Genomic DNA, 72,089 nt, shown 5'->3' on the forward strand with positions numbered 1-72,089 from the left:
GCTCTGCTCATTTTTCTTCATTCTTTTTTCGTCCCTCTCTGCCTGGATGATTTAAGTTTACCTATCTTCCCGGTATTAGTCATTTCTCCTGTCTGTTCAGGTCGGCTGTTGAAGACAGCATTGTGTGCTCCTCACTTCACTTTTGGGACTTTCTGGCTCCGTAGCTGCTACTTGGTTGCCTTTTTCATAACTCCTAGGGCACTGTTGATACTGCCATGTGTTGAGACGTTGTTCTCTGGATTTCTTCAAGTTTCTTTGCTTGGTGCCTCCTGTCCATCCTTAGGGAATCCTGGGGTAGGTACAAACAGACAAGCGCAGTTCCTTGAGAGCTAAGGCTTTTCTCCTCCTCCCTGAACCAAGAACCGCACTTGACTTGTGGGTCACCTTGACTTCAAGGTCACTGCTGTGCTGGGGAGGGAGGGCTATGGGGCAAGGCTAAGTTGGAACACCAGAAAGTTCACCTACCCTGCTTACGTCACCGTTATCTTGATCCAGTGTTTGGTTGCTGGAAATCTTTGAGTGTTCTTGTGAGTTCTCACAAAGTGTACTCACACAGTGTTTCGTCGCTTTCTGGTGTTTCTGTGGAGAGATGGGCCCTTAGAGCTTCCTTTTCTGCCATTTTTGTTATTCCTAGGTCTTTCCTTAAAGGGTGGAGGAGGGGCAGGCATTTGATGCAGAAATTAACACTCCACATGGAACATCCATGCCCCCTATTAGAGTGCCTGTGTTTGACTCCTAGCTCTGCTTCCAATCCAGCTTCCAGCTAATGAACACCCTGGGAGGCAGGAGATGATGGCTCAAGTACATGGGTCCCTGCCATCAATGTGGGAGACCTGGATTGAGTTCTTATCTCTTGGTCTTAAATTGGCCCAGCCCTGGCGCATGCTCTCTCCCTCTCTCTCTCTCTCTCTCTCTCTCTCTCCAAATTAATAAAAATAAATAAATGTTGAAAGAATGCAGGAAATGTCGGGCTGGCAAGTAGCACCAGGAGGAAGGACATGTCACGGACCCCACCTCCCATCCTTGAGAGGAAAAGTGGGTTTTCCCTGGAAAGGAAAGGGCTGTGAGAAAGCAGTGTCCTTGGGGCCACAGCCTAGCCCCATTGAGGAGGAGGGTGGAGGATGCTTTGAGAAGGAATTTGTCATGCATGATGAGCTGCAGAGGACACACAGGAAGGGTTGGGATGGGGGCAGCTTTGGGGGCAGGGTGTAATTTTGCCTGGGGCATGGCTGTCCAGACACTGGTGCTTTGAGACGAGGCTGCAATTCCAGTCTCATCAGGGGTTTTAAAAATCAAGAAGGGATGCCAGGTTTTACGAGTTCCATTTAACATCCTTGAGATTTGGAATACTGTTTTTCTCCTCCCGTCACACAGTATGCTTAATTGCATCGGTAGGAGTCATCATTCCAGTCATTCTTGGATTCCTGTTTGCTGCATTATACCTTGTAGATACTAACGGATTGGCTTTGCCTGTATTCGAGATTTTTGCTTCATCATTCTTTATGTGTGTGCTGTTGCTCTCTGGTTTTAGTTTTCGTGTTATGCTGGCTTGAGGAGGCCATGGGGTTCAGGAGTGAACCAGAGAGATGTTGTTCCTTCCCTTGCAGACTTTCAGTATTTGAGGAGACATTTTTCATGTTTTAGGGAGGTAACAGTCTGATGGATTAAAATAATTGTTCTTAAAAGCCCCTGCATTAAAGGTGGGATGCGATTTATTTTTAAGTGGAGATCCATGGACTCTTTGGAAATGGAACACTTGTATGTGCATCCCCTTACCCTTTTTGGGTCAATGTCTTTTAAGCCAGACTTTATTAAGTTTTCCATTTCATCAGATTTATAAGTGTACATCTCTCCATCTAGTGCAAACACACCTCATGGGCGTGTAGCCTGTGTGGAGTCCATGCCATGAGCAGGAGGCGAGAGGAAAATAGAGGGACACGATTTTTAGATACAGCCTATGGTGTGAGAAGGCTCTGCATATGAACCTCTGATTGTGCTTGTGTTTCAAACTTTGTCCAGTACAGAAACTCTGTGAAAGATCTATTAGTATCCATATAGCACTGTTTCAAAATTTAATATAGGTTTAGTGCTGAAAATATGCAAATTAAAACCCTCACCCCTGGGATATCCACTGTTAGTTAACATTATGGTGAGTAATCTTCCATATAGTCTTCCATGAATACACATATGTATGAGTATGTTTATCTCTAAGGATGAACACACACACTCTATCTGATGCTCATTACCCAGACCTCCGAGTGGAAGAGGGGTATAAAATGAGGTAAAAATAATCAAGATACTCCTCACTGAGGGCTGCCATTGTGACTTGCCAACTGCCTCCTCCCACATCCTAGCCTTCCCTGCAGTTCTACTTGTCTTCTTCTCTGCCTGGATCTTTTCTTTCCTTTTGGGGAAGCAAAAGGTGCTCTTGACTAAAGTCAGTAACAAAGAGAACCACAACAGCACCCCTACCCTGCAGTGATCACCAGACTTTCTTGTTGGAGATCCTTCCATCAGCATCACGATGTATCATTTCATCCAATGATGAAAGTGCCATGCATGCTCTCCCAGACTGCCTCTGGTCTGGTAGATCGATGCATTTCTATTGCATTTTTTTCTTTTAGAAATCAAGAGCCATGGTGAGAGGCAATGTAACCAGAACCTCAGAATTCTTCCTCCTGGGACTGTCAGGGATGCCTGAACATCAACCTGTCCTCTTCAGCTTGTTTCTGTTCATGTACCTGGTCACCATGGTGGGGAACATGCTCATCATCCTGGCCATCAGCTCTTCTACCACCCTCCACAGTCCCATGTACTTCTTCATAGCCAGTCTGTCGTGTGTTGACATCTGCTTTACCTCCGTCACTATACCAAAGATGCTGATAAACATCCAAACCCACCGCCAGTCTATCTCCTATGTCGGGTGCCTCACTCAGATGTATTTTCTAATTTTGTTTCTAGAACTAGACAATGTGCTATTGGCAGTCATGGCATATGACAGATTTGTAGCCATATGTCAACCTCTGCGCTACACCACAATCATGAGCCCCCAGTTCTGTATCACTTTGGTGTCTGTGGCTCTGCTTGTCACAAACATCTATCCCTTGGTCCACACCCTCCTCATGGATACATTGTCCTTCTGCGCACATGTCAGAATACACCATATTTTCTGTGAGCTCTATGCATTGTTGAAGCTTTCCTGCTCAGACATCCACACCAATGAGCTGGTTGTTTATACCTTAGGGAGTGTTCTTTTTGTCATCCCCTTCTTCTTTATTTCTCTGTCATATATGCACATTTTCTCAGCCATCCTAAGACTGCATTCTTCACAGAGCAAGCTGAAGGCCTTTTCAACATGCAGTTCCCACCTCGCAGTGGTGTCCCTGTTCTATGGGGCCCTCTTTGGGGTCTATCTGCGCCCTTCCTCCTCCTACACCATTGAGGATTCCGTGGCCACGGTGTTATATGCAGTGGTGGCTCCTATGCTCAATCCCTTCATTTACAGCCTAAGGAATAAGGACATGAAAGGGGCCCTAAGAAGTCTCCTCGGCTGGGGACAGCTCTCCTCTTGAGAACAGCAACTTCCGCCTCCCAGCACACATGCCTTCTCCCCGCTTCATGTGGGCAGGGACTGTCCACAAGGCCCATGGGGCAGGCGTTCAGCCCGGCCCTGCCTCTCTGCTGTCGTCACCTTCTTCCACTTGGTCAACCAACACGCCCTGAGTGACTCTCGTGGGCCAGTCCCTGGGGAAGCAGCTTGTTTGCGTGGGGACCCGGTTTCCAACTCGTCCTCTCTGTCCTTCCCCAGCCCCTGCAGCCCCTGCCTGCCCCGTGGGTTTTGATGGGCAACTGTCGACGCCACATAGCCCTGTGGGGGAGATGCTGCTGTTGCCTCTGTGTCCTGGGTGAGCCAGCAAACGGAGGCCTGCGGAACCAAAGCATCCTCACCTGTGAGTGTAGGAGACTGACTGTTCAGATGGAGCTGAGGAGGCTCCTTGCATTTCTCCAGAGAACGAGGTTGTGGGGGCGTGGGGGGCTCCTGTCACCGGGAAGGAGTGGGTGTACGGGTTTTGCCCAGGGTACCACCAACAGGCCCGTGAGGGCAGTGCAAAAAATCCAAGGTGCCCCTTGACTGCTGCTGGGGGGCCCACGCCGTGCCCTCGCTCTGTCCCGCCAGGCACTTACTCTCCCACTGCACAGAGCTCATTGCCAGGCACAGTGAGGAGCACAAGGTCACCGCCGTTTGGAGATGTGTGGAGCACAAGAACGGGCAGCGCTCCTGAGTGTCTTTCCAGCGATGGTCATGACCATGGCCTGTCCCACATATTCTGTTACACCATGGCCTCGACAGCTTCCCAGTGAGCGGTGGGCTCCGTGCCCCTCCCTGGGAGTCTGGGAGCTGGTTCCTCTGGAGGAGTATGGCAGCAGTGATGCCCTGTGTTGTCCGGGGCTCACCCTGCTCCCAGAGGAGCTTCCAGATGGCTGTGTGGAATACTAGCGCGGAGGCCAGTGTGCTGTGAGGACGGCAAGCTGAGTGGAGAGGCCACATGGAGGTGTTCTGGTCCACAGGGCCCAGCCTAGCTGCTGCCCTGGGCAGACCATACATGTGTGGGTGAAAGAGACTGCACATGTGTGGGTGAATGAGATGCACGCACGCAGGTGAATGAGGTGCACACGTGTAGGTGAATGAGGTGCACACGTGTGGGTGAATGAGACCACCCACACATGGGTGAATAAGAATGCACATGCAGGGTGAAAGCGACTGCACACATGTGGTTGTTTTTAATGATTTCTATCTCTTTATTGATTTTCTCATTCAAGTCACCAATTGTTTTCAAGACATCACTTTAAATCTCTATCTGTGTTGCGTTGCTGTCCCCTTGTCCCACCAGACAAGCCTCAGTGATGACGGGGATTGTCGCGCTGATTGCTATGGCCACGTGACTGTGCGTTGAGAATGGGTCCTTCCTCCTGCTGGGTGGGTGTGATGAATGCTGAGGTGTGTAGCACCACAAGACCTAGTCCAAGCACTAGGGAATGTTGAGTGGAACTTGCCGCGGTCCCTTGGGGTGAGTACAGATTGTGCTGGGGAAATTGCACTGAAAGAGGTGGGTCTGGAGCAGTGGCATGCAGGTAAGGTCTTTCCTATGTCCTGCAGTAACTATGTGCCAGTGACTCTGAGAACTGTAGTACGGAGTCGCAGACCTGGAGCTCCAGGATGCAAGGACTCACAGGTGAATGCCAGCTATTCCAGGGACTGCAGACGGGCAGTTACCTGCCTGAAGCAGAGGAAGATAGGCTAGGCCCTCTAGATGCCATGGGTGAGTGTGGCATACTCCAGGGGTTGCAGCACCAACAGTGACAATCCCAGAATTCAGTGTACAGAGGGGACTGTCCCCAGGTGCTTCAGGACATGCAAGGGTGATGCTGGGGCCTGTGCCCTGGCCACCCAACACCTTGTGCTAGAGCTGCAGAAGGGGCGTCCTTGGAGCTGATCCTCCAGGACTGTGTATAGGCTACTGCTGGCCCAGAGCCTCAAGAAGCCCAGGGGAACGTCCCTAGATCATGAGTGAGCAAGTGTAGCTCCCTGGAGCTTGTGCCCAGTAGTGTCACAGCTGCAGGACTCGGGGCAGCCTGCTCAGTTCCCTGGGAAGAGCCCTAGCTCCAGCTGTGTGGCCTCTGTTGTTGAAGGGGGCCTCCTACGCTTGCCTAAAGCACAAGGTAGTTCAGAAGCCCAGGTCTGGGGCCTTGTGGGTGGAGGGAGGCAAGGTAGGTTCCTTTCTTGGAGCAAAGCAAATTAGATTAAAAGTCAGGGATCCCTGGGAGATTCTCATGGAGCTGGGGCTGCTGGTCTGTGGAGGTGTTGGTGGTGGGGGTAGGACCCAGGAACTTTCTGCTTACTTTTCCTGGCAGCGGGCAGCCCCCTAGCCAAGAAGGAGCCAGGCAGAGTCGATGCTGCAGCATGTTCTCTCTCTCTCTCTCTCTCCCCCACCCTCCCTCCTCTCTCTCTCTCTCTCTCTCTCTCCACCTCTCCCTCCTCCCCCCCTTCCAGCTCCCTCTCCCTCTCCCCATCCCCCTTCCAACTGTGTATCTCTATCCTTCTCCCTCCCCCTTCCCCTCTCCTCTCTCCCCCTCCTCCCTCCCCCTCCCTCTTTCTCCCTCTGCCTCTCCCTCTCTCTGTACCCGCCCCCTCCCCCATCTGCCTTCCCCCCTCTCCCTCTCCACCTCTCCATCCTCCACCCCGTCTCTCCAGCTCCCTCTCTCTCTCACTCTCCCCCTTCCACCTCTGTATCTCTATCCTTCTCCCTCCCCCTCCCCCTCCCCTTCTCCTCTCTCCCCCTCCCCCCTCTTCTCTCCTCCCCTCTCCCCCTCCCTCTTTCTCTTTCTCCCTCCCCCTCTCCTCTCTCCTCCTCCCCACTCCCCCTCCCCCACCCTCTTTCTCTTTCTCCCTCTGCCTCTCCCTCTCCCTGTACCCGCCCCCTCCCCCGTCTGCCTTCCCCCCACTCCCTCTTTCTCCCTCTCCCTCCTGCCCCCCTCTGTCTCTCTCTCCCTCTCTCTCTCTCTCTCTCCCTTTCTCCCCCTCCTCTCTCTCTCTCCCTCCTCCCCTCCCGTCTCTCTCTCTCTCTCCCTCTCTTTCTCCCTCTCCCTCTCCACCTCTCCCTCCTCCTCCCCCTCCTCTCTCTCTCTCTCTCTCTCTCCCTCTCTCCTGGATCCTCCCTTCCGGTCCTTCTGGTCATCTTCTGTGGCCGAGGTAAGTGCAGTTCCCGTCTATTCAGCCATCTTTCTCGGCTCTCAGACATTGTTTACATGCTGCTCCACAAACCTGCACCATACATTTCCCCTTCTGGGTTCTGGCACTCTCATCCCCAGTGTCTTCCCGCTACCCCCTTCCCAGCCATGCCTCCCGGCCCATTTCCTAGCAACACCAAAGCCTTTCCTTCTGGCTGGCAGGTAAAAGAGTCCAGGGAAAGCCGTCTTCTGTGCCCAGCCTTACCCAGTCCATCTCTCCCAGTCCGCCTCCCCCAGGTCTGCTGGCTCCCAGCCCTACAGGCCTCACCTTCCTCCCTTCTCCCACACCCACCTCTCCTTCCTCCTCCCCACCAGAAGAGAGCTTACAAAAATACAGACACATCGCTTTAGAGCCCTCTGACTTTATTGACATCATGGGTATGAGAGTGAGTCTTCGGGGCTAGCAACGTCTCCAGAGCTGCCTAGGGAGACACGGGCCAGTTACATCTCTTCAGTATTTCTGATGCACAAGGCATTGCTTGGAGAGACCCACTTACACAGGCCTTCGGGTTCCTGGTCTGCCTTCGGTCCCTGCTTCTTCTTAAGCCCCCTGCGGTAGATGACGATTATTTGAGACTTGGGCGCCGTTTTGGGTCTTGGGCTGTGTTGCAGGGCAAGCTTCACTTTCTTCATGATTCTTTTCAACTGTAAAGAAACAGAGGGAGCACAGACGGGATGTTAGTTCAGAGGCAGCGTGTGGGGCAAGACAGGAACAGGTGAACGGGAAGGATGGTTTTCTAAAAAGAGGTGCGGGCCGAGGAAGGGCTTTGTGCCAAACGAGGAGAGGCTGGGGAGTTTTGGGTGGCGGGGTGGGGGTGGGGGTCAGTGGTGAGATAGAGGGCCACGGGAAGTATTCTGACCTTTTCAGCCTCTTCGATGTTGGGATCAAGAGGAATACTCTCTTCCGTCCCTTCCGTGATGCTTAGCCTTGATGGGCTGGCAACTGCAGCCATTGGTTCCTCATCACTGAGAGCTTCCTCTGGCTGCTGTGCCTCAAGCTCATCCAGCTCAGCCATGGCTACCAAGAGTGGTCTGCACTAGGGCTCTGGACCTCTCTAAATATATGCTCCGCACAACAATGAAGAGCCAACAACCTCAGCTTTCATTGGTCAGCAGGGTGTGCCCCCCAGCCAATGGGAGTCTTCAGATGCCTCAGACATCATAATGTACAACTGACACTTCTGATGGGTGGGGGAGGAGGAGGCCAAGGAGGCCCAACTCTTGCAGTTAGAGGAAGCGGGGGGGGCATTTCCCCAGCTCCCCTCAAGGAGCACTTCCTAAAGAACTTTTCTCCTCTTTTAATTTCCTCTGGTTCAGTTGTGCTTCTGCGTCACATGGCAGACAGCAGGTGTCTCCTCCAACACTTTCCCGTGGCCACTCTTTCCACTGGCTCATTCACTTCTTTCCCACCAGGCATCACTGTTACTGCACATCATATCTAAATCTCCTCCAAGCTAAGGAGGCTGTGTTGAAGCCTCGCGGAAGATCTACATTGCCCCACTTCCCTCTTAAAGGCCTTTCACTACTTGAATACCATCAGGCATTTTCACTGCGTGTGTGTGTGTGTGTGTGTGTGCCCAAGCATGCATGCGTTACTTGGAAAGGGACTCTAGACTCTGCTTATGTGTAAAAGTGTCCTTTTCTAGAAAGCCTCAGATCAGTATCGTCAGTGTTACAAACCTCCGATGGCAATAGCTGACTTAATCCCTGGGCTGTGCTACAGGGGTGCCAATGGAAGGAAGATCAAGATCATTTTTGCAGACAGAGCCATAGACAGCAGCAGAAGCATTTCTCTAAGGTCCTAGTAAGACATCTAATTTTAGGAAAGAAACCATGGGAGGAGCCTCTATAATGCACAAGTTTATCAAAATTTCTCCCTGAGCTCTGTATACAACAGAGTCTAAAGCACAAATGATGAGGAAATATAAATGGGAATATGTCAAAATGTTAAACTTTTTAATTATTTTTGTTTGAAAGACAGAGTTACAGAGAGAGGTAGAGACAGAGAGAGAGGTCTTGCATCCGCTGGTTCAGTCCCCAAATGTTCACAATGGCTTCAGAAGCTAGAGCCAGAAGCCTCTTCCGGGTCTCCCACATGGGTGCAGGGGCACAAGGGCTTGGGATATCTTCCACTGCTTTCCCAGGCACATAAGCAGGGAGCTGGATTGGGAGTGGAGCAGCCGGGACCAGAACTGGCACCCTTACGGGACTCCAGGCTGGGACTGGGGCTCTTTAACAGGTTGTACCACAGCACCGGTCCCAAAATGTTAAATGTTTGCTCTGTACACAGTGCTGTGAGGAAGGTGAGAAGCCGAGATGTATGTTAAAATTCGGGGGGCGGGGGGAGCAGTGCAAGAGGGCAACAAAGGAAGACCCACTTCTGCATAGAGACAACCACTTGAACAAAAACTCACAGTGATCCCAGGTCACCATCACTAAGAGAGCTGAGGAAGCCAGGTGAGAGACGATAGTGTCTGCTTCTTATCATAGTAAGAGGAGACATATTGAAGAAAGCAGGAAAGAAGGGTGCCACATCAACCCTCTCCCATCCCAAGAAGCACAGCATGGAGAGAGGTAGCTCACTTCCGACTCAGGGGAGGCAGAGGTACCTAAGATCATAGATTTGACACCCGTGCCCAGCCTGCTCTGGTGCAGCACAGTGCCACGCTCCGGGTATGTACCTGAAAGACGATCCTTTGGGCTCTCCTTAGCCAGATGGCCAAGGGATCGCCTCAACCACCCCTCCCCCAATCTTTGCTAGATAGCAGGGAGAGACTCCAGTTGCTGGGAAGTAGGCAGGAAAGTGATCTCAGGACATTGATTTGGGGCTCAGTACCAGGCCTGCCACGGTGACACACCACATGAAGCTCAAAGGCGGCCTCTATCCTCAGGCTACTGCTCAGAGACGGAGCCTCTAGACGGGCCCCAGACTCAGGTGGGTAGATCTGCTATGGTGGGACAGACCTATTTCCGTGGATACTGTTGTCATCTTGACAAACAAACCCAACCAACTAGGACTGAACGTTTCAAATGCTCAGATGAAGGTCCCAAAATAGCTATTTCAGGGGAAATTAATGAACATCAAGAGAACACAGGGAAATGATTTAATAGTCTATCAGAGGCTTAGAGAGATAGAAGTTTGGAAGTACTTTGAAATAAAATCCAACAGAAATCCTTGAGCTGAAAAGTACACTAAGTGAAATTAAAAGTGTGATAGAAAGTGTCAATAGTGGAATAAATCAAACAGCAGCAAGGATTAGGGGGCTTGAAGACAACCTATTTAAAAATACACAGGATGTGCTTACAGGAAACTCACTTCACCTTTAAGGACACACACACTCTGAAAGTGAAAGGATGGAATAAAATGTCCTTGTCAATGAGGTCCAAAAGAAATCAAGACTAGCTATACTTAGAGTGGATAAAATGTTTTTAAAATGAAAAAGCAGCAAAAGGAAGACCATTATATAATGATAAAGGGTTCAGTTCAGCAAGAGGAAATAGCAATTCTCAGTATATGTACACCCAATATTGGAGCGCCCAAATACTTCATGAAAATACTAACATGACCAAAAGCGAGAGAGAGACTCCAGTACAATAATATCGGGGTCCATAACACACCACTTTCAGCAGTGGACAGATTATCCAGACAGAAGAAACAGAACTTAAACCACACCCTAGACCTCATGGACGTGTACAGATCATTCAACGTCTACAGAATACACTTCCTCTACTACAGCACGTGAGATAGTCTTCAGTATTAGATCATGGGGTAGGCCACACGAAACCACTCTCTACTAACTTTTGTTCTTATTTGAAAAAAAGATTTATTTATTTGAAAGGCAGAGAGAGAGAGAGAGACAAAGAGATCTTCCATCCGCTGGCTCACTCTCCAAATGGCTGCAGCAACCAGGGCTAGGCCAGGCAGCCAGGAGCCAGCAGCTTCTTCCAGGTCTCCCATGTGGGCGCAGGGGCCCAAGCACTCGAGCCATCCTCCACTGCTATCCCAGGCACATTGGCAGGGAGCTGCACTGCAAGTAGAGCAGCCAGGCGTGAGCTGTGCCCATGTGGGATGCTTAACATTCTATGCCACAGCGTCAGCCCCTCAACTAATTTTAGAAAGGCAGAATGATCTCAAAGAAGCATACTATCGCTGTATTTTAACTAAGTAGAAAAACAAGAGCAAACAACCTCCCACATGATATCGTCCCTGCTCAGAGATGACATGATCTTATATATAGAACCCCCAAATTCTCCACCAGAAACTGCTAAAATTAATAAACAAATTCTGCAAAGTTGCGGTATACAGAGTCAATGTACAAACACTAGTAGTGGCATCATTGCACACTAACAGCGGCTCTTCTGAAAAAAATAAAAAAGCCTATCCCATTTCTAATAGCTAAAGAAACCTACAAATTTACCCAGAAAGGAGTAAAAGAAATCTACATTGAAAAGTACAAAATATGGATTAAAGAATTTGAAGGTGACCCAAAACGTGGGAAGACATCCTGTTTACATAGAGGGCAAGAATCAGTATCATTAATATGTACAATATATGATGTGCAACTTGGTGCAATCTAAATCACAATACCTATGGCATTTGCCACAGAAGTAGGCAAACTGCTACTAAGATTTGTATGGAATCACAAAAGATTCCAAATAACCATAGCATTATTCATCAAGAAAGGATAAAGCAAGAGGCATTACGCTACCAGATTTTGAAATGCACTAGGAAGGCACAGCAATGAAGACAGCATGGTATTAGCGTGAAAACAGAAACACAGACCAATGGAGCAGAATACAACACACACTTCTCCAGCCAACGGGTCTTTGACAAAGGTGCTGAGAACATACATTGGAGGAAAGACAGTCTTTCCAACAATTGATGCTGTGAAAATTGGATGGCCACAGGCAGAAGAATGAAACCAGAACCTATCTCTCACCATGTATCATAATGCCACACAAAGTGGATCAAAGAGCCAAATGTAAGACATGAAACCATAAAATTACTAGAAGTAAAATGGGGGAAGTGCTGGCCCTTTAGTGTAGTGGGTGAGGCCGCCTCGTGTGGCACCAGCATCCCCTATGGATGCCAGTTCAAATCCTAGCTCCTCCACTTCCAGTTCTGCTCCCGACTAACACACCAGAGGAATGCAGTAGAAAATAGCCCAAGTACTTGGGCCCCTGCACCCACATGGGAGGCTTGGAGGAAGCTCCTGGCTCCTGCCTTCAGAATGGCCCAGCTCTGGCCATTGCGGCCATTTGTGTAGTGAACCAACTGATGACAGACTGATTTTTTTCTCACTCTGTCTCTGTCTCTGTCTTTCTTGTCTTGTCTTTCTGTAACTCTGCCGTTCCAATAAAGAAATAAATGTGTAAAAGAGAAACAAAAACATAGGGAAATAGCTTCAGGACATTACAATGGGTAAGGCTTTTTTTTTTTTTTTTTGGATCAGATCCCACAAGCACAGGAAACAAAAACAAAACTAGATAAGAGATTTCTTCAAACTAAAAAGCTTTTATGCAGCCAAAGCATCAATCAATAGAGTGAAGAGACAACTTACAGAGTGGGAGAAAATATTTACCAGCTATACATCTGACAAGGGAATAATATTCAGAAAATTTAAGGAATTCAAACAAATCAATGGCAAAGAAGAAAAAAAAAATCTGTCCAAATAATTCAATCAAGTAACAAACATTCTCCAAAACAAAGACGTGGAAATGGTTAACAAGTAAAAATGTTGAACATGGGGCCAGCACTATGGCAAGAAGGTTAAGCCTCCACCTGCAGTGTCAGCATACCATATGGGCATGGGTTCGAGTCCAGGCTGCTCCACTTCCAATCCAGCTCCCTGCACATGTGCCTGGGAAAGCAGCAGCAGATGACCCCAAGCGCTTGGGTCCCTGACATCCACGTGGGAGATCTAGGTTCCTGGCTTCAGCCTGGCCCAGCCCCGGCCATTGCAGCCGTTTGGGGAGTGTACCAGCGGATGGATGGTCTCTCTCTCTCTCTGTAAATCTTTCAAATCGGTAATTCAATAAATAAAACAATAAATAAATAAGTGGATTCTCTCAACAGGTGAAGGGGAGAGAAGCGCGCTGGTGCTGGGGCGCTAGCTCATGTGGGCTCCCGAGAGCTGAGTGTTCAATTGTCCGAAACTTGGGCGCTGCTACCATTACGGACACTTTTAATCACATACACTCATGTGTACATGAATCACCTCAAACTCTAGGACTACAACACCTGGTCATTTTCTAGGACTGTTACCTAGGCTCTTGGGGTTTCCGTGCCTGCACCTGGGTGGCACGGGCAGCTACTGCTACATAAGGTACGTGACTCGGCATGAAGAGACTGACAGTGAGACCCCCGCCCACACCCAGAAGGGATGCTCACGACCCTTTCCCACTGGTCCTCCCCTCAACAGGCCCTTGCCACGGCTCCCCGCAGGCTGCCTTATCTGGTCTAGCCAGTCCAGGCCGCGAAGGCCTCCTGCTCTTCTCCTGTCATTGTCTCTCTTGCCCATGCCCCTCCACTCAGCGCCAGGGAGTGTCCAGTGCGGCCCACAAGACCCGTGCCCAGCCTGCCCGTTCCCAGTCTGTCCCTGGCCTTGTGCAGACGCCCAATCCCCGCTCCAGCGGCCGCCTCCCCAAAATCGCTGTGCGGGCTGCGTGTCTCCCGGGTGCCCCCTGGAGTCGGGGGCAGGGCGCACGGGGTCCAGGAAAGGAGAGTTCAAGGAAGGCGGGTGACAGGCGCTGAGGCGAGGCCGGCACGAGCCCAGCCTCGTGGCGGGCTTGCAGGGAACCAACCCTGTTCCGAGAGGCCACTCGGCCGGGCCTGGTGGCGCAGGCACCCTGGGCAGCCCAGCTGGTGTCAGGGACCAAGGGCCGGGCTTCGCCAGGAGCCGAGGCCCCTCCGGAACCCAAGGGATCTCCAGGCCCAGCAGGCCGCAGCGCGGGCTCAGCACGCCCGGAACACGTGGGGGCGCCTTCCCAGGGGACAGCAGGCCGCAGTGCGGGCTCAGCAAGTCCGGAACACCTGGGGGCGTGTGGAAGTGCATTCGTTCTGAGAGGAGGAGCGTGATGCGGGCAAGAGGCACGGGGTCTGTCACCACACAGACCCGGGAGTCGCGTGAAAGCGGGCCAGAGGCTAGCAGCCCGCAGACGCGTTTATTTCAGTCGGTTCAGCAGCTTAAATAGCCGAGGCAGCCAATCTGGTCAAGGGGCGGTCTGTGCCCCAACCAATCACAGCCTGTTGCCAGGCAGTATCCGAAGCCATCCAATCACAGCCTGTTGCCAGGCTGGCTCCGTCGCCAGGTGGGTTTCCAAGCCATTCCTGAGTAACTGGCGCTGGCTCGCCAGCGGCCATCTTGGCATGGCCTTCTCATTCCACCACAGGGGCGCCTTCCCAGGGGCCTCCCGGCGCAGGCGCGGGGCTCACCCCTGTGGCGTTCTGTGGAAGGGCCGGAGCTGGGCGCCAAGCTCGCCCCAGAGCCCCAGTCCCTCAGCGGACTCTAGCAGGCGGGAAGCCTTTGCCGTGGGCGTCAGGAGGCAGCAGAGCCTCGATGCATGCCCCCGACAGGGGCTCGGACGATGCCGGGGACGCAGGCGGCCGGGAATGGGCCAGCAGCTGGACCGGCCCAGAAGCAGCGGGCCCTGCTGAGGGGGCGGGCGCTCCTCCAGCCGAGGGCTGTCGCAGGCCGCAGGGCAAGGTGGCGAGGCCTCTGCCTCAGCCCAGGCGTCCACCGCGGCAGGGCGCCAGGTGCAGGAGTGGTATCCTTTCCAAGGCGCACCCCAGGGCGGAGGGACGGGGCCGAGGGACGGGGCTGAGGGTGGCCTCGGGCAGGCAAGGAGCGCCCTGGGGGCAGAGGACAGAGAGAGGAGTCGGGGAGCCGACGGTGGCTGGAGGAGGCAGTCTGAGAGCACCGGCCCAAATGGCGGGAGCGGGTGCTGTGGGCGAGCGTGGCGCCAGGAGACGGTGAGGAGCCTCGGCTAGCCCGGGAGGCCAGAGGCTCGAGCGCAAAGTTGCCTCAGCTGAATCCCCACCAGCCGACTTTCGGCGTCATTCGTGTCTGCCACGGAGGCAGAGGTTGCCCTCAGATGCCTGGCTCCAGGTGCCCGGCCCTTCAGAGGGGCGGTCCGCAGGGCGCTCACAGTGATTGGCAGCCAGCTGCTCGTGTACGTTCTAGAAGGGGCAGGCGGCGGCCCGGGTCGGGGGTGGGGGTCGGTACAGGCAGGCAGGCACGCAGCCGGGGACGGCGCTAGTCTCTGGCAGAGGGCGCCCTCTGGTGGACACCTGGAGACATTTCAGTGTGAAGTCGAAGGAGGGGACCTGGTCACTGCCACACCTGACTACTGAGGCCTGCTGAGCTGCACACTGGAGGGTTAGGCCCAAGGACTGCAGGGGGCCGCGGCAGGGCGGGGAGGGGGGCCGCGGCAGGACTCAGGGCCCTGGGCGTGAACTTAGCCCCTCTCACGTGACTTCTCTTTCCCTTCCCTTTTAGCCGAATAGCTGCCGAAAACTCTGGTCTGCTTCAGATTTCCATAGCCTCCTTGTTCAACCAGCTGTCCTTGGTGGCGCAGGCCATGCAGCGCTTTGTGCCTCCAGGGACGTCTCACCGTGGCACAAGGGTGTGGGGCCCAATCCTGAGTCTGGCCCTAGGCTGAGCAACTTTCTCTAGGGCAGAGACTCCTGGCATTTGGAGAGAGAACCAGTGGGTAAGGGACTCGCTCAGGCTCTTTCTCCCCCACCCCACCCCTGCTCCCTCTCTCAGAAAACTCGCCTGCCATCCAGAAAAGGTCTCCACAAAGCTAGAAATCATTTTTAGTGATTAATATGCATAGCAGCAGAATGGGATGTGTTATCACAGGCAGTCAGTCCACTCAGAGACCATAAAGACAGAAAGAAACTTCATCCTAGCAGAGCAGATACAAACCATTGCATTGATGTTCTCAGGACCATCAATAGCTCGTCCTCCTGTAAGTTGACCGCACCCTCTCTCACACATAGTTCATGATGCATTTGTATCATGACAGCTGACAGTTGTGGTCACCACATGTATCAGTTAATGGGTACTGTGGATGGATTGTTTTGTCCTCTCCCAAATTCCCTGTCAAAGTCCTAACCCCCGTGTGGTTGTATTTGGAGATGGGACATGTAAGGAATTCGTCAAGTGCCGGCTGCTCCTCTTATGATCTAGCTCTCCGCTGGTGCCTGGGAAAGCAGTGGAAGATGGCACCCGCATGGGATACCCGGAAGAAAATCCTGGCTTTGGATTAGCCAGGCTCCAACTGTTGCAGCCATTTAAGGTGTGAATCAATGAATGGAAGATGTTTCTGTCTTTCCCTCTCACTGTCTGTAACTCTACCTCCCAAATAAATAAATAAATAACATCTTAAAAGAAAAGAAATAAATTAGTGCCTTTGCTGAACAAAGTACTTCCAGTTTTTGTCTCAAGCAAACCAAGATATTTCTAAGACAGCAGAAACTTAATTTGCACTCCAGTCGTCATCTGTTATCTTCCCAATTTATTCCTAACATTTTCTGAAGCCATGTAATGATATTGACAATTCTCTAATCTGCTGTATGAAATATTTTATGCGTGTCAAAAAGGAATAACACAGTCACAACATCATCAATAAAATCATCAATGCATCAGCGTCATTTGCAAGTGAAAATGAAGATGGTATTTCCATACTAGAAAAATGAAAGCATATGTGTATCCGAGTTGCCTGGCTCTGTTTTCCACAGATAAGGTCATGGACCACCCCTTTTGTGATTTCTTTCAATTACCTAGTAAATGTTTCAAGTATTTTCACATATGTAATCAGTGTTTGCTAGGGGTATGGCTTTAGGTCTAGGTTAACTGTACAAAATAAAAATCGAAGCCCTGCAATGCAATGGTAATTCCAGAAATTTCTCTCTTTTTGTGTGAAATTATGGATACAGTTTGGGTATGTTACAGCAGTAAAGCACTGCTTGAAATAGAAAAAAAAAAGAGAACCAAGTTCCAGAGATTTACAAGTTTGGGAGATAAACTTGGATTATGTGACAAGCTGTAATATCCATTACATCAAGTATTGAGACAGGCAGCATAGACAAGGCATGACAGTAATCTACCTTGGGGTGCTATGCTCTGTAAAGATTCCAGATAAAGTAGTATGGACACATATCTTTTTGTGACCCTTGATCATTTTAATGTATTGTAACACCAAGCAATAAACATTCTTTGTCGACAGAGAATGTTCCAGTATGACATAATCACATAAACTCCAGAAGATGAGATAGGATTAGCATCACAGATGCCTTATAAGCCACACTGATGCTACTTAACATCACATTTATTTGATGTGTCCACCACACGCAATACTTTTAAAAGTCACATTCTTTATTTGAAAATTGGAAGAATTATTGAATGTTCGCAAGCTGGGACCTTCAAAACAGCCCAATAAGCAAGTTTTCCATATCCTCAAAACCCATTCAGAGCTCTGCTATAAACTCAGAACAGCAAAATCTAGGAATTTTATCTGACTTTAATTGAAAAAGTAAAATTCCCATTTTAATTAGCAAAAGGTTTCCTTTTAAAAAGATGCAGAAGTACCCGATTTAAACTTTCTCAGAAATACATACTATAAACCATATTACTGTGCCATAAAATAATGAAGAAAAGAATTAGTGATGGTCACTGTGATGCCTTGTAAAGTGATAACAGATTCCTCCCATCCCTGTTTGTGCCTTTCAAAAGTGATTACTTGTGGCCGGGTTTGTGGTGTAGCAGATAAAACTGCTACCAGCAATGCCGGCATCCTATATGGATGTCAGTTTGAATCCTGACTGCTTCACTTCCAATCCAGCTCCATGATAATGTACCTGGGAAAGCAGCGGAGGATGACCCAGGTGCTTGGGCCCCTGTGCCCACGTTGGAGACCAGGAAGAAGCTCCTGGCTCCTGGCTTCAGCCCGGCCCAGCATTGGCTGTTATGGTCATTTGGGGAGTGAACCAGTGGACTGAAGACCTCTCTCTCTCTCTCTCTCTCTCTCTCTCTCTCTCTCCTTCACTTTCTAACTCTGTCTTTCAAAGAAATAAATCTTTTTTAAAAGGTGACTGCTGTTCGTTCCTCCTGATGGGAGGTAGGGCTGATTTCTCCTCTGTTGCGCGGATCTGACCTCCACCATGTGCCTTGTATTTGCAAGAGGCACAGTTAGCTCATGCCACAAGTGGAAGCTTGAGGGACACTGGCACCTTGGGCTTTGGTCTCTCTTGCCACAGGAAGCCCTTTGCTACCTTGTGATCAATCTAGAAGGTCGGAAATCGGCTGTGGTGCAGCCCCACGATAGTCACATGACTTTGCACCAATCCTCCAGCAGCCCTGGACTGAGACTAGACTAAGCAGCAACTGAGACTAGACTAAGTTACTGGAATTAAGACTTATTCTATGCATCTGCTCTCCCACAATATGGCGCTGAGAGAGACCAAACAACCTCTACACAGCTGCCTCTCGCCGATTTGACTGATAAGCTGCAGGAGCTAATCCTGCTCCTGATTGGAGAGCAGCGTGCTCGGCGTGTGGGTAGCAGAGTTGGGATTGGTGGAAGAGGACTATAAAGGAGGAGAGAGACACCATGCACCAGGAACATCTGAAGGAACACCTGAGGAACATCTGAGCAGCCCCTGAGAGAGCCGGCCGGCAGTGTGCCGCTCCTCCGCGGAAGCGGGGAAAGCGGTGGGGGGTGCCGCCCCTCCACGGAGGTGGAGGGGTTGGCAGCTAACCCGGGACGGCGTCGTTCCTCTGCGAGTGAGGGACCAGCAGCTAACCCGGGAAGGGCCGGGCAGAAAGAACAGCGCAGGGTCTAGTGTCGTTCCTCCGCAAATGGGGGAGCGACACTGGACCTAGGCTTTGTTGTCTGGGGAGTGGGGAGGGTAAGAGTGCGCACATCTTACCACAAAGAGGGTTGCCATGAGAAGCAATTGAGTCTGTAAGACAAGTACCTGGAAGAAAAACCCATAACAAACTCAGTGCCACGTAAGCGTTAGCAATCATGATTTTCTTGTGTTGCTGTCGTAGCAAATGCTATTTGCTCCAGTTATTGTAGCTACACAAGAAATTACCACAAAACATTAGCAGTTTAAAACCGCCATAGGTTATGCACACATATTCAGGGGGTCAGGAACTGAGGCAGGGCGTGGTGGGTACACGGTGTCTCTGCCCTGTGAGGTCCGTGCCTTGGCTGGGGAAGATGCAAGCAGGTGGGGACCAGCAAACTCTGAGGGCTCTCATTCACCCACACATTGTGAAGTCTCATTCACCCAAAAATGTGCGTTCTCTTTCACCCACGAGTGTGCAGTCTCATTCACCCACACATATGCTGTCTCATTCATACTGATGTGTGCCTTCTCCTTCACCCATAAATGAGCTGTCATATTCTCCTACATGCATGTGGTCTCATTCACCCACTTGTCTGCAGTCTGATTCACCTACACATGTGCAGTCATATTCATCAAAATGTGTGTAGTCTCATTCACACTCTTGTGTGCAGTCTCATTCACCCACGTGTGCGGTTTCATTCACCCACACATGTGTGATCTCATCAATCATACATGTGCAGTCTCATTAACAAACACATGTGTGCTCTCATTCACCAATGCATGTGAAGTCTCTTGAACCCATGAGTGTGTGGTTTCATTCACCCACACGGGAGTAGTCTCATTGATCTTCGAGTGTGCCATCTCATTCGGACGGATGTGTGCATCAGAGGTTCATATGCAGAGCCTTCTCACACCATAGGCTGTATCTAAAAATCGTGTCCCTCTGTCTTCCTCTCGCCTCCTGCTCATGGCATGGACTCCACACAGGCTACACGCCCATGAGGTGTGTTTGCACTAGATGGAGAGATGTACACTTATAAATCTGATGAAATGGAAAACTTAATAAAGTCTGGCTTAAAAGACATTGACCCAAAAAGGGTAAGGGGATGCACATACAAGTGTTCCATTTCCAAAGAGTCCATGGATCTCCACTTAAAAATAAATCGCATCCCACCTTTAATGCAGGGGCTTTTAAGAACAATTATTTTAATCCATCAGACTGTTACCTCCCTAAAACATGAAAAATGTCTCCTCAAATACTGAAAGTCTGCAAGGGAAGGAACAACATCTCTCTGGTTCACTCCTGAACCCCATGGCCTCCTCAAGCCAGCATAACACGAAAACTAAAACCAGAGAGCAACAGCACACACATAAAGAATGATGAAGCAAAAATCTCGAATACAGGCAAAGCCAATCCGTTAGTATCTACAAGGTATAATGCAGCAAACAGGAATCCAAGAATGACTGGAATGATGACTCCTACCGATGCAATTAAGCATACTGTGTGACGGGAGGAGAAAAACAGTATTCCAAATCTCAAGGATGTTAAATGGAACTCGTAAAACCTGGCATCCCTTCTTGATTTTTAAAACCCCTGATGAGACTGGAATTGCAGCCTCGTCTCAAAGCACCAGTGTCTGGACAGCCATGCCCCAGGCAAAATTACACCCTGCCCCCAAAGCTGCCCCCATCCCAACCCTTCCTGTGTGTCCTCTGCAGCTCATCATGCATGACAAATTCCTTCTCAAAGCATCCTCCACCCTCCTCCTCAATGGGGCTAGGCTGTGGCCCCAAGGACACTGCTTTCTCACAGCCCTTTCCTTTCCAGGGAAAACCCACTTTTCCTCTCAAGGATGGGAGGTGGGGTCCGTGACATGTCCTTCCTCCTGGTGCTACTTGCCAGCCCGACATTTCCTGCATTCTTTCAACATTTATTTATTTTTATTAATTTGGAGAGAGAGAGAGAGAGAGAGAGAGAGAGAGGGAGAGAGCATGCGCCAGGGCTGGGCCAATTTAAGACCAAGAGATAAGAACTCAATCCAGGTCTCCCACATTGATGGCAGGGACCCATGTACTTGAGCCATCATCTCCTGCCTCCCAGGGTGTTCATTAGCTGGAAGCTGGATTGGAAGCAGAGCTAGGAGTCAAACACAGGCACTCTAATAGGGGGCATGGATGTTCCATGTGGAGTGTTAATTTCTGCATCAAATGCCTGCCCCTCCTCCACCCTTTAAGGAAAGACCTAGGAATAACAAAAATGGCAGAAAAGGAAGCTCTAAGGGCCCATCTCTCCACAGAAACACCAGAAAGCGATGAAACACTGTGTGAGTACACTTTGTGAGAACTCACAAGAACACTCAAAGATTTCCAGCAACCAAACACTGGATCAAGATAACGGTGACGTAAGCAGGGTAGGTGAACTTTCTGGTGTTCCAACTTAGCCTTGCCCCATAGCCCTCCCTCCCCAGCACAGCAGTGACCTTGAAGTCAAGGTGACCCACAAGTCAAGTGCGGTTCTTGGTTCAGGGAGGAGGAGAAAAGCCTTAGCTCTCAAGGAACTGCGCTTGTCTGTTTGTACCTACCCCAGGATTCCCTAAGGATGGACAGGAGGCACCAAGCAAAGAAACTTGAAGAAATCCAGAGAACAACGTCTCAACACATGGCAGTATCAACAGTGCCCTAGGAGTTATGAAAAAGGCAACCAAGTAGCAGCTACGGAGCCAGAAAGTCCCAAAAGTGAAGTGAGGAGCACACAATGCTGTCTTCAACAGCCGACCTGAACAGACAGGAGAAATGACTAATACCGGGAAGATAGGTAAACTTAAATCATCCAGGCAGAGAGGGACGAAAAAAGAATGAAGAAAAATGAGCAGAGCCTGAGAGACCTGTGGGACATCATTGAGGAGACCAACAAACATGTTGTTGATTCTCAGAAGGAAGAACAGAAGTGCTGAAAGGAATATTTGAAGAAACCAAGGTGGGCACTTGGCATAGTGGTTCAGATGCCACTTGAGATGACACACCCCATCTCAGAGTGCCTGGGTTCCAGTCCCAGCTCCGCTCCTGGTTTCAGCTTCCTGCTGATGCCAACTGGTAGTGGCCCAAGCACTTGAGTCGCGGCCACCGATGTGGAATACCCAGATTGAGGTCCTGGCTCCTGGCTGCCTGAAGACGGACAGCCATCACTAATGACACTCCAGCTTTCTGGACCAGGAAATTCATGACCAGCCAAGCACTTCAGATGAAGCAAATGGACTTGGGTGTCCCTCACCCTGGAAAGGCAACAGTCCCTAGCACAGAAACTGGGGGAAAACTCGCTGCAGCGTGCATGACTGGAGCAGGTGCCGTCTTGCTGTTTGGATTCAGAACCCCTTTGGGAGGTGGCAAACAACTGGCACTGGCGTGCACTATGATTCCTTGCACGATGCCAAGAGAATGAACCTTAACTCAGCCTGGAGAGGCATGGCCTGTAGGAGAAGAAAAGGATCCCAGGGAAGGAGGGAGAGGGAGGCAAGGATGGAATGCACAAAGGCAGGGGGTTGTGGAGGCCAGTGTTGGTGCTGGCTAAAACAGAGCTGGAGGTTGGGTAAGAGGAAGAGGAGGTGAGATTCTGCCGTGACTTCCTCTGCAGTGACTGGGTGGATTTTCCGTGAGGGGATTCATAAACTGTAAATGCTTTCAAAGGAATGTGCAGACGGGGAAGGAAGGTGCCCTGATGGAGGTGAGGAGGCTTCCGCAGCAGCAGCAGAAGCAGCAGAGGCAAGGCGGGGTCTGCTGTGTAGTCCATGTGCCCTGCACAGCAGGTCAGACACAAGACTCAGACAAGATGGCCATGATGCCGGGGCCAGTCTCCCTCGATTCTGCCTGCCCACCCTCGAGCCCACTCTGAATCCCCAACACCTGGGCCACCAAACCCACACCTTCTGGTGTCACCACAGCTTGGAACATCGGGTCTGAGGGCTTGGTCACAATGCATAGCTGCTCGTGGACCAACCCTGCCCGGGCACCATGGTGCAGCCAAGACTTGGGACCTGGCATAGCTGAGCACCACACCAAGGGGTCTACGGATGGCACCGGCAGTGCCCCCTTCAGCTGTCCTGTCTGGGCACCGCCCGCACGGACTCAAGGCCAGCTTTGCCCTGGCCTCCGCACCACCTCTCTCTGTTCCTCCCTGTGTTTTTCACACTGTGGCCCCCAGGTCCTGGCGCTGACACGGGTGCCTGGATAAAGAGTGCTGCCACAACCTCCTGGCCAGGGTTTCTCCTCCAGGGTTATCTGGAAGGCACATCTCGATCAGCTGTGCAGGGAGCACAAGGCCCCTGTGCCCCCAGGTATGGCCCCAGGGCTGGACCCCAGCATCCCCAGATGTACCACACAGTGGCCAGGGCCTGCTCAGTAGCCCGTGGTGTACACATGGGTTTTCCTCCTTGCTGCCAACCCGGCCCTGCCCCTCTGTGCCAGGGAAGTGGTTTTGCTCACCCCCGGGTGCCCCCGGAGGGAATGCCTGAGCCAGTTTTCCTGGTGCAAATTAAAGCCCCTGCCCATGCCCATGCCACGAATCTCCTGTTCTTGCAGCCTTTGCCCCAGCACATGTCTCCCCTTGCACCTTCTTGAGGATGGAACCCTCCTCCTCCTCAAACACATACCTCGTCCCTCTCCGGCTCGTTACCGACTGTTCGCATGGACAGCAGCCCGCCTTCCCTGCCCCTTGTGCATGGGCAAAGGTCTTCATGCATTTGAAGATGCCCTGTGAGCTGCTGGCACGCAACTGCATCCAGTCTCCTGCACAGGCTAGGGCTACAGAGACCATGAACTCTTCCCCCAGGCACTCAGGTAAACACGACTCTAGGTGCATGTGCTAAATATCTACTATCGATTCACTCATGCAGACTGTACAACTCGAGGTGTGCAGCTTTGACACAGGGTCAAGCTGTGACTGCCCGCTCCCAGTGCCTCCAGATTTCTGTCCCTTTCTGGGCCAGCTGATCTGTAAGCTGCAGATGTCTCATCTTGACTCCTGGAGATGTCCATGAGTTCTCTGGAACCCCCGCTCCCAGCTAGCTCCTGGCTGCAGTTTGGCAGAGTTCTTTCATCAGCCCAGTGGACAAAGGCAACAAAAGTTGCCTTGACTCCTGGGAAGGCAGGCTGCCAAGACCCAGCTCCTCATAGCCAGGTGTGCACCCAGCCTCCCCAGCTGGCTTCAGAACCACCTGTAGGAACCAGCTGGCTTTTCACCCACCTCTCACCAGGAAATTCCGTATGACACACTCAGGGGCCTCCCTGGAGCCTTGATCTAGGAGAGTAGGAGAGCAGAAGCTGAGGGTACGAGGCAGAGTGGCAGCTGCGAGAAGAGGCTGGGACCACCGTTGCAAGGAAGACACCAAGATGCTTCAGGGACTCCAGGGCCCCGGGAGGGCAATCCCCAGAAAGGCTTATTAGAGAGGAACCGTGTGGGCCCTTGGGAGGCAGGAACGTTTTCATATTTTCCACATGCTCCTCCCATCCCCCTGGGCAGGCCAGGCTTTAGAATCAACTGTACTGAGGGAAAGAATTGCACATGATGGGCGCTGATTGAAAAGGATACTAGAGGTCCCCTGGAGGCAGGCCCACCAGGACCAACTCACAGAGATGGAGAAGGCCCTGCTCAGGGCTCAGGGGTTGACACCTCTTGGGTTGCCCACATCCCACATTGGAGCGCTCGGGTTAGAGTTCTTTTTTTTTTAACTTTTATTTAATGAATATGAATTTCCAAAGTACTACTTATGGATTACAATGGCTTCCCCCCCATACCGTCCCTCCCACCCACAACCCTCCCCCCTCCCACTCCCTCTCCCCTTCCATTCACATCAAGATCCATTTTCAATTATCTTAACATACAGAAGATCAGCCTAGCACACATTAAGTAAGGATTTCAACAGTTTGCTCCCACACAGAAACATAAAGTGAAAATAATAGATGATTTTTTTAAATGATGATGAAATCAGATCAGACCTATTGTCATGTTTAATCCCAGTGAGAGTCAAGTTGGGAATTGATAATTTTTTTTTTTTACAGAAGATCAGTTTAGTATGCATTAAGTAAAGATTTCAACAGTCTGTACCCCCATAGAAACACAAGGTGAAATATATTGTTTGAGTACTCGTTATAGCATTAAATCCCAATGTACAGCACATTAAGGACAGAGATCCTACATGAGGAGTAAGTGCACAGTGACTCCTGTTGTTGACTTTACCAATTGACACTCCTGTCTATGGCATCAGTAATCTCCCTATGCTCCAGTCATGAGTTTCCAAGGCTATGGAAGCCCTCTGAATTCTCCGACTCTTATCTTGTTTAGACAAGGTCATAGTCAAAGTGGAGGTTCTCTCCTCCCTTCAGAGGAAGGTACCTCCTTCTTTGAAGACCTGTTCTTTCCACTGGGATCTCACTCACAGAGATCTTTTTGCCAGAGTGTCTTGGCTTTCCATGCCTGAAATACTCTCATGGGCTTTTCAGCCAGATCCGAATGCCTTTAGGGCTGATTCTGAGGCCAGAGTGCTATTTAGGACATCTGCCATTCTGTGAGTCTGCTGAGTATCTCACTTCCCATGTTGGATCACTCTCCCCTTTATTTATTCTATCAGTTAGTGTTAGCAGGTACTAGACTTGTTTATGTGCTCCCTTTGACTCTTAGTCCTTTCATTATGATCAATTGTGAACTGAAATTGATCACTTGGAATAGTGAGATGGCATTGGTACATGCCACCTTGATGGGATTGAATTGGAATCCCCTGGTATGTTTCTAACTCTATCGGGTTAGAGTTCTGACTCTGCTCCCAATTTCAGCTCCCTGCTAATGTGCACCCTGGGAGGCAGCAGGTGATGGCCCAACTGTTTGGGTCCTGTCACCATGTAGGAGCCCTGGATGGGCTTTGTGGCTCCCAGGAACCTGGGAACCACTGGTGAGGGTAGAGCAGGTACGGAGAGCCTTCAAAGCCCCATTCTGAGACAATGGCCATTATTCGACCAGCCTGCTGGTCCCCTGGAAGACTGCACCCAAAGGCTCTTCTTATGGTTGGCCTGAGTCATTGCTCACCTAGCCCAGCCTTTCCTGACCAGTGTGGTGAGGAGTGTCAGAAGGAAACACAGGCAGCTATCTACCATCATGGCCACCGGTGGCAGTAAATAGCAACTGGGACAAAGGCCTAGCCCTGAAGTTGAGAAAGACAGAAAGTCTAGGAAATGCGATGGCTATAGAGGGCTCTGCAAAGCTCAGACATAATCCCGGGAATCTAGAAAGACAGGAACCCCCACAGGCCTGGGGCCCTGCTCAGCAAAGTCCTGGGAAGGCCCAAAGCTCCCGGCTCTGCCTACACTTGAAGCTCTGCCCGAGGCGGAAGTGATGGCTACGGCAGTGTTATCAACTGGCTGGCTGACTGGGGGCGTTGTGCTCCAACACACACAAAGGCTGGGAAACATACTGGCTTAAGAATCTGAAGAAGTATCAGCCGGATCTTTACAGGACCATTAAGTTAATGAAGCAGACACTGCATTGGGCATGCACAACAAAGAATGCACACTTTACAAGATTCATTCACAAATGCATGAAACAGCTCCAATAACAACAGATCCTATACAGGGGAAGATTCTGATTTCCAGAACTGCCACGCTATGATATGGGAAATGTCCAGTGTCCAAGAAAACACAGAGACAGGCAAACAGACAAAATAGTACGGAAAAGTCACTGCAGCATGTTATAAAACAGTGTATTCTATTTTTAAGAACTCTTTTCTGTTCCGGTGATTTGAAAAACCACTACATACAGCCGTAAGTCTAAAACTGTTGATGGACTGATATGGTGGAAACATGTAATGTGCATGTGGTTTAAAAATACCACAAGCTTAGGGAGGGAAGTACGGGGGCCATATAGGAGCAAACTTAATATGCTATTGGAAAGCCAAGACACTCTGGCAAAAAAAAAAAAAAAAAAAAAAAAAAAAAAAAAAAAAGGACCTAAATGAAAGATCTCTGTGAGTGAGATCCCAGTAGAAAGAACGGGCCATCAAAGAACGAGGTACCTTTCTCTGAAGGGAGGATAGAACTTCCATTTTGACTATGACCTTGTCTAAATAAGATCAAAGTCGGCGAACTCAAAAGGCTTCCATAGCCTTGGCAACTCATGGCTAGAGCCTAGGTAGATTACTGACGCCTTAAACAAGAGTGTCAAATTGTTAAGTCAACAACAAGAGTCACTGTGTACTTACTTCTCATGTGCGATCTGTCCTTAGTGTGTTGTCCAATGTGAATTAATGCTATAACTACTACTGAAATGGTATTTTACACTTTGTGTTTCTGTGTGGGTGCAAACTGTTGAAATCTTTACTTAATATATACTAAATCGATCTTCTGTATATAAAGAGAGTTGAAAATGAATCTTGATGTGAATGGAATGGGAGAGGGAGCGGGAGATGGGAGGGGTGCGGGTGGGAGGGAAGTTATGGGGGGGGGAAGCCATTGTAATCCATAAACTGTACTTTGGAAATTTATATTTACTAAATAAAAGTTTTAAAAAACTTTATATGTTATTTTAAAATTAAATTGGCATAAATCTGTAATAGATTGTTAGAAGAGGACATCTGTTATCCCCAGGGCAACTTCTAAGAAAGTAACTTTAAAAATTGGTAAAAGAAAGAATTAAAATGGTCTAGAAATATCAATGTAACACCAAAGAAGATAGTGATGTAGGAACAGAGGAACAAAAGAAATGGATGATGGGGTTGTGTTATGGCGCAGTGCAGTTAAGCTGCCACTGGAAACTCCGGCGTCCCATACTGATATGGGACTGATATGGACTGGTCCTTGTCCCAGCCGCTCTGCTTCTGATCCAACGCCCTGATAATGCACCTGGGAAGGCAGCAGGTGATTGCCCAACCACCTGGGCTCCTGCCACCCAATTGGAAGACCCTGATGGAGTTCCCAGCTCCTGGCTTCAGCCTGGCCCAGCCCTGGCTGTTATGACCACTTGCGGAGTGAACCAGCAGATGGGAGAGATCTGTCTGTCTCCCTCTCTCTCCTTCTCTCTCCCTCTCCCCCAGCTCAAATAAGTAAAATACTTCAATTTTCAATAAAAATACAGTACCTTTTCTTCAAACAGGAAAACATGCAGTTAAAGACATTAAAGCAGAACAGGTTTCCTTTTAAATGGTTTTCCCACCTTCTAAAACAAATAGCAGTAATAGTGAATAAGGAACAACACGGACACTCGAGTTGCAAAAAATACTATTTTGACGGCTGTTTCCATGTCTTGGCTGTTGTGAACAAGGCTGAGACAAATGTGGGGCTGCTGTATCTTTCCAAGGTGGCAACTTCTTTTCCTTTGGTAGAGTGATTGCTTCCTTATATAGCAATTCTAAGGTTAATTTCTTTAGAGCTCTCCATACCAATTTCCACAATGACCGCACCAATCCCCATTCCCACCAACAGTGTATAGGAGTTCCCTTTTCTCCACACCCTTGCCAGCATTTGTTAAAAAAAAAAAAACACTCTAAATGGATGCACGTTGTTCTATGTGAGTTATTCCTCAATAAAACTGATCAAACTGTTGCCTCCTGCAAGACCTTGGAAGGCAGACGTGCTGTCCAGTACTGAAGTGCCCTGTTGGAAATGACCACAGTGCTGGGGAAGCGCTAGCAGTTTCTTGTCACTTTGGGAAAGAGGACCACAGGCTTGAGCTAGCAGTCCACAGGCAGATCTGCCGAATGAGAGCAATGCCTTATCATTTGGGCCTTTTCAGGTTGAGAAAGCCAATCACTTCTGAAGCTGCAATTCCAGCAACTTTTTTAAATTTTATTTTCCGTTTTCTTTTTGAATGGCAGAGTGACAGCGAGAGGAAGGGAGGGAGGGAGGGTGAGCAAGAGGGAGAGCAAGAACGAGAGAGAGAGAGAGAGAGAGAGAGAGAGACTGACTTTCATCCATTGGTTCACTCTCCAAACGCCCACAACATCCAGGGCTTGGCGAGGACAAAGCCAAGAGCCCAGGAACTCCATCTGGGCCTTTCACCTGGGTGGTGGGAGCCAAGTACTTGAGCCATCATCTGTTGCCTTCTAAGGGTGTGCACCAGCTGGAAGCTAAGCTGAGCTGGGACTTGAACCAGGCTCCCCGATCTAGGATGCAAGTGACCCAAGCTGTACCCCAATCACCGTGCCAAACTCTTGCTCCAATGTCCGTAATTTGTAAAGGCAGTTTGGAATCAGCCTCCTGAGAAAGATACTGACTACAGTGGCCGAGCAAACAGCTTCAGAGTGTTGTTTTCCCATTTAAGCTCACTGCTTGAGAAAGCCTCCAGATGGGTGCCATTCATTGTCAGAGAGGGGCCCAGGCCAGCAAAGACAAGAGAAAGCAAAAAGATGAGAGATTTCAAGCTTAAAACCAAGTGTAAAGATGAGCGACTTCAAGACTAAAAACGGACCGGAAGCCAAACAATCTGCAGAGCCACATAAACTGCAAGCTAAGTCTGCCAAAGCCAACAAGCGTTCCAACACACCCCCACAGGGGCCCCTAAACTGGCACCAGTAAGTAGCATGCTGCTGCCCACACCACGCAGCCTCTCTACTGCTGACTTCAGGCGTGGTGTATGGCAGGGGGCGGATGGATAAGGACAGAGTCCCAGATGGCAAAGCCAGTGGCTACAGAGCACGCTGTGAGGATGAGTCTTTCCCAGAGGACAGGTCCAGGGGCCCCCTGCCGCCCCACTGCTGGGGCTGGTGCTCAGAGGGAATCAGTCTGCTGCTGTGGACCAGAGACTGCAGTGTATTTCCCATTCCTCCCTCTGATCACCTTCAGATTGCACTGGAGAAGCTAGCCTCTGCTTGTCCCTTCTAGATACACAACTCTTTCAGGTTTTAACCGTGCCTTCACCATCCCACTAGAGACGTAACCGCAGCCTTGTCATTGCATGCCATCAGGTGCGCCCAGGGCCAGCGTCCTGGGCATGTGACCTCTGCATGGGTCCCTGATCTCAGAAGGCCCCCACACTCTGTCCGGCGCTCTGCTGTCACCACTTGAAATTCCTGTTCACTTTGTATTTGAACTCGTGTTATGTCAGTGAAGTCCAACGGAGCAATGTGCAGGCAGGCCGACGGGGCAGGAGGCAGCATGTGTGCTGGGCATGGGGCAGACACAGCGGGCTGGGAGGACCTCGGCAGATATCTAGTATGGTGGCAATCACAGCTGGGGCACAGAGGAAAGAAACCCCTGACTCTGCGACCATACATTTCTGCCTCTGGAAAACTTCCCTCATGTCGGCCTGCAGTCACCAAGAGATTCATGTCTCCCGTTCGATCCACAAACCGCTGTGCTGTGACTCCTGCCTCCCCTCTTCTACGGAAACTGAGGGAGGAAGGAGAAGCGGCAAGTGAGGGTGAAACAGGAAATGAGGACCACACACAGGTTCTGGCTGAGCTGTCCACACACATGGAAAAGAGTCCCCGTCCCCAAGTGATACCAGTGGAAGCCGAGTCCAGGAGAAGCAGACCTGGGGTAGAGGAAAGACAAGCTCAAGTGTCCTGTATAATCACTGTTGGGGAAAGACAGACTACCTTCAAGCCAGGGGAGATGGAGGAGGACCAGGGCAAAGAACCCTTGTAGAGTTCAGGAAGGGGGCAGAGTGTTACTGCTAATGGTGTGTGTGTGTGTGTGTGTGTGTGTGTGTGTGTTGCAGGGTAAGCAGTGGGGGATGGGAGCTCTGAGAAAGAGAAGACATGAAAAGAACAACATAGTGCAAATAAAGGCAGGGTGATGGGTCCCTAGACCTTGGTCACCGTGGCCAGCTGAATGCAGGGCTCCCTGACAGAGAAGAGGCAGACCACAAACTCTGAGAAGTACTTTAATGAGAAGTGGCAATGAACTGGGGGACAAAAGCCAAACTGAACCTTGGGAAAGACAGGAAACCCTGGCAGAGCAGCACAGCAGAGCCTACCAATGAAACACAAGTAGAAGGGGGTACTGGTGTGGTGTAGACCCTGGCTCAAAAGGTACCAGCAGCTTCTGCAGACGGGGAGACTGTATGCAACCAACCAAGGAAAGCAGAGTCAGGCAGTAGCCGCCAGTGGGTGGCAGCCCTCAGGCCTCCCAGACGGCTCTGACCATGAAAGGGCGTGGGATGGGGCCCACTCACCTCAATGCATCTGAGACTTGTCATCAAGGCACTCTTTGGCCGCTGCAACAGACAGAGGCACAACTAGACTCTCCAGGTGCAGGGAGGTGGGAACCCTTCCCTCACCCTGTGGGACAGGACTGACTCAGCCACCCCAATACCCCGTTCAAACCTGGCAGTCCCCAGCCCTGAGAATGACCCACTCACTCAAGTTAAAGAGAGACAAGTTTTCCAAATTGGAACATAGTGCTCGAGTAGTTCTGAGACTCTGGTGAGGAACAGAATCATCCAGAATCTGATAAAACATGTACACTGCCTGTCAAGCAGCAGTTAAAGAGAAAATACATGCCGAGTCTCCAAACGGGCTAAAACATGATTCCCGGACTTCCTGGCGAAGCGTACATGTGGTTCAAAGGACGTTATTTCTATGTGGGTGGGGATGGAAGGATGGACGTATAGACAGCCAGGTAAATGAGCACAAGGTTCCAGGGCCAGGTCTGCCAGAGTCTCCATCCCACAAGAATGGTGGTCCCAAGTGGCCCCCTACATCCTCAGCCCAGCCCCACGCTGCCCCAGCCCGTGCACTAAGACACCTGGTCTTCCCTTGCTACCCAGCCTACCAAGTTCATCTTTCAGTCTGTTGACTTCCCTCTGCAGCACATGACACTAGCCCAGCAGACAGGGGAGAAAGCAACATGGTCAGTATGCTCTTACCTCCTCCCTCTCCTTCTCTCCTCACGCGCCTCTGGCCCTTACTGCCAAGCACCCACCCCCACCCCATCCCAAAGCCCAGCGGCTAAACCGGAAAGGGGCCATCCGTCGGGAAGGAGGTGCTCTCTCTTCTGGAGGGTGGGCGGTGGGAGGGGAATGAGCTTAACCGGGACACAGACCCCGCTGCTTAGGCCTAGAGAGCATTACTTGAGGGCAGGATTGCACTGCAGGCGCTGGCTGCCTCCTTCTCTGTCGCAGATGATGAGCTGGCCCATGGTCGTCTGAAAGAGAGCACACAATGTGGCTCCCTGGGCCGAGGAGAGAGGCAGAAAGGGCTCTCTGGTCCAGCCTTCCCGGCGCCCTGGCTTAAGGCCAGCCCTGCCACCCTGCATCATTTCTCACAGAGGTGTCTGAGCAGGAGGAGCAGTTTGGGTGTAAGGTGAGGACTTGGAGTGATGGAGCCAGTTCCCCCTCCACAGCCCCCTCCATTTCAGGCAAATCTTCTCACCTGTCGGTGGGGGCACCCTGGCGTTGACATCTCCCTGGGCCATAGCCAGGAGCTGTGCGTTTCCTGGAACTCGAGAGCTCTTGGTCTTGGAGTCTCCCTTGCTCCCTACTCCATGACATGCAGACAGGCGAGACGGCCTTGACCTGCTTGCTGGAAACTAAAACAGAAATTTCTGGCTGGCTGCTTGTGTGTGTGCGTGTGTGCACGTGTGCGTGTGCGTGTGCATGTGTGTGTGTCGGGGCTGGGGTGAAGCAGGGTATAGAGACGGGACGCAAAAGCCTAATCTCTGCAGCACTTTCTCCCGGGGTTGCCAAGGGCCACTTCAGGGCAAACAGCAGGAGTTAGGAACACCCAACCGTGAAGGGGTTGACCAGTGCCCCTTCCTTGTTAGGGCCCCCTCCCCCGCCCCTCTGCCAGGAAGAGGCCGACATCAAGTAAAGAGCTGAGAGGAGTGCCTGGCACCTCGGAAGCATTTGATCCTCTTAAAATGGCATCAGAGGACAGAGGAGCGGGGGTGGGGCGTGGGGGTGGGGAGATGTGTGTGTTGGGAACACGTGTGGGGCAGAGGAAACCACTGGAGGAGAGATGGGGAGGATGAGGGTGCCCTACTCACTTGGCCCTTTGGGGCCGGCTGGCTGAAGCGGTCGGCATCTTCTTGGGCCACCAGTTCAGGCTCCTTTGTCCTGCTGGCCGCAGGCTTCTTCCCGGTATGGTGCCTGGGCTGTTTGGGGCCCCAGGGGGCCACGGCATTTTTCTCAGCTCTCCCAAGTGCTGGAAGGCCGGAGACCAGAGGGTAAGCTCCCAGTCCTGGGGGAAATTCGGAGAGATAGGCCTGGGCTTTCCTCCCCAGGACAAGTCTGGGGACACTGCCAGCCACGCCCTTCTTTTCCGGGGAGGCCTTGCTCGGAGAGGCCTGGGCCACGCGGCTGGACTTGCCGCCTCTCTTCCCGCTGACCGACTCCACCGTCTTCTTTGCCGGCGGCTTGTGGGGAGCAGAGATTCTGAGCTCCCCAAGCAAGGGAACAGAGGCTGGGAGAGCACCTGGCTCCCCAAGGACGTCCCGCGTGGCGGCGTCTCCGGGGTCCTCCGGGCCGCTGGACTTGGCAGGGCTTCCTTCCCTGGGGACAACCTCCCCAGCCGGCAGCGGCAGCGGCAGCGGCAGCGGCAGCGGCAGCGGCAGCGGCAGCGGCAGCGGCGCCTTCGGGGTCTCCTCTGAGGGCAGGTTGGAAGGCTCTAGGTCTGACGGCCGCTGGCTGGCTGGAGCGGGCTCCTGGGGACCCACAGCGGGATTTCAGGCGCCTCTCCGGTTCCTGCCCTTCCCCAGACCCGCCCAGGGGCGAAGGAAGGAGGTGGCAATGCCCGGGGGGAGGGGGGCCCACCCAGGCCACTTGCCCTGCCCTCCTGAGGCAGCCCCGCCCAACCTCTCACCCAGGCCGCCCTCATCTCTGCCATCCCGAGGGGGCGTCCTCAGCCAGGCCGCTGTTGCCCGCGCCCCACGGCCTCCACGGAACACCTTGGCCCCTCGACGCCCGTCAGAAGCCCTCACCGGGGCCGCCGCTCTTCGCGACCACCGCCCTCCCGGTGACGCCGACCCAGAGCCCCGCACCCCGGCACTCACCTCATCCCCAGCCGAGGAGCTCATGTCTCCAGAAGCACAGCGAAGCTCGCGGGAGAGAGGGAGCGATCCTCACCCGCACAGTCGTCGAAGCCGGTCTGAGGCGCACGGCAGAGCGCACGGGCTCTGCGGCCCGCCAATCAGCGCTCGCCTCGTAGCCGCCCTTTGAGGGGGCGACCAGTGAGCGCGCAGCGAGCGAGCGCCGTGACCTGGGGGCCCGCCGTGGGAGGGGCCGAATTCCAGATTCCGAGCCGGCGGCCCCGCCCGCCAGCTGCCCGAGCTCGGGCCTGGGGCTCTGCAGTGCGGAAGGGGCTGCCCAGGCTGAGCGCCGTGGCTGTGACCCGTAGGAGGCATGCTGCGGCCCGCGAGAGGGAGCGGTCGATGCGCGGCTGACCACCCGGGCCGAAGAGCAGAGCGCGCTTCCCTGTCAGCAGGGGCGAGCACGGGGTTCTGTGCAGGCCGGCCTAGGAAGTACCTTCGGCTTGGCGAACTCCCTAGGCCGTGGAGGCGGGAAAGGCACCCCGTGCTACAAGTCAACGAGTGCTCGTGGCCACTACAGCTCTGCCTGCTGGCCGGACTGGAACTGCGGATCCAGGTCTGCACCACGCCCCAGCGAACTCAGAGGAGAGGGAATTCCTGTGCTCACCATCAGCGATCTGCAGATGCAAGCCAAAACCTCGAGCCACTTGCAGAAGTGGCTCACGGCAGAGCCTTCCACAGTGTTCATGCCACTGGCATGAAAACACACATCTGCTTTGATGCAAACAAAACCTGGGAGATTCATGCCAATATAAGGGGTGTCTTCCAGAACTTCCTGGAAAGTGTGTGATATGGAAAACTGTGTGGATTTCAAAAGGGTCCCCCCCCCCAAAAAAAAGCTTATCTTTTAATTTTGCTCTCTACAAAAACGATTTATCTATGTATTTGAATGGCAGAGAGTTACAGAGATGGAGAAAGAGAGAGAGGAACTCGACTGCACCAGGCGCTCTTGTTTGATGGCTAGTGTCCAGGGTGGAGTTCCTGATCCTGGGCTTCAGTGTAGCCCCGCCTGGGCTGTTGCAGGCATTTGGAAGTGAACCAGGGGTTAGAAGATAGCTCCTTGTCATATGGATAGGATGAAGTGTCAAAGAGACCATATAAATAGCATCACGTGCCTGGTAATAATAATAGACAGAATTAAAAAGGAGGGAATGTCCAACATGGGAAGCAGTTCACACAGCAGACTCATAGAATGACAATCGCTTTAAGTAACACTCTGACCTCAGAATCGGCCCTTAAGGCATTCTGGTCTGGGTGGAAATCCCAGGGGAGCATTTCAGGCAAGGTAAGGAAAGACACTGTGGCAAAAAACGTTCTACATGAAGGACCTCCGTGGGTGAGACTTTAGTTAGTGGAAAGTGTAGGCAGCCTTTGGACAAATCAAGGCCAGTCTTGGCTTGTGGATTTCTTGGGATAAGAAAGTCACATACTCCCATCCTGAAGGAGGATGATAATCAAGAACGCTCTGTTAAAATTATCTGTGCCACCGGAGGCCCCGATAAGTTGCTTACGTATGTTGTTATCTTTTGTGCTTCTTTGTGCTTCTTTGTGCTGGTTATGTATAAATACCACCGAGACATTGGAATAAATGAGCCTTGATCAGCCTTGTTGTCTTGGCTCCATTCTCTGCGATCGCTTGCCTCTCTTTTAGGTCCCTCTCCCTCCCTCGGGTTCCATTCGACTGGTGCGGCTGACCCGCACAGAAAGAAGCGGCCACCAAAGAAGGATGTACTTTGCTCTGAAGGGAGGAGAGAACTTCCACTTCAATTATGGCCTTATCCAAATACTGATGGAGTCTGTGGTCACAAAAGGCTTCCATAGCCTTGGCAGCTCATTGCAAGAGCCTTGGGTGATTGCTAACAATTAAATCAGAGTGTTATTGTTAAATTAACAACAAGAGTCACTGTGCACTTACTCCCCATGTAGGACCTCTGTCCTTAATGAGTTGTACCATGAGAATTAACTGCAAAACTTGTTCTCAAGCAGTATTTTCTACATTGTGTGAGTGTGTGAGTGTGTGAGTGTGAGTGTGTGTGTGTGTGTGTGTGCAAACTGTTGAAATCTTTACTTAGTATAGAGTTGCTCTTTTGTACATAAAGATTTTTATAGAAAACTTGTATTTAGTAACTATAAATTTTGAAAGTACAACTTTTGGATTACAGCAGTTCCTCCCCCCATAACCACCCTCCCACCCGCAAACCATCCCATCTCCTACTCCCTCTCCCACCCCATTCTTAAGATTCATCTTCAATTAACTTTTTTTTTTGACAGGCAGAGTGGATAATGAGAGAGAGAGAGAGAGAGAGAGAGAGAGAGAGAAAGGTCTTCCTTTTGCTGTTGTTCACCCTCCAATGGCCGCCACGGCTGGCGCACTGCGGCCGGCGCACTGCCCTGATCCGAAGGCAGGAGCCAGGTGCTTCTCCTGGTCTCCCATGGGGTACAGGGCCCAAGCACTTGGGCCATCCTCCACTGCCTTCCCGGGCCACAGCAGAGAGCTGGCCTGGAAGAGGGGCAACCGGGAAAGAATCCAGCACCCCGACCGGGACTAGAACCCGGTGTGCCGGCGCCGCAAGGCGGAGGATTAGCCTATTGAGCTGCGGCGCCGGCCTTCAATTAACTTTAAACACATAAAGATAATTAACTTTATATACCTAAGGATAACTAAAGATGAATCTTAATGAAGAATGGAATGGGCGAGGGAGTAGGTGGTAGGACGGGAATGGGGGTGGGAGGGTAGGTATGGGGAGGAACCACTATATTCCTAAAGTCGTAGCTATGAAAATTGTATTCGTTAAATATAAACTTTAAAATAAAAAAGCAGATAGCTCTTTCTCCTTCCCTCTCTCCCTTCATCCCTCCCTCCCTCCCCCCTCCCTCTCTGTCACTCTGCCTTTCAAATGAAGAAAAATAAACAAACAGTGTAGCAGCACAAGGTTATGAGGAAACTGGTGTCTGGCACAGTGCTGGTGGGCATGTAAATTGGGACAGCCACTTGGCAGGGTTAGGTGGCGGGACCTGTGGATAGCAAGCCGTTTGCTTCCTTAAGCTCTTGTCCTTCTTCTGAACACTGCAAATATTATCCATCGCATATGAACTGACTCCCGAGGCCTGTAGAAAGCAAACTGCAAAACAAGGTATGGAAGAGGCTACCGTTTGTAAATTGAACCCTGTGTCTGAACTGTGTACTGTTATTGGTGTCTCTGGATGAGGAAAAAGGTACAGAGGGGGTCAGCAACTTGCCCAGAGACCTGGAGCTTGTCAGTGTCTGCAGCAGGACTGAAACAAGGTGGCCTGGGCTCAGGGCTCAGGGTCAGGGCCCAGGGCCCAGGGCCCAGGGCCTTGCTTTGTTTGCTGTGTTTGTTGGATTGTTTGCCTGCAGCACGCATTTCTCCTGACAGGAGGGCTGCTGGGGCCTCATGTTCTTACTTAACAGTAGCAAACCAAACTTTGTGGTCATGTCTCAAAGAATTGAGATTGGTGTACAGAAACCTTACATAACTTAAGAGGATGAATGCATTTACAGGTGTACCTGAAAGCCGTTTCCAACTCAAGGCAGGTGCAACCTGGCAGGAAAAGTGAGTAGGAAAGGACACTGGGTCCCAAGGCTGGGACACCCGCCCCTCTCCTCTGTCAAGACCAGCGAGACAGAAAGAATAGCTGGTTCAGCAACTCTTGCCAGCCTCTGAGGAATCCTGGACTGTCAGCTCTGCCGCATTAATACCCTGCACAGATCTGCAGACTGTGGTCAGGCAGACACACCAAGGCGCACCTGGACTTCTCACCTCAGCCACGTAGTGACCGAGCCACACAGCCTAAGGTTTACATCAAACGTGTGTACAGGGCATTGAACATACACCAAGGGAACAGTGAGTGAACTTGAATACAAAGTAAAAAAAAAATCAGCAACAAGTTCTACAATCCAGTGTTGATATCAGATACAAGCTTCAAGGACACCTTTCTTTTCAAAGGCTTATTCCAGCTTCACTTTTGCCAGGGAAAATGTATCCTTCTGGATCAGCTCATGCTGCAAATGCTACCCACCTGCTCACAGTCTTTTTAGAAGCATTTGTGTTGGACGATGGAGGGGCCCTGCTCATCATACTCCCGCTCAGTGATCCACATCTGCTGGAAGGTGGACAAGGAGGCCAGGACGGAACCGCCCATCCACACGGAGTACTTTCCGCTCAGGGGGTTCGATGATCTGCGAGGACAGGGAGGGAGCGGCTCTAGTCAATGCTGCCTTCATGGCAATGCCCCCACCCACTGCGCCATGCTCTGGTGACAGGCCACCCACACACCTTGACCTTCATGGTGCTGGGTGCCGGGGCAGTGATCTCCATCTGCATCCTGTTGGCGATGCCTGCGTCCTTGGTGGGGCCACCAGACAACACAGCGTTGCTGTACAGGTCCTTGGGGGATATCGATATCACATTTTGTGATGGACTTGAAGGTGGTCTTGTGGTTGCCGCGGGACTCCATGCCCAGGAAAGAGGGCTGGAAGAGCGCCCTGGGAAAGCAGAATCCTTGGGCATTGATGGGGATCACGTGGCTGGCCAACGGGCAGCTCGCTCTTCTCACGGGGGCAGGAGGAGGACGTGGCTGCAGCCATCTCCCACTCCGTGTCCAGGGCGACGTAGCACAGTTTCTCCTTGAGGTCGGGCACGATTTCCCACTGGGCCTTGGTGGTGAAGCTGTAGCCACATTCTGTGAAGATTCATGAGGTAGTCAGTCAGGTCCTGGCCAGCCAGGGGAGGGCGTACCCCATGTGGATGGGCACCATGTGGACAACTCTGTCGTCAGAGTCCATGATGATGACAGGGCCTTGCTTTGCACAGAAAGAATTCAAACTGTAAATGTCCATTCCCTCTATGGACAGCAGATGCACTCCCAGGTCTCTCTCCTGAGGAAACACTGGTGCATGGTGTCTGTAAGGACTCACGCCCTGGGGTGTTAATGGTAGGAAACAACAGGAAATATCTATGTTTCCAACAGTAAGGGAATGGGCAAATGCCACACAGACTATTCCTCCAGCAAATTACAATGCAGCAGCGAAAAGGAATGGATGAGGCTGTGTTAACCCAAATTTCAAGGGCATTGCAATGAGCGTAGAAAGCAAACTGCAAAGCAAGATATAGGATAGGCTACGATGCGCACATTAAAGCCCTCCCTCCAAAGCATCCTGTAGCTTCTTTGTGGATGCGTATGCCAGGCTACAAATTGCTCACACACACACACTTGCACACATGCACATAAACACACACCCACACACATATGTACACAAACACAACTGTGCTTCGAGGCTGATCTCTGGGTGTTCTATAGGAGTAGTCTGAGGAGAAGAGTATGAAGTGAGTTCCAGCCCAGGCGGGGCCGGTCTTTGGGGGCTGAGGCGCCGAGGCCGCCATCTAACTCGCTGCGCCCACAAGCCCTGGCCCGCGGATGGTACCAGAAGAAGAGAATTTATCCAGAGATCAAAACCTGAAGCAACTCTAAATGTGCCTGATGGCTGTGTTAATACAATCTGTTGGAATGGCACTGGAGAATGTATTTTATCTGGCTCAAATGACACCAAGTTAGTAATTAGTAATCCTTATAGCAGAAAGGTTTTGACAATTGGTTCAGGGCATCAAGCAAATATATTTAGTGCAAAGTTCTCACCATGTACGGATGATAAGCAGATTGTATCCTGCTCTGGAGATGGAGTAGTATTTTATACCAATGTTGAGCAAGATGTGGAAAGTAATAGTGCCAATTCACGCGCCATTCTGGAACTACTTATGAGATTATGACTGTACCAAATGACCCTTACACTTTTCTACCTTGTGATGAAGACGGAACAGTTGGGTGGTTTGATGCACACATCAAAACTAGCTGCACAAAAGAAGATTGCAAAGATGACATTTTGATTGACTGTCGCCGTGCTGCCACATCCATAGCTCTTCATTCACCAATACCATATTATCTTGCTCTAGGTTGTTCTGATATTGACTGTCGCCGTGCTGCCACATCCATAGCTCTTCATTCACCAATACCGTATTACCTTGCTCTAGGTTGTTCTGATAACTCAGTATGAAGACATGATCGCCGAATGCTGGGCACAAGAGTTACAGCGAATTATGCAGTGCGAGGAGTCACTGGAATGGTTGCCTGTTTTATTCCTTCCCATCTTAATAATAAATCCTGCAGAGTGACACCTCTGTGTTACAGTGAAGATGGCCAAGAGATTCTCGTTAGTTACTCTTCAGATTACCTATACCTTTTTGACCCAAAAGATGACACAGCACGAGAATGTAAGACTCCTTCTGCAGAAGAGAGAAGAGTTCCGACAGCCACCAGTTAAGCGTTTGAGGCTTCTTGGTGATTGGTCAGATACTGGACCCAGAGCAAGGCCTGAGAGTGAATGAGAATGAGATGGAGAACAAAGTCCCAGTGGTGTCACTGATGCAGAGAATGTCTGATATGTTATCAAGATGGCTTGAGAAGCAAATGAAGTTGCACAGAGTAATAGAGGACGAGGAAGATCTTGACCCAGACGTGGAAGGAGTCAGTCAGATGTTTCAACTGTTCCTACTGGCCCATCAAGTCCGGATTTGGAAGTGGGTGAAACTGCAATGGATGTAAATACTCCTTCTCATCAATTACCTTAACCTTCTATGACTTCTACAGTATCAGCTCCAGCCCATTTGACCTTATCTTCCACAGAAAGCCCTCATTCTACTTCTTTGTTATCATCTCCAGACAGCGAACAGAGACTGGCTGCTGAGGCATCTGGGCACCATACACATCATCAGTCTGGTCCCCCGAAGTCATGGGTTGCTGACTCCTGCTCAGAGTGACAGCACCCTGTAGAGTCTGCTGGTGCTGGCCCCCTACCACAGAGCCCCACAGGAGCATGGAGGCAGCCTAGAGAGGGTCAGATTCTCCTTCTGTGGTTAACAGCTCGGATCCATGTCCCTTGACAAGCAACAGGATAACAATAATGAAAAGCTGAGCCCCAATCCAGGGACAGGTGAAGCAGCTTTAAGTTTGCCCTATAGCACAGAAGAAACAACCACAAGCACAGTAAGACTGAACTTTACAGATGAATGGAGCAGTACAGCCTCAAGTTCTAGAGGAAATGGGAGCCATTGCAAATCCGCGGGTCAAAAGAATCACTGGTCCCACAGAGCTCTGTACCACCACCAGAAGGAGATAATGAAACAGGTTTTGAAGAATCATCAGAGCGTGTGACAAAATGTCAAGAAGGCACTAAAGGACTTGATGTACCTTTCCCCTCCTTCCATTATCCCTGCGCCCCCCCCCCCACATCCTCCCTTTTGTGGAGAGCCTTGGTGCCTAAGCAGACCTTCTCAACTCCTTGCATTGCAAATGGAAAAACAGATAAACTACACAGGGCAGCTATGAAACAGATGAGAGGGAAATTCCCAGAGACTTCAAAGAGCCCCCTACTCTTCTGCCAGCTGCCTTCTACACCTCTCCCCAATTCCCTCCTAACGGGATGAAACCTGAGTCCCAAATGCACCCAGCACAGTCTCTTCACAGGAACAGACTCTTGCCAACCTCTGTGCTTCCAGTACAGCAACCTGTCTCTGTTGAGGTCGGTCTCCATCTCCTTTTTCTCTCTCCTTTCTCGGGGTACAAAAGACCAGAGCCCCACACTATTCCAGACCTAACAGGCACACATCTGCAGAAAACCTAGATTGGAACAGTACAGATACAGCACAATCAGATGTACTTGCAACTGAGCCACTGGGTTCCAACTCGGGAGAAAGGAATAACTTCAATCTTGGTAGCTTTTGTGAGGTTCCAGAAGAATCCTCTTTGTCCAAAAAGGCAAGGAACCAGAAACTTCAGATCGGACTAGCACTGAGAGTACTTCCAATCCAAATTCACCAATCCTGAGCCTCAGGCCCAAACAGAAGCCATCGAGCCGTCAGCTCATGAGGAAACATCAGCCAGGGATGCTGCTCTTCAGGACACAGATGATAGTGATGATGATCCCAGGTGCAAGGTATCCAGCAGGACCTGGTGATAGACGCTCTGCAGTTGCCCGCATTCAGCAGTTCTTCAGGTGGGGAAAAGAAAGAACATTAGAAGGCCACTGGTAATGGTGGTTTATAAAGGCCATCGCAACTCCAGGACAATGGTCTAGCCTCATGCGGCATAGATTATGACATAAAGATCTGGTCACCACCAGAAGAGTTAAGGATTTCTAACCGAAAGCTTGCTGATGAAGTTATAACTCGAAACAAACTCATGCTGGAAGAGACTAGAAATACCATTACAGTTCCAGCCTCTATCATGTTGCAGGTGTTGGCTTCACTGAATCGTATTGGAGCTCACCAGTTGGAAGGTGACATGTCAGATGGCTCTGGCCAGGAGAATGAGAACGAGGATAAGTAATAAGCACCTCTCTTGGCAAGCACTTAGATGTTCTGAAATTTGTATAAGGCAATTTATTATATGTTTTTTCTTTACAGAACTTTAGTGCATTTTTTGGGAGTTTTTCCCCTTTTTGGGGATAACCTGACATTGGTTTGGAATGAATGTGTGGATGAATTTGGGAGAGTGCATAAGACAAAACAAGCAAAATGTTTTTAAAACCTTTTCCGTGTATGAGGAGTGCTAGAAAATACAAAGTGCAATACTTCCCCAAACCTTCGGTTGTGGGAACTTGGATCAACATTGAAGAGTAATTTTCATTATAGTGAAAATGTTGGTTCAAATACTATTCTACACTTGCCAAAAAAAAATGTGCTTCAAGATGGTTATGGAAAAATGGAATTGGAAATCACTACCTGAACTTAGAATCATGATTACTGGAGACAGGAAAGTGTGGCAGAGGGGTAGGAGGAGGTGCGGTGGCAGGTAGCAAACCACAGTGATGACTAGCGGTCATGCTCATGAATTATATGCTGTATAAGAACCCAAGGAGAGGAGCTGGGAGAAAGGTGGGGAAGTGGGGGTGCTGATTGCCTGCTGTGGATAAATGTTGCACTGTGCACCGTAAAGATGTACAAATCTCAAGTACAAAACACCAATTTCCCAGAATAAACTTTTAAGAAGTTAGCTTTAGAGGAAGCTGTTTGAAGGAGACAGAAATTCTCTGTACTCTTTGTGACTCTTTTGTAAGTCTAAAATCATTTCACAAGAAAAAGTCAAACATGGAAAAGGTCTGAAAAGTCCTAAAAGACTGGACATAAATTGTGTCTGATTCAAGAAGCCAATAAAACATCTACAGGATAAACATTAAAAAAGTACAAAGGAAATAGATAAGAGCAGATGTTGATGAGTTAGAAAGCAAAAAATTAAGAGAGATGCTCTTCAAAATACGTTCGTTGACAAGCAAACGGGGTGAGCTAGAACCCTCGAGCAATATTGTGGCCAAGTGAGTAGGCCATGCTCATCTTTCCCTCTCCTTCCGTCTTGGCTGCCATCCACTGCCTGAGCTCTCTGATCTGTATCTGGTGCATGGCAGCCTAGCACAAAGATTTCCTGGTCTTTCTTGCCACTAGGATTGATCCTAAGATTAACTTCGTGTCAATGGGCTGTAAGCAGGGGGCTTTTGTTTAGGAAATAGGAACTCTTTATATTCTAAAATCTAGCTACTCACTTGGTCAGTTTTATGCATAGCAAATATCTTCTTTCAGATTGTGGCTTGCTTTTTTAAAAATAGATTTATTTATTTATTTATTCAAAAGGCAGATATAGAGATAGAGAGCTATCAATCTTCTATCTATTGTACCTGTTTTAGTCCTCAAATGGCCACAGTGGGGGGGGGGGAGAGGGAGAGAGCGAGAGCGAGAGAGCGAGTGAGAGAGAGAGCGAGAGAAAGCTATCTTCCATCTGTTGCTTCATTCCAGAAATGGTCACAGTGGCCAGGGAGGGGTCGAGTCAAAGCCAGGAGCCATGAACTCCATCTAGGTCTTCCACGTGTGTGGCAGGGGTCCAAGTACTTGAGCCATCACCTGCTGCCTACCAGGATACACACTAGCAGACAGCTGGAATTGGGAGCAGAGCTGAGACTCAAATCCAGGCACTGGGATATGGGATGTAGGTGCTCCAAGCAGTATATTCATCACTAGGCCAAACACCTGCCCTGTTTTTTAGCATTTTTCAGTGCAAAATAGAGAATATATTGTTCTCTGACTACAACCCCTGCTATTTTAGTTGTCGCATCTCGTTACTCTGCTTCTGGCTGTTCTTTGTCTTCATCAACATACGTTTTAAGAGTTGGGAACACAATTGCTGCCCAAGATTGACCTGACCGTGTGTCTTGTCCATCTTGCTTGTAAGCTGTGCTACGCAGGTGGCGCCCCATTGGAAATCCAGGAGCCCAGATCTAACATGGGTGCCTTGCGCCCCATTGCTTGCTCTCTCCACCACCTACACCCACACAGTCCAAACAGACTGTCTGGATAGAGGCAGCTTCTCGCTGTCGAACATGACACATTTCTGAAAATGCTTGCAATCCAAACGTCCAGAAACTTAAGGATAGATGCGGGAGTTGCGAGGAGGGTATTTATTGTCTAGCAGCAACCCAGCACACAATTGAAAGGGCCCACACTAACCCGGGGCCCAGTGCTGAAGGTACCTACCAGCCAGAGCCACCAGATGTGGGTTCGAGTATACACTTGGAGTTTTCTTTTCTCAGCACTCCCATCTACACCGGGGGTGAAGTTGCCAGCTCCCTTGCCGACATCTTTGCCCTCTATGGTGAACTGCAACATTTCCCCTAGTTCTTAATCCTCCATTTCAGCCACGCCCTCAGCCTCTTGACTTTGGTGTTCCTCCCTCTAGTGACAGAATACATCTCCATGCCCCACTGATACTTGTGTTGAGCTAGACTCTCCCTACTTTAGCTCATCAAATACCGACAAAAGTAACAACCTGCTAATTTGACCCTGGGCCTTGGGAGACATCCTGACCACCCCCTTGCACTTTTGTCTTCATCACGAACATAGTATGTGCTCCCTCCAGATCACCTTCTGGCCCCAGAAGAGAGACCGAGTAGGGCCATCCTAGCTACACGGTGTTCCATAGTACTGCACTATGCAGGGACACTTAAGGCTTTTATTCAAAATTCTCACAAGTCCCAAGAGTGCCTTAAGGAGCATTCTTGCACATACGTGTTACCTGCATGCGTAAGCATTCTGTGGCACAGGTGCATCGAGGCGGCATGGTGACATAAGATGCCAAAGCAGGTCTTTCCCATCTTCCCAAAGCTCCCAGTTGTGAAGAAGGGTCCTCGGAAGGCCTCCCGTTCTACATAAAGCGGACCACCTGTGCAAGACCAACCGCCCCCTGGAGCTCCCTCACACAGAGGGCAGAAGAGGAGGAGTTGCCTTTGGAGGGAAACCATCCTTCACCCCAGGTCCTCCCACTACTGGGGAGGGTGCAAGGGCAAGTGCCCCAACTGTGCAGTCTCTGTGGGCAGAGACTGACATCATGTTTCAGGTTGGGCATCTTCAGAGCCCCCACCAGGCCTGTATATCTGCCCCGGTGTTCTCAGAGTAGCAAATGCAGAAGACGAGGCCGCTGCCAGCTGCCAGCTGCCAGCTACCTCCACCCCAACAGAATAGGTCATCCTATGTGAGTGGACGTGCACCCACTCACATCCCCCACCCTGGCGTCTTTACCTAAACACTCAGCGGTGCCCTATGCTGCAAACACTTTCCATTTTTGTGAATTCGATATGTACAAAGTGCTACCTTACTGTTGCTTAGGTCTGAGCTCTGGTTTCCTCTTTAATCAAATGCATGTTCGTGCCTTTTGGCCATTGTCTTATTGGGGTATTTCTCCTCTGGCTTCATGATCTACGAGACGTTGATTATTTTTCTGGCATACACATTGTAGCCCTTGCTCCTCGTGTTGAGTTTGCACTTTATTTGTATTTGAGATGCAGGTGACATTTAGCACTTGTCTATGTTTGTGGCGTCAGATCCTCATTCTTGCGTAATCTCTTCCGATATGCGGACGCCTTGCAAGTCCTTTTCCCTTCCCGTAGTGCCACTCGCAGATGCAAAGCTGCCAGGACAGCTCAAGCCCTTGCACCGTCCTGTCACCCAGCACCCTGCTGTGTGCTGGAGCCTCAGGACTTGGCCCCACAAGTCACTCTCCTGAGAGCAGCCTTCACGTCCTTGTTTCTCAGGGCGTAGATGAGGGGGTTTAGCATTGGGGTCACCGCTGCATAAAATATAGAGACAATCTTGTCTCCGTCCTCGACCTTTTTGGTCTGAGGCCTCACGTAAATATATATTAGTGTCCCAAAGTAGATGGTGACCACAACCAGGTGAGAGCCACACGTGGAAAAGGCTTTAAGCCTGGCCTCGGCTGGGTGGATTCTTAAGACAGCCTTGAGGATACAAAGGTAGGAGATCAGGATGAAACTCAAAGGTACTGGCATTGAAGTAACAGCACACACCATCATCATAACCTCTAGGGAAGTGGTGTTGGAACAGAGCAATTTAAAGATGGCTTGCACTTCGCAGGAGAAGTGATTGACGGTGTTATGCCCACAGAAGCTGATGGGCAAGAGCAGAACGGGTGTAACGGTGAGGAGGAGAGCTGCCATCCATGCAGCCAACACCAGCACAGCGCACACTCGAGAAGACATGACCAGGTTGTACCGGAGCGGAGCTGAGATTGCCACAAACCGGTCGTAAGCCATGATGGCCAGCAGGAAACACTCAGCCAGTACCAGGAAGGCTCGGATGGTGAGCTGGGCAAAGCAGGAGCGGTAGGAGATGGTGGGGAAGTCCTGCAGAGAGTGCACCATGATCAAGGGCACAGCACTGGTGGAGAACAGGAGATCCAGTAACGATAAGTTACTGAGGAAGAAATACATCGGGGTGTGGAGCAGAGAACTGACTCCTACCAGGAAGATGATCATGCCGTTTCCCGCCAAAGTCACCATGTAGAGAAACATGAGTGACCAGAAGAGGGCACTCTGGGATGCGGGGTGCGTGGACAGCCCCAGCAGAACGAATTCCGTCACTCTGGTGTAGTTTCCACTTTCCTGGTAATTCATTTCCTCTAGGCACAGCTACAGGCAGGGAGAGAAAGCAGAGGAGCAGCGCTTTGTTAACCAGGAGTCCATCGGTTAAACCTCCAAGTTAGTCGAAGCACAGCAGCCCATGACACAAGCTCATCTCGGAAACTTTCAGGCCCTGCCTGCCAGCAGCTCCAGCCCCATCTCTGCATCCTGCGCTGGGGAAATGAAAAGGCAGTCCTCTGGCAAAGCGGGGTCGGCAGCCCTGGACTAGCACGCACAGTCTTTGAGGAAGAGAGAACAGAGCATCCACCTAGCCATCTGGCCAAACACATCGCCAGTGATCTCCCGCTCCAAGCTAAACGAGATCTGAGCATGGGAGGATGCACATGGTCTTGTCATCCAGGGGCAGAAGGATGACAGCACGGCGGCACAGGGAAAGGTCCTCAGGTCGATACTGTTTGCTGCTTGATCAAGTTCACTGCTCGAGGTCCCGCGTCCCTTCCCGCACTGGGCCTGAGGCTGAAAGACCCACGAGGGTTTCCTCCCACCTCTCCAACCAGCAGCTCATCAGTCTTCCCAGCAGAGAAGAGAGAAAGGAGAAAGGGAATGGGGACAGGCTCAGGATGTTCAGGGGAGGCCCCCATCGCGAGCCAGCTAGGGACTCTCCTGTTGGGTGCCCCGTTCCCTTTGGACTCTTGCATAGAGGTGGGCAGCTGGGTGGGGCAGGCCAGGCCAGCACTGCTCTGGGCTTGGTTGCAAATGTCCTGGCAGCTGTCGAGGCCCGAACTGACTGCATTTGCAGTGTGAGATCTTGAAGGGGGCTTGCTGGATAAGACAAAGGTGGCTGAGGCCCGTGCCCGTGTTCTTTGCAAAGCCCCTGACCACTGTGCTAGAAGCGATCAACACATCTGCTGACCCGCCGAACAGCCGGGCACCTCCACTCGCGCATTCGCTACCACCTTCAGCACCGCTTGGTGGAAGTCAACTCATGGTTTTGCCCCATTCCTCCCTAGGTAAATGCCATTTTCCACATCTGCCGTCTCATTCAGGGTCTGGGATATATTGGAGGTCTCCAAAAGTTAGAAGCCTTCTCTGTCTTACTCTCCATATGCTGTCCATCAGCAAGCCTTGTTAACGTGCTGGTTGAATTGAATGAGCATTACAGACACATCCTGTGGGGTAGGCACTGGGAAAAATCTTCCCATGTCCTCTCTCTCTCTCTCTCTCTCTCTCTCACAGATGCACACACATCTCTCTCTCTCTCATACACATCCCTCTCTCACACACACACACCTCCCCCCCCATACACACACACAACTCTCAATCTCTCCCTCACAGACACACACACATCTCTCTCACACAAACACACACACATCCATCTCTCTCTCACACACAGAGCTCTCTCTCTCAAATCCCCCTCGCAAACGCACACACATCACTCTCTCTCACACACACACACATCCCTCTCTCTCACAACACACACATACACACATCCCTCTCTCTTTCTCTCTCTCTCACATCCCTCTCTCTCTCACATCCCTCTCTCTCTCACAAAAACACACCCCTCTCTCTCTCACAGACACACACATATCCCTCCCTCTCTCACACACACTCACACCTCTCTCACAGACACATACATCTCTCTCTCACACACACACACATCCCTCTCTCTTTCTCTCTCTCACACATCCCTCTCTCTCTCACAAACACCCCCCTCTCTCTCCCTCATAGACAAACACATCCCTCTCTCTCTCACACACACATCCCTCTCTCTCTCTCTCTCACACACACACACTCACCTCTCTCTAACACACACAACCCTCTCTCTCTCTCAGAAACACTCCTCCCTGTCTCTCTCTCACACAAACACACACAACCGCCTCTCTCTCACACACATATATGCATCTCTGTTTCTCTCTCACACACACACACACATCCATCTCTGTCTATCTCTCTCACACACACACCTCTCTGTCTATCACAGACACACACACCTCTTTCACACACACACGCACATCTCTCCCTCACACAAACACCCCCCCTCTCCACACACACATCCCTATCTCTTTCTCTGTCTCACACACTCACCCCCCCTCTCTCTCTCACCACACACACCTCTCTCTCACAGACACACACACACACTTCTCTCTCACACACACACATATCTCTCTCTCACACAGACAGACCCTCTCTCTCACACAGAAACACACATCCCTCTCTCTAAAACACACACACATCCCTCTCTCTCTCACACACACACACACCTCTCTCTCACAGACACACACACCTCTCTCACACACACATACATCCCTCTCTCTTTCTCTCTCACACACACATATGCATCCCTGTTTCTCTCTCTCACACACACACACACATCCATCTCTGTCTATCTCTCTCACACACACACCTCTCTGTCTATCACAGACACACACACCTCTTTCACACACACACGCACATCTCTCTCTCACACAAACACCCCCCTCTCCACACACACATCCCTATCTCTTTCTCTGTCTCACACACTCACCCCCCTCTCTCTCTCTCTCTCACCATACACACCTCTCTCTCACAGACACACACACACACTTCTCTCTCACACACACACATATCTCTCTCTCACACAGACAGACCCTCTCTCTCACACAGAAACACACATCCCTCTCTCTAAAACACACACACATCCCTCTCTCTCTCTCTCACACACACACCTCTCTCTCACAGACACACACACCTCTCTCACACACACATACATCCCTCTCTCTTTCTCTCTCACACACACATATGCATCCCTGTTTCTCTCTCACACACACACACACACATCCATCTCTGTCTATCTCTCTCACACACACACCTCTCTGTCTATCACAGACAAACACACCTCTTTCACACACACACGCACATCTCTCTCTCACACAAACACCCCCCCTCTCCACACACACATCCCTATCTCTTTCTCTGTCTCACACACTCACCCCCCTCTCTCTCTCTCTCTCACCATACACACCTCTCTCTCACAGACACACACACACTTCTCTCTCACACACACACACATGTCTCTCTCACACAGACAGACCCTCTCTCTCACACAGAAACACACATCCCTCTCTCTAAAACACACACACATCCCTCTCTCTCTCTCTCACACACCCACCTCTCTCTCACAGACACACACACCTCTCTCACACACACATACATCCCTCTCTCTTTCTCTCTCACACACACATATGCATCCCTGTTTCTCTCTCTCACACACACACACATCCATCTCTGTCTATCTCTCTCACACACACACCTCTCTGTCTATCACAGACACACACACCTCTTTCACACACACACACACACACATCTCTCTCTCACACAAACACCCCCCCTCTCTCCACACACACATCCCTATCTCTTTCTCTGTCTCACACACTCACCCCCCTCTCTCTCTCTTTCTCACGACACACACCTCTCTCTCACAAACACACACACTTCTCTCTGTCACACACACATATCTCTCTCTCACACAGACAGACCCTCTCTCTCACACAGAAACACACATCCCTCTCTCTAAAACACACACACATCCCTCTCTCTCTCACACACACACACACCTCTCTCTCACAGACACACACACCTCTCTCACACACACATACATCCCTCTCTCTTTCTCTCTCACACACACTCCTCTCTCTCACACAGACACACACATTCCTCTCTTTTTCACTCTCTCTCTCACACACATCCCTCTCTCTCACTCTCACAAAAGCCCCTCTCTCACACACACACACCTCTGTCTCTCTCACACACACACATCCCTCTCTCACAGACACACAAACATCCCTCTCTCTTTCTCTCTCTCTCACACACACCCCCCTCTCACACCCCCCCACATCCCCCCCACAGCTCTCTCTCTCACAGACACACACCCACCTCTCTCACAAACACACACATCTCTCTCACACACACGCCCCCCACATCCCTCTCTTTCTCTCTCTCTCTCACACACATCCCCCTCTCTCTCACACAGACACACACACCTCTCTCTCACATACACATCCCCCCCCTTAGAAACACACCTCCCTGTCTATCTCTCTCTCTCTAAAACACACACACACACCCCTCTCTCTCTCTTTCTCAGGACACAGACATCCCTCTCTATCTCTCTGTCACACATCCCTCTCACTCTCACACACACACACAACCCCATCTCTCTCTCACACACATATGCATCCCTGTTTCTCTCTCTCACACACACATCCATCTCTGTCTCTCTGTCACACACACACCTCTCTCTATCACAGACACACACACCTTTCTCACACACACATACATCTCTCTCACACACACACCCCCTCTCTCTCCACACACACCCTATTCTTTCTCTCTCACACACACTCATACCCCTCTCTCTCTCACACCACATACATCTTTCTCTCTCTCTCACACACACACCCCTCTCTCACAGACACACAAACATCCCTCTCTCTTTCTCTCTCTCACACCCACCCAACTCTCTCTCACAGATACCCACACATCCCTCTCTCACACACACACAGCTCTCTCTCTCTCACAGACACACACCCACCGCTCTCACAAACACACACATATCCCTGTCACACACACACCCCCATCCCTCTCTCTTTCTGTCTCTCTCACGTATCCCTCTCTCTCTCACACACACACACTCACCTCTCTCACACACACACACTCACCTCTCTCTCAGAGACACACACATCTCTCTCACACACATCCCTCTCTCTCTCACACACACTCCTCTCTCTCTCACAGATACACACACATCTTCTCTCTCTCACACACACATCCCTCTCTCACCCACACATCTCTCTCATACACACACATCCCTCTCCATCTCTCACTCTCACACAAGCCCCTCTCTCTCTCACACACACACACCTCTGTCTCTCTCTCTCACACATACAAACGCACACACATCCCTCTCTCTCACACACTCTCATGCCTCTCTCTCTCTCAAACACACCCCTCTCTCTCTCACACACCTCCCTCTCTCACAGACACACAAACATCCCTCTCTCTTTCTCTCTCTCACACCCACCCAACTCTCTCTCACAGATACACACACATCCTCTCTCTCTCACAGACACACATCCCTCTCTCACCCACACACCTCTCTCAAACACACACATCCCTCTCTATCTCTCACTCTCACACAAGCCCCTCTCTCTCTCACACACACACCTCTGTCTCTCTCTCTCTCACACACACACACACACACCTCTCACTCACTTACAACCCCCAATCTCTCTCTCACAGGCACATCCCTCTCTCTCTCTCTCTCACACACACACATCCTTCTCTCTTTCTCTCTCCCACACACATCCCTCTCTCTCTCACACACAACCCTCTCTCTCACACACACACACTTCTCTCTCACACACACACACTTGTCTCTCACACACACACCACTCACACACACACGTCCCTCTCTCTTTCTCTCTCTCACATACACACCCTCCCTCTCACATACACACACACACTTCCCTCTCTCTCTCTCACAGACAAAAACGCACCTCTGTCTCACACACACCCCCCATCTCTCACACACAAAACACATTCCTTTCTCTCTCTCTCTCACACACATTCCTCTTGTTCTCACAGACACATACACATCCCTCTCTGTCACACACACACACATCCCTCTCTCTCACACACATGCCTCTTTCACACACGCACACATCCCTCTCTCATACACACACACACCTCTCTCTCACATACACACACACACACACACTTCCCTCTCTCTCAGAGACTAACACACACCTCTCTCACACAGACACATCTCTCTCTCAACACAAAAAACCTTCCTTTCTCTCTCTCTCTCACTCTCACACACATCCTCTCTCTTTCTCTCTCTCACACAGACACACCCCTCTCTCTCTCACGCACACACATTCCTCTCTCTCACAGACACATACACATCCCTCTCTCTCTGTCACACACACACACATCCCTCTCTCTCACACACACCCCTCTCTCACACATACACGCATACATACTCTCACACATACATCATTCTCTCTCACACACACACACAACTCTCTCTCTTGCTCACACCCCCCCAATCTCTCTCACACACAGACATCCCTATCTCTCACACACACAAACATTCCCCCCTCTCTCACACACACACATGCCTCTCTCACTCTCTCTCACACACAGAACTCTCTGTCACACACACACACGTCCCTCTTTCTCTCTCTCACACCCACCCTCACACACACACATACCCCATGCTCTCTCTCTCACACACACAACCCTCTCTCTCTCACAGACACACAAACATCCCTCTCTCAAACACAAACACACCACTCTCTCTCTCACACACACACCTCTCTCTCACTTACAACCCCCAATCTCTCTCTCACATGCACATCCCTGTCTCTCTCTCTCTCTCTCTCTCACACACACACACATCCTTCTCTCTTTCTCTCTCCCACACACACCCCTCTCTCTCTCACACACACACCCCTCTCTCTCACATACACACATCCCTCTCTCTCTCACACACACAACTCTCTCTCTTGATTACACCCCCAATCTCTCTCACACACAGACATCCCTCTCTCTCACACACACACAAACATCCCTCTCTCACACCCACCCTCATACACACACATACCCCACGCTCTCTCTCACACACACACACCCCTCTCTCTCACAGACACACAAACATCCCTCTCTCTCTCACAGACACACACATCTCTCTCACACAAACACATCACTCTCTCACACACACGCACTCCTCTCTCTCTCACACACACACACCCCTCACTCTCTCACCCCCCAACTCTCTCTCACACACACAAATCCATCTCTCTCCCTCAGAGACACACACATCCCTGTCTTTCTTTCTCTCTCTTGCACACATACCTCTCTCTCTCACACACACACATTCCTCTTTCTCACAGACACACACACACACCTCTCTCTCCCTCACACACCCCCCAATCTCTCTCCCTCACACACCCCCCTCTCTCTCTCACACACACATCCCTCTCTCTCACTCAAACACACACACCTCTCTCTCACACTCACACACATACCTCTCCTTCTCTCTCACACACACACAACCCTCTCTCTCTCACAGATACAGACATCCCTCTATATCTCTCTTTCTAACCCATCCCTCTCTCTGTCACACACAAACCCCCCTCACAAATATCCATCTCTGTTTCACTCTATCTCACACACACATCCCTCTCACACACACACCCCTCTCTCTCTATCATAGATACACACAATTCTCTCACACGCACACATCTCTCTCACACATACATCCCTCTCTCTCTCACACAGACACAAACACATCCCTATATCTTCCTCTCTCTCCCTCACACACACATCCCTCTCTCTCACACGCATACATCCCTCTCTCTTCCTCTCTCTCTCTCACACACACACCTCTCTCTGACACACACACACACACACACAACCCTCTCTCTCACACACACACCCCTGTCTATCTCACAGACACACACACATCCCTCCTTCTCTCTCACACACACACACAAATCCCTCTCTCTGTCACAGACACACACATCTCTCTCTCACACACACACATCTCTCTCACACACACAATCCCTCTCTCTTTCTCTCTCTTACACAAACAATCCCCTCTCTCTCGCAGAGACACACACACATCCCTCTCTCACTCTCTCTCACACACAGCCATCTCTCTCTCTCTCACACACGTCCCTCTTTCTTTCTCACACACACACCTCTCTCACTCACACACAAACACACATCACTCTCTCACACACACACATGACTCTCCCACCCTCACACACACACATCCCCCATGCTCTCATTCACACACACACATTCCTCTCTTTTTTTCTCACTCTCACACACATCCCTTTCTCTCTCTCATGTGCACACAACCCCCTCTCTTTCTCACAGACACACACATCCTTCTCTCTTTCTCTCTCACACACACAGCCCTCTCTCTCTCTTTCACAAACACACAGCCCCCTCTCTCTCACACACACACCTCCATCTATCTCTATCACACACACAAATCAATCTCTCTCACAAACACACACACATCTCTCTCACACACACACCTCTCTCACTCTCACAAACACACACACATCCCTCTCTCTCTCCCCCTCATGGACACACACACATCTCTCTCACACACATCCCTGTCTCTCTCTCACAGAAACACACACACACACACCCCTCTCTCTCTCTCACACACACACCCTTCTCTCTCTCTCACAGACACAAACATCCCTCTCTCTTTCTCACACACACACTTCTCTCTCTCACACACACATATCTCTCTCTCACACAGACAGACCCTCTCTCTCACACAGAAACACACATCCCTCTCTCTAAAACACACACACACCTCTCTCACAGAAACACACACACCTCTCTCACACACACATACATCCCTCTCTCTTTCTCTCTCTCACACACACTCGTCTCTCTCACACAGACACACACCCCCCAATCTCTCTCACACACAGACATCCCTCTCTCTCACACACACACAAACATCCCTCTCTCTCTCACAAACACACATGCCTGTCACTCTCTCACACACACAGAACTCTCTCTCTCTCACACACACACACATTCCTCTCTCTCTCACAGACGCATACACATCCCTCTCTCTCTGTCACACACACACATACCTCTCTCTCACACACACCCCTCTCTCACACACACATGCACACATCCCTCTCTCTCTCACACACACAACTCTCTCTCTTGATTACACCCCCCAATCGCTCTCACACACAGACATCCCTCTCTCTTTCTCTCTCTCTCTCACACACACCCCTCTCTCTCTCACAGACACACAAACTTCCCTTTCTCTCACAGACACACACCACTCTCTCTCTCTCACACACACCCACCTCTCTCTCACACCCCCTTCTCACACACACACACACACACATTCCTCTGTCTCTCTCTCACACACACATCGCTGTCCTTTTCTCTCTCTCTCGCACACATCCCTCTATCTCTCTCTCACACACACACAAACCCCCCCCTCTCTCACAGACACACCACATCCCTCTGTCAAACACAAACACACCACCCTCTCTCTCACACACACACACCTCTCTCACACACACACCCCTTCTCACACACACACATCACTCTCTCTCACACACACACACCTCTCTCTAACACACACCCCTTCTCACACACACACACCCCTCTGTCTCTCACACACACAAACCCCTCTCTCTCTCTCACAGACACACACACATCCCTCTCTCAAACACAAACACACCACTCTCTCTCTCACACACACACACACCTCTCACTCACTTACAACCCCCAATCTCTCTCTCACAGGCACATCCCTCTCTCTCTCTCTCTCTCACACACACACACACATCCTTCTCTCTTTCTCTCTCCCACACACATCCCTCTCTCTCACACACACAACCCTCTCTCTCACACACACACTCTTCTCTCTCACACACACACTTGTCTCTCACACACACACCGCTCACACACACACATCCCTCTCTCTCTCTCTCTCTCACATACACACCCTCCCTCTCACATACACACACACACACACACACTTCCTTCTCTCTCTCTCACAGACAAAAACGCACCTCTGTCTCACACACACCCCCCATCTCTCACACACAAAACACATACCTTTCTCTCTCTGTCTCTCACACACATTCCTCTTGTTCTCACAGACACATACACATCCCTCTCTGTCACACGCACACATCCCTCTCTCATACACACACACCTCTCTCTCACATACACACACACACACACACTTCCCTCTCTCTCAGAGACTAACACACACCTCTCTCACACAGACACATCTCTCTCTCAACACAAAAAACCTTCCTTTCTCTCTCTCTCTCACTCTCACACACATCCTCTCTCTTTCTCTCTCTCACACAGACACACCCCTCTCTCTCTCACGCACACACATTCCTCTCTCTCACAGACACATACACATCCCTCTCTCTCTGTCACACACACACATCCCTCTCTCTCACACACACCCCTCTCTCACACATACACGCATACATACTCTCACACATACATCATTCTCTCTCTCACACACACAACTCTCTCTCTTGCTCACACCCCCCAATCTCTCTCACACACAGACATCCCTATCTCTCACACACACAAACATTCCCCCCTCTCTCTCACACACACATGCCTCTCTCACTCTCTCTCACACACAGAACTCTCTGTCACACACACACACGTCCCTCTTTCTCTCTCTCACACCCACCCTCACACACACACATACCCCATGCTCTCTCTCTCACACACACAACCCTCTCTCTCACACAGACACACAAACATCCCTCTCTCAAACACAAACACACCACTCTCTCTCACACACACACACCTCTCTCTCACTTACAACCCCCAATCTCTCTCTCACATGCACATCCCTGTCTCTCTCTCTCTCTCTCTCACACACACACACATCCTTCTCTCTTTCTCTCTCCCACACACACCCCTCTCTCTCTCACACACACACCCCTCTCTCTCACACACACACATCCCTCTCTCTCTCACACACACAACTCTCTCTCTTGATTACACCCCCAATCTCTCTCACACACAGACATCCCTCTCTCTCACACACACACAAACATCCCTCTCTCACACCCACCCTCATACACACACATACCCCACGCTCTCTCTCACACACACACACCCCTCTCTCTCACAGACACACAAACATCCCTCTCTCTCTCACAGACACACACATCTCTCTCACACAAACACATCACTCTCTCACACACACGCACTCCTCTCTCTCTCTCACACACACACCCCTCACTCTCTCACCCCCCAACTCTCTCTCACACACACAAATCCATCTCTCTCCCTCAGAGACACACACATCCCTGTCTTTCTTTCTCTCTCTCGCACACATACCTCTCTCTCTCACACACACACATTCCTCTTTCTCACAGACACACACACACACCTCTCTCTCCCTCACACACCCCCCAATCTCTCTCCCTCACACACCCCCCTCTCTCTCTCACACACACATCCCTCTCTCTCACTCAAACACACACACCTCTCTCTCACACTCACACACATACCTCTCCTTCTCTCTCACACACACACAACCCTCTCTCCCTCACAGATACAGACATCCCTCTATATCTCTCTTTCTAACCCATCCCTCTCTCTCTGTCACACACAAACCCCCCTCACAAATATCCATCTCTGTTTCACTCTATCTCACACACACATCCCTCTCACACACACACCCCTCTCTCTCTATCACAGATACACACAATTCTCTCACACGCACACATCTCTCTCACACATACATCCCTCTCTCTCTCACACAGACACAAACACATCCCTATATCTTCCTCTCTCTCCCTCACACACACATCCCTCTCTCTCACACGCATACATCCCTCTCTCTTCCTCTCTCTCTCTCACACACACCTATCTCTGACACACACACACACACACAACCCTCTCTCTCACACACACACCCCTGTCTATCTCACAGACACACACACATCCCTCCTTCTCTCTCTCACACACACACAAATCCCTCTCTCTGTCACAGACACACACATCTCTCTCTCACACACACACATCTCTCTCACACACAATCCCTCTCTCTTTCTCTCTCTTACACAAACAAACCCCTCTCTCTCGCAGAGACACACACACATCCCTCTCTCACTCTCTCTCACACACAGCCATCTCTCTCTCACACACACACGTCCCTCTTTCTTTCTCACACACACACCTCTCTCACTCACACACAAACACACATCACTCTCTCACACACACGCATGACTCTCCCACCCTCACACACACACATCCCCCATGCTCTCATTCACACACACACATTCCTCTCTTTTTTTCTCTCTCTCACACACATCCCTTTCTCTCTCTCATGCGCACACAACCCCCTCTCTTTCTCACAGACACACACATCCTTCTCTCTTTCTCTCTCACACACACAGCCCTCTCTCTCTCTTTCTCAAACACACAGCCCCCTCTCTCTCACACACACACCTCCATCTATCTCTATCACACACACAAATCCCTCTCTCTCACAAACACACACACATCTCTCTCACACACACACCTCTCTCACAAACACACACACATCCCTCTCTCTCTCCCCCTCATGGACACACACACATCTCTCTCACACACATCCCTGTCTCTCTCTCACAGAAACACACACACACACACCCCTCTCTCTCTCACACACACACACCCTTCTCTCTCTCTCACAGACACAAACATCCCTCTCTCTTTCTCACACACACACTTCTCTCTCTCACACAGATACACACACATCCCTCTCACACACACACATCTGTCTCTCTCTCTCTCACACACACACACCCCCTCTCTTTCTCACAGACACAAAAACATCCCACTCTCTTTCTCTCTCACACACACACCCCTCTTTCTCTCTCACAGATACACACACATCCCTCTCTCTCACACACACACACAGCTCTCTCTCACAGACACACACCCAGCTCTCTCACAAACACACACATATCTCTCTCACACACACACCCCACATCCCTCTCTTTCTCTCTCTCTCTCACACATCCCTCTCTCTCTCTCACAGACACACAAACATCCCTCTCTCACAGACACACACACACCTCTCTCTTACACACACATCCCTCTCTCTTTCTCTCTCTCTCTCACACACACACACCTCTCACTCTCAGAGACACACACACATCCCCCTCTCTCTCCATCATAGACACACACATACCCCCCTCTCTCTCACACATCCCTGTCTCTTTCTCTCTCTCTCTCTCACACACACATTCACCTCTCTCTAACACACACATCTCTCTCTCTCTCTATCTCTCAAACACACCTCCCTGTCCCTCTCTCTCTCACTCTCCCTCTCTCTCTCACACACACACACCCCTCTCTCTCTTTCTCAGGACACAGACATCCCTCTCTCTCTCACACACACATCCCTCTCTCACTCACACATACACAACCCCCCTCTCTCACACACACATATGCATTACTTTCTCTCTCACACACACACCCATCTCTGTCTCTATCTCACACACACACCTCTCTCTCTATCACAGACACACACCTCTCTCACACACACACATCTCTCTCTCACACAACCACCCCCTCTCTCTCCACACACACATCCCTATCTCTTTCTCTGTCTCACACACACACACCCCTCTCTCTCTCACACCATACACACCTCTCTCTCTCACACACACACACACACACATCTCTCTCTCACACACACACACACCTCTCTCTCTCATAGTCACACAAACATCCCACTCTCTTTCTCACCCTCACACACACCCCTCTTTCTCTCTCATAGATACCCACATATCCCTCTCTCTCTCACACACACACACAGCTCTCTCTCCAACAGATACACACCCACCTCTCTCACAAAACATACATCTCTCTCTCTCACACATGCTCTCTCTCACAGACACACCCACCTCTCTCACAAACACACACATATCTCTCTCTCACACATGCCCCCCACATCCCTCTCTCTCTCTCTCACATACACACACATCCCTCCCTCTCACAGACACACAAACATCCCTCTCTCACAGACACACACACCTCTCTCACACACATACACATCTCTCTCTTTCTCTCTCTCACACATCCCTCTCTCACAAACACCCCCCTCTCTCTCCCTCATAGACAAACACATCCCTCTCTCTCTCTCTCACATCCCTCTCTCTTTCTCTCTCTCTCTCTCACACACACTCACCTCTCTCTAACACACACAACCCTCTCTTTCTCTCTCTCTCAGAAACACTCCTCCCTGTCTCTCTCTCACAAACACACACAACCCCCTCTCTCACACACACATATGCATCCCTGTTTCTCTCTCACACACACACATCCATCTCTATCTCTCTCACACACACACCTCTCTGTCTATCACAGACACACACACCTCTTTCACACACACACACACATCTCTCTCACACACAAACACCCCCCTCTCTCCACACACACATCCCTATCTCTTTCTCTGTCTCACACACTCACCCCGCTCTCTCTCTCTCTCACCACACACACCTCTCTCTTACAGACACACACACACACACTTCTCTCTCTCACACACACATATCTCTCTCTCACACAGACAGACCCTCTCTCTCACACAGAAACACACATCCCTCTCTCTAAAACACACACACACCTCTCTCACATAAACACACACACCTCTCTCACACACACATACATCCCTCTCTCTTTCTCTCTCACACACACTCCTCTCTCTCACACAGACACACACATTCCTCTCTTTTTCACTCTCTCTCTCACACACATCCCTCTCTCTCACTCTCACAAAAGCCCCTCTCTCACACACACACACCTCTGTCTCTCTCACACACACACAAACACACACACATCCCTCTCTCACAGACACACAAACATCCCTCTCTCTTTCTCTCTCTCACACACACACCCCCCTCTCACACCCCCCCACATCCCCCCCACAGCTCTCTCTCTCACAGACACACACCCACCTCTCTCACAAACACACACATCTCTCTCACACACACGCCCCCCCACATCCCTCTCTTTCTCTCTCTCTCTCTCACACATCCCCCTCTCTCTCACACAGACACACACACCTCTCTCTCACATACACATCCCCCCTCTTAGAAACACACCTCCCTGTCTATCTCTCTCTCTAAAACAAACACACACACCCCTCTCTCTCTCTTTCTCAGGACACAGACATCCCTCTCTATCTCTCTGTCACACATCCCTCTCACTCTCACACACACACACAACCCCATCTCTCTCTCACACACATATGCATCCCTGTTTCTCTCTCTCACACACACATCCATCTCTGTCTCTCTGTCACACACACACCTCTCTCTATTACAGACACACACACCTCTCTCTCACACACATACATCTCTCTCACACAAACACCTCCTCTCTCTCCACACACACCCTATTCTTTCTCTCTCTCTCACACACACTCATACCCCTCTCTCTCTCACACCACATACATCTTTCTCTCTCTCACACACACACACCCCTATCTCACAGACACACAAACATCCCTCTCTCTTTCTCTCTCTCACACACACCCCTCTTTCTCTCTGACAGATACCCACACATCCCTCTCTCACACACACACAGCTCTCTCTCTCTCACAGACACACACCCACCTCTCTCACAAACACACACATATCCCTGTCACACACACACCCCCATCCCTCTCTCTTTCTGTCTCTCTCACATATCCCTCTCTCTCACACACACACACACTCACCTCTCTCACACACACACACTCACCTCTCTCTCAGAGACACACACATCTCTCTCACACACACATCCCTCTCTCTCACACACACACTCCTCTCTCTCTCACACACACACTCACCTCTCTCTCACACACACACACTCACCTCTCTCTCACAGACACACACATCCCTCTCTCTTTCTCACTCTCTCTCTCTCACACATCCCTCTCTCTCATACACACACATCCCTCTCTATCTCTCACTCTCACACAAGCCCCCCTCTCTCTCACACACACCTCTGTCTCTCTCTCTCACACATACAAACACACACACATCCCACTCTCTCACACACACTCCTCTCTCTCTATCACAGACACACACCCACTGCTCTCACAAACACACACATATCTCTCTCACACACATGCCCCCCATCCCTCTCTCTTTCTGTCTCTCTCACATATCCCTCTCTCTCACACACACACACACTCACCTCTCTCACACACACACACTCACCTCTCTCTCAGAGACACACACATCTCTCTCACACACACATCCCTCTCTCTCTCACGCACACTCCTCTCTCTCTCACAGATACACATCCTCTCTCTCACACACACACATCCCTCTCTCACCCACACATCTCTCTCATACACACACATCCCTCTCCATCTCTCACTCTCACACAAGCCCCTCTCTCTCACACACACACCTCTGTCTCTCTCTCTCTCACACATACAAACACACACACATCCCTCTCTCTCACACTCTCATGCCTCTCTCTGACACACACACACCCCTCTCTCTCTCACACCCCTCTCACACACACACACACCCCTCTCTCTCACACACACCTCCCTCTCTCACAGATACACAAACATCCCTCTCTCTTTCTCTCTCTCACACCCACCCAACTCTCTCTCACAGATACACACACATCCTCTCTCTCTCACACACACACATCCCTCTCTCACCCACACACCTCTCTCAAACACACACATCCCTCTCTATCTCTCACTCTCACACAAGCCCCTCTCTCTCTCACACACACACCTCTGTCTCTCTCTCTCACACACACACACACACAAACACACACACCCCTCTCACACACACTCTCATGCCTCTCTCTCTCACACACACCCCCTCACACCCCCCACACCCCCACAGCTCTCTCACAGACTCACACCCACCTCTCTCACAAACACACACATCTCTCTCACACACACGCCCCCCACATCCCTCTCTTTCTCTCTCTCTCTCATCATCATTCTCTCTCTCACACAGACACACAAACATCCCTCTCTCACAGATACACACATCTCTCTCACAAACACATCCTTCTCTCTCACACACACACACAAATCCCTCTCTCTCACACACACATCCCCCCCTCTCTCTCTCACACACACACACAAATCCCTCTCTCTCACACACACACACACATCCGTCTATCTCTCAGAAACACACCTCCCTCCCTCTCTCTCTCTCTCTAAAACACACACACACACACCTCTCTCTCTTTCTCAGTACACAGACATCCCTCTCTATCTCTCTCTGTCACACATCCCTCTCACTCTCACACACACACAACCCCATCTCTCTCACACACACATATGCATCCCTGTTTCTCTCTTTCACACACACATCCATCTCTGTCTCTATCTCACACACACACCTCTCTCTATCACAGACACACACACCTCTCTCACACACACATACATCTCTCTCACACACAAACACCCCCTCTCTCTCCACACACACCCCTATTCTTTATCTCTCTCTCACACACACACCCCTCTCTCTCACACCACATACACCTCTCTCTCACAGACACACACACACCTCTCTCTAACACACACACACACATCTCTCTCTCACACACACACACCCCTCTCTTTCTCACAGACACACAAACATCCCACTCTCTTTCTCTATCACACACACACCCCTCTTTCTCTCTCACAGATACCCACACATCCCTCTGACACACACACACACAGCTCTCTCTCACACACACACACCCACCTCTCTCACAAACACACACATATCTCTCTCACACACACGCCCCTCATCCCTCTCTCTTTCTGTCTCTCTCACACATCCCTCTCTCACACACACACACTCACCTCTCTCTCAGACACACACTCACCTCTCTCTCACAGACACACACATCTCTCTCACACACACACTCACCTCTCTCTCTCACACACACACTCACCTCTCTCTCACAGACACACACATCCCTCTCTCTTTCTCACTCTCTCTCTCACACACATCCCTCTCTCTCATACACACACATCCCTCTCTATCTCTCACTCTCACACAAGCCTCCCTCTCTCACACACACACCTATGTCTCTCTCTCTCACACATACAAATGCACACACATCCCTCTCTCACACACACTCTCATGCCTCTCTCTGACACACACACACCCCTCTCTCTCACACCCCTCTCTCTCACACACACCTCCCTCTCTCACAGACACACAAACATCCCTCTCTCTTTCTCTCTCTCACACCCACCCAACTCTCTCTCACAGATACACACACATCCTCTCTCTCACACACACACATCCCTCTCTCACCCATACATCTCTCTCATGCACACACATCCCTATCTCTCACTCTCACACAAGCCCCCCTCTCTCTCACACACACACCTCTGTCTCTCACACACACACACAGACACACACACATCCCTCTCTCTCACACACTCTCATGCCGCTCTCTCTCACACACACCCCTCTCTCCCTCACACACCTCCCTCTCTCACAGGCACACAAACATCCCTCTCTCTTTCTCTCTCTCACACCCACCCAACTCTCTCTCACAGATACACACACATCCTCTCTCTCTCACAGACACACATCCCTCTCTCACCCACACACCTCTCTCATACACACACATCCCTCTCTATCTCTCACTCTCACACAAGCCCCCCCTCTCTCTCTCACACACACACCTCTGTCTCTCTCTCTCTCACACACACACACACACACAGACACACATCCCTCTCACACACACACTTATCCCTCTCTCTCACACACACACACCCTCTCACACACCCCCGCATCCCCCCACAGCATTCACACACACACACACACCTCTCTAACACACACATCTCTCTCATACACACGCCCCCCCACATCCCTCTATTTCTCTCTCTCTCTCTCATCATCATTCTCTCTCTCTCACAGACACACAAACATCCCTCTCTCATACACACACACATCTCTCTCTCACACACACACCCCCACAATCAAATCATTCTCTCTCACACACACACATCCCTCTCTCTCTCTCAGAAACACACCTCCCTGTCTCTCTCTCTCTCTAAAACACACACACACACCCCTCTCTCTCTTTCTCAGGACACAGACATCCCTATCTCTCTCTGTCACACATCCCTCTCACTCTCACACACACAACCCCATCTCTCTCACACACACATATGCATCCCTGTTTCTCTCTCACACACACACATCCATCTCTGTCTCTATCTCACACACACACCTCACTCTATCACAGACACACACACCTCTCTCACACACACATATATCTCTCTCTCACACAAACACCCCCTCTCTCTCCACACACACCCCTATTCTATCTCTATCTCTCTCTCACACACACACACACACCCATCTCTCTCACACCACATACACCTCTCTCTCACCTACACACACACACACCTCTCTCTAAAACACACAAACACATCTCTCTCACACACACACACACACCGCTCTCTCACAGACACACAAACATCCCTCTCTCTTTCTCACACACACTTCTCTCTCTCATACAGATACACACACATCCCTCTCACACACACACACATCTGTCTCTCTCTCACACACACACACCCTTCTTTCTCACAGACACACAAACATCCCACTCTCTTTCTCTCTCACACACACACCTCTTTCTCTCTCACAGATACACACACATCCCTCTTTCTCTCTCACACACACACAGCTCTCTCTCTCTCACAGACACACACCCACCGCTCTCACAAACACACACATATCTCTCTCACACACACACCCCACATCCCTCTCTTTCTCTCTCTCTCTCACACATCCCTCTCTCTCTCACACAGACACACAAACACCCTCTATCAAAGACACACACACACCTCTCTCTTACACACACATCCCTCTCTCTTTCTCTCTCTCTCTCACACACATACCTCTCGCTCTCAGAGACACACACACATCCCCCTCTCTCTCCATCATAGACACACACATCTCCCCCTCACACATCCCTGTCTCTTTCTCTCTCTCTCTCTCACACACACATTCACCTCTCTCTAACACACACATCTCTCTCTCTCTCTCTCTCTCTCTCTCAGAAACACACCTCCCTGTCCCTCTCTCTCTCTCCCACTCTCTCTCTCTCTCTCTCTCAAACACACACACACCCCTCTCTCTCTTTCTCAGGACACAGACATCCCTCTCTCTCTCACACACACATCCCTCTCTCTCTCACTGACACATACACAACCCCCTCTCTCTCACACATACATATGCATCCCTCTTTCTCTCACACACACACACATCCATCTCTGTCTCTATCTCACACACACACCTCTCTCTCTATCACAGACACACACCCACATCTCTCATAAACACACACATATCCCTCTCACACACACGCCCCCCATCCCTCTCTCTTTCTGTCTCTCTCACATATCCCTCTCTCTCACACACACACACACTCAACTCTCTCTCACACACACACCCCTCTCTCTCAGAGACACACATATCTCTCTCACACACACATCCCTCTCTCTTTCTCTCTCACACACACTCCTCTCTCTCTCACAGATACACACACATCCTCTCTCTCACACACACATCCCTCTCTCACCCACACATCTCTCTCATACACACACATCCCTCTCTATCTCTCACTCTCACACAAGCCCCTCTCTCTCTCACACACACACCTCTGTCTCTCTCTCTCTCACACATACAAACACACACACATCCCTCTCTCTCACACACTCTCATGCCTCTCTCTGACACACACACACCCCTCTCTCTCTCACAACCCTCTCTCTCACACACACACCCCTCTCTCTCACACACACACCTCCCTCTCTCACAGACACACAAACATCCCTCTCTCTTTCTCTCTCTCACACCCACCCAACTCTCTCTCACAGATACACACACATCCTCTCTCTCTCACACACACACATCCCTCTCTCACCCACACACCTCTCTCAAACACACACATCCCTCTCTATCTCTCACTCTCACACAAGCCCCTCTCTCACACACACACACCTCTGTCTCTCTCTCACACACACACACACACAAACACACACACATCCCTCTCACACACACTCTCATCCCTCTCTCTCTCACACACACCCCCTCACACCCCCCAAATCCCCCCACAGCTCTCTCACAGACTCACACCCACCTCTCTCACAAACACACACATCTCTCTCACACACATGCCCTCACATCCCTCTCTTTCTCTCTCTCTCTCACATCCCTCTCTCTCTCTCTCACAGACACACAAATATCCCTCTCTCAAAGACAAACACATCTCTCTCACAAACACATCCTTCTCTCTCACACACACACATACACACACATCCGTTTCTCTCTCAGAAACACACCTCCCTGTCTCTCTCTCTCTCTAAAACACACACACACACACACACACACACCTCTCTCTCTTTCTCAGGACACAGACATCCCTCTCTATCTCTCTCTGTCACACATCCCTCTCACTCTCACACACACACAACCCCATCTCTCTCACACACACATATGCATCCTTGTTTCTCTATCACACACACACACATCCATCTCTGTCTGTCTCACACACACACACACCTCTCTGTCTATTACAGACACACACCTCTTTCACACACACACACACATCTCTTTCTCACACAAACACCCCCTCTCTCTCCACACACAACCCTATTCTTTCTCTCTCTCTCTCACACACACCCCCCTCTCTCACACCACATACACCTCTCTCTCACAGACACACACCCCTCTCTCACACACGCACATACCTCTCTCTCACACCCCCATCACAGACAACATCACCCCCCCATACACACACATCCCTCTATTTTTCTCTCTCACCCCACACACAACATACCCCCCCTCTCTCAACACACACCCCTCTCTCTCTTTCTCACAGACGCAGACATCCGTATCTCTCTTACTCTCACACACCTCTATCTCTCTCACACACAACAACCTCTCTCTTCACACACATATCTGTCCCTGTTTCTCTCTCTCACATACATACCTCTGTCTCTAACACACACACACCTCTCTCTCTCTATCATAGACACACGCAACTCTCACACACACACATCACTCTCACACACACAGACCCCTCTCTCTCACAGACACACACACATCCCCCTCTCTCTCTCACACACAAACATTCCACTCTCTCTCTCTCACACACACACACATGCCCCCTCTATTTACCTCTCACACACACACCTCTCACACACACACAAAAACACACACACATCCCTCTCTCCCTCATAGACACAAACCCATCTCTCTCTCACACAAATACATCCCTCTCTCTCACACAAACACACACACACGCCCATCTCTCACACACATCCCCCCTCACAAACACACCCCCCTCATAGACACACACACATCCCTCTCTATTTCTCTCTCACACACACCCCTCTCTCTCTCAGATACACACACATCCCTCTCTTTCTCTCTCTCTCACACACATCCCTCTCTCTTTCTCTCTCACACACACCCCTCTCTCTCATATAAAAACACATCCCTCTCTCTTTCTCACACACGACACCTCTCTCTCACACACACATCCCTCTTTCTTTCTCACACACACACACCTCTCTCTCACACACACACATCCCTCTCTTTCTCTCTGTCTCTCAGATACACACCTCCCTGTCTCTAACACACACACACACACACATACACACCTTTCTCTCTTTCTCACAGATACAGACATCCCTCTCTCTCTCTCTCACATCCCTCTCTCTCTCACACACAAAATCCCCTCTGTCTCTCACACACATATCCTTCTCTGTTTCTCTCTCACACACACATATCCCCCTCTCTCTCATACACACACACTTTTCTCTCTATCACACACTCACAATTCTCTCTTAAACACACATCTCTCTCTCACACACACACACACCCCTCTCTCACAGACACATACACATCCCTCTCTCTTCCTCCATTTCACTCTCACTCACCCCCTCTCTCACACAAACACACACCTCTCTCTCACACACACAGAAACACACACACATCCCTATCCCTCTCACACACAAAAATAAACAAATCCCTCTCTCACAGACACACACACATCACTCCCTCTCTCTCTCACACAAACACACACAAATCCCTCTCTCAAACACACACATCACTCTATCACACACACACATCCTTTCATCTTTCTCTCTATCTCACACACACCCCCCTCTCTCTAACACACACACATCCCTCCCTCTCTCTCTCACACAAACACACACAAATCCCTCTCTCACACAAACACACATCCCTCTCACTCAAACACACACACACCTTCTCTCTCTAAAATACACACACACCTCCGTCTCACCCCCTCTCTGTCTCACACACATATCCCCCCTCTTTCTCACACACAAACACGCCTCTCTCTGTCACAGACACACAAACATCCCGCTCTCTTTCTCTCCGACACAACCCCCCTCACATACACACACACATCACACTTTCTCTCTCTCACACACACACACACACACAAACACACACACATCCCTCTCTCTTTCTCACAAACATACACAAATCCCTCTCTCACAGACACACACACATCCCTCCCTCTCTCTCTCTCACAAATACACACAAATCCCTCTCTCTCTCACACACACACCCCTCTCTCATAAACACACATCCCTCGCTCTCTCACACAAACACACACAAATCCCTCTCTCTCACAGACACATCTCTCTCTCTCACACACATTCCTCTCTCTTTCTCAGTCTCACAGACACAGTCCTCTCACTCTCAGACATACACACATCCCTCTCTCCCTCACAGACACACACACATCTCTCTCTCACACACACACACCCCTCTCTCTCTCTCACAAACACACCTCTCTGTCTCACACCTCCCTCACAGATAACATCACCCTCCTCTCTCACACACACATCCCTCTATTTTTCTCTCTCTCTCACACCCCCCTCACACACAGCACCCCACCACTCTCTCTCACACACACATACTCACACACACACATGCCTCTCTCTCTTTCTCACAGATACAGACATCCCTCTCTATCTCTCACTCACACATCCCTCTATCTCTCTCTCACACACAACCACCTCTCTCTCTCACACACATGTCCATCTGTTTCTCTATCTCTCACACCCATCCCTCTCTCTCTCACACACACCTCTCTCTCAAACACACACAAACTCTCTCAAACACACATCTCTCTCTCACACACATCCCTCTCTCTCTTCCACACACACACATCCCTCTCTCTCACACACACACACATCCCCCCTCACACACAAACATCCCGCTCTCTTCCTCTCTCTCACTCTCACACATGCCCCCTCTCTCTCACACAAACACCTCTCTCAGACACACAAACACACACACACACATCCCTCTCTCTCCCCCTCATAGACACACACCCATCTCTCTCACACACATACATCCCTCTCTCTCACACCCCCCTCACACACAACATCCCCCCACTCTCTCTCTCTCACACACACCCCTCTCTCTCTCTTTCTCACAGATACAGACATCCCTCTATATCTCTCATTCACACATCCCTCTAACTCTCTCTCACACACAACCACCTCTCTCTCACACACAAACACACACACATCCCTCTCTTTCTCTCAGTCTCTCAGATACACACCTCCCTGTCTCTCTCTCTCTAACAAACACACACACACACCCCTCTCACTCTTTCTCACAGATACAGACATCCCTATCTCTCTCTCTCTCACACACATCCCTCTCTCTCACACACACAAAACCCCTCTGTCTCTCACACACATATCCTTCTCTGTTTCTCTCTCTCTAACACACATATCCCCCTGTCTCTCTCTCTCACACACACACTTCTCTCTCTATCACACACACACAATTCTCTCGCACACACATCTCTCTCACACATACACACCCCCTCTCTCTATCTCACAGAAACACAAACATTCCCCCTCTCTTCCTCTCTCTCATTCTCACACGTGCCTTCTCTCACTCACACAAACACACACCTCTCTCACACACATACAAACACACACACATCCCTCTCTCTCAAACACATCCCTCTCTCTCTCACACACAGATTGCTCTCTCTCTCACACACACACAAATCCCTCTCTCACAGACACATCCCTTTCTCATTCTCTCATACACACACAAATCCCTCTCTCTCACACACACATCCCTCTCTCACACACATCCTTTCATCTTTCTCTCTCTCACACACACACACACACACCCCTCTCTCTCACACACTCACATCCCTCCCTCTCTCTCACACACAAACACAGACAAATCCCTCTCTCACACAGAGACACATATGTCTCTCTCTCACACACACATCCCTCTCTCTTTCTCTGTCTCACACACACACAGCCCTCTCGCTCTCAGACACACACAAATCCCTCTCTCTCACAGACACATCCCTCTCTCTTTCTCTCTCTCACACACACAAATCCATCTCACACACACATCTCTCTCTTTCTCTCAGTCTCTCAGATACACACCTCCCTGTCTCTCTCCCTCTAACACACACACACACAGAAACCTTTCTCTCTTTCTCACAGATACAGACATGCCTCTCTATCTCTCTCTCTCACACATCCCTCTCTCACTCACACACACAAAACCCCCTCTGTCTCACACACATATCCTTCTCTGTTTCTCTCTCACACACACATATTCACCTCTCTCTCACACACATACTTCTCTCTATCACACACACACACACACACACAATTCTCTCTCACACACTTCTCTCTGTCTCATACACACCCCTCTCTCTCACACAGAAACACACACATCCCTCTTTCTTCCTCTCTGTCACTCTCACATGCCCCCTCTCACAAAAGCACACACATCTCTCTCACACACACACAAACACACACACATATCCCTCTCTCTCATACAAACACATACCTCTCTCTCA

At 50.4% G+C, this 72,089-nt stretch overlaps 3 protein-coding genes, 1 long non-coding RNA gene and 2 pseudogenes across 5 annotated transcripts; 2 read left to right on the forward strand and 4 right to left on the reverse strand.

The window, feature by feature from the left end:
* The first annotated feature begins 2,632 nt into the window (after positions 1 to 2,632).
* On the forward strand, positions 2,633 to 3,572 carry LOC138847574 (olfactory receptor 1D2-like). The gene has a single exon (XM_070066708.1). It carries the CDS (start codon positions 2,637 to 2,639, stop codon positions 3,570 to 3,572), a length of 936 nt encoding a protein of 311 aa, XP_069922809.1. The 5' UTR covers positions 2,633 to 2,636.
* A 3,563-nt stretch (positions 3,573 to 7,135) lies between these two features.
* On the reverse strand, positions 7,136 to 7,954 carry LOC138847596 (uncharacterized). Its single transcript, XR_011385478.1, has 2 exons — positions 7,650 to 7,954; positions 7,136 to 7,434 (listed from the first exon to the last, which is right to left on the reverse strand). It is a non-coding gene; the product is annotated as an uncharacterized lncRNA (long non-coding RNA).
* Positions 7,955 to 30,496: 22,542 nt separating this feature from the next.
* Positions 30,497 to 33,767, reverse strand: LOC138847578 (uncharacterized protein CXorf49 homolog). Of its 2 annotated transcripts, none has more exons than XM_070066720.1 (7): positions 33,620 to 33,767; positions 32,615 to 33,271; positions 32,002 to 32,158; positions 31,701 to 31,774; positions 31,403 to 31,448; positions 30,804 to 30,845; positions 30,497 to 30,601 (listed from the first exon to the last, which is right to left on the reverse strand). In XM_070066720.1, exons 1-6 carry the CDS (start codon positions 33,641 to 33,643, stop codon positions 30,805 to 30,807), a joined length of 999 nt encoding a protein of 332 aa, XP_069922821.1. In that variant the 5' UTR covers positions 33,644 to 33,767; the 3' UTR covers positions 30,497 to 30,601; position 30,804. The 2 variants fall into 2 exon arrangements, with proteins under 2 accessions (XP_069922821.1, XP_069922820.1); XM_070066719.1 differs by having other exon boundaries at positions 30,497 to 30,688.
* Positions 33,768 to 37,711: 3,944 nt separating this feature from the next.
* On the reverse strand, positions 37,712 to 38,516 carry LOC100343102 (actin, cytoplasmic 1-like; annotated as a pseudogene).
* Positions 38,517 to 39,440: 924 nt separating this feature from the next.
* LOC100342846 (DDB1- and CUL4-associated factor 6-like) lies at positions 39,441 to 42,058 on the forward strand (annotated as a pseudogene).
* Positions 42,059 to 45,746: 3,688 nt separating this feature from the next.
* Positions 45,747 to 47,293, reverse strand: LOC138847575 (olfactory receptor 13H1-like). The gene is made up of 2 exons (XM_070066709.1): positions 47,105 to 47,293; positions 45,747 to 46,700 (listed from the first exon to the last, which is right to left on the reverse strand). The coding sequence occupies exons 1-2, from the start codon at positions 47,291 to 47,293 to the stop codon at positions 45,747 to 45,749; spliced, it is 1,143 nt and encodes a 380-aa protein (XP_069922810.1).
* Positions 47,294 to 72,089: the final 24,796 nt, after the last annotated feature.

This window comes from Oryctolagus cuniculus, chromosome X, assembly GCF_964237555.1.
Source record: "Oryctolagus cuniculus chromosome X, mOryCun1.1, whole genome shotgun sequence".
NCBI lineage: Eukaryota > Metazoa > Chordata > Mammalia > Lagomorpha > Leporidae > Oryctolagus > Oryctolagus cuniculus.

Excerpts from the sequence above, each read along its gene's own strand:
- LOC138847574 (XM_070066708.1), top strand. The coding sequence starts at position 2,637 with ATGGTGAGAGGCAATGTAACCAGAACCTCAGAATTCTTCCTCCTGGGA.
- LOC138847578 (XM_070066720.1), bottom strand. The coding sequence starts at position 33,643 with ATGAGCTCCTCGGCTGGGGATGAG. Across the intron at positions 31,775-32,001 it reads CAGGGTGCCCCCACCGACAG|ACGACCATGGGCCAGCTCAT; the intron begins GTGAGAAGATTT and ends GCTCTCTTTCAG. Across the intron at positions 30,846-31,402 it reads CAGACTGAAAGATGAACTTG|CGGCCAAAGAGTGCCTTGAT; the intron begins GTAGGCTGGGTA and ends TGTCTGTTGCAG.
- LOC138847575 (XM_070066709.1), bottom strand. The coding sequence starts at position 47,293 with ATGGGGGCCTCCCCTGAACATCCTGAGCCTGTCCCCATTCCCTTTCTC. Across the intron at positions 46,701-47,104 it reads ACTTGATCAAGCAGCAAACA|CTGTGCCTAGAGGAAATGAA; the intron begins GTATCGACCTGA and ends CCCTGCCTGTAG.